At 52.8% G+C, this 70,917-nt stretch overlaps 5 protein-coding genes across 5 annotated transcripts; all 5 read right to left on the bottom strand.

Moving 5' to 3' along the window:
• Positions 1–6,844: 6,844 nt before the first annotated feature.
• Positions 6,845–10,730, bottom strand: LOC309410040 (protocadherin alpha-6-like; the record flags this gene model as incomplete). Its single annotated transcript, XM_082006357.1, has 1 exon — positions 6,845–10,730. The coding sequence occupies exon 1, from the start codon at positions 9,413–9,415 to the stop codon at positions 6,845–6,847; it is 2,571 nt and encodes an 856-aa protein (XP_081862483.1). The 5' UTR covers positions 9,416–10,730.
• An 8,224-nt stretch (positions 10,731–18,954) lies between these two features.
• Positions 18,955–22,170, bottom strand: LOC309410039 (protocadherin alpha-8-like; the record flags this gene model as incomplete). Its single annotated transcript, XM_082006356.1, has 1 exon — positions 18,955–22,170. Exon 1 carries the CDS (start codon positions 21,562–21,564, stop codon positions 18,955–18,957), a length of 2,610 nt encoding a protein of 869 aa, XP_081862482.1. The 5' UTR covers positions 21,565–22,170.
• Positions 22,171–27,656: 5,486 nt separating this feature from the next.
• LOC309410038 (protocadherin alpha-2-like) lies at positions 27,657–33,062 on the bottom strand (the record flags this gene model as incomplete). Its single annotated transcript, XM_082006355.1, has 2 exons — positions 27,657–27,929; positions 30,582–33,062. The coding sequence occupies 2 exons, from the start codon at positions 33,060–33,062 to the stop codon at positions 27,657–27,659; spliced, it is 2,754 nt and encodes a 917-aa protein (XP_081862481.1).
• Positions 33,063–41,919: 8,857 nt separating this feature from the next.
• Positions 41,920–46,021, bottom strand: LOC309409827 (protocadherin alpha-3-like). Its single transcript, XM_082006059.1, has one exon. The coding sequence runs from the start codon at positions 44,634–44,636 to the stop codon at positions 42,009–42,011; it is 2,628 nt and encodes an 875-aa protein (XP_081862185.1). The 5' UTR covers positions 44,637–46,021; the 3' UTR covers positions 41,920–42,008.
• Positions 46,022–52,644: 6,623 nt separating this feature from the next.
• Positions 52,645–56,294, bottom strand: LOC309410037 (protocadherin alpha-3-like; the record flags this gene model as incomplete). The annotated part of the gene is made up of 2 exons (XM_082006354.1): positions 53,731–56,294; positions 52,645–52,715 (listed from the first exon to the last, which is right to left on the bottom strand). The coding sequence occupies exons 1-2, from the start codon at positions 56,276–56,278 to the stop codon at positions 52,645–52,647; spliced, it is 2,619 nt and encodes an 872-aa protein (XP_081862480.1). The 5' UTR covers positions 56,279–56,294.
• Positions 56,295–70,917: the final 14,623 nt, after the last annotated feature.

Here is a 70,917-nt window from a genome sequence, read left to right as displayed (position 1 = left end):
ACTTGCAGCATCACTGCTTGCTTTTTCAGAAAAAGGAACATTTCCAGGGCAGAAGAATTGGTTTCAAGGGACATTTTCTCTTAATGTTATCATGGATTTCTGGGGAACCTGTGTAGAAAAAAATTACTCACGTTCTGCAAAAACTCAAAATCGCTGGACAGTGCGCAGTGCTCCCTTATGCACTTTTAACCACAGGGGAAGCACAAGGATGACCTGAAAGCTAAGGACATTCTCTCAATGCCAACCTCAGCTCAGGAGAGTGGAAAAGCCATCCCACACACCAATGGCAAAATGCTCTTAGCTCTGCAACCAGACAGCTGACAAATTTCCACCAGCTGCATATCATCCACTCCCAAAAACACACTGCCAATGCAAGAAAAGGAAAAAGTGAAAGAGTGGGAGTTTTTGCTGAGAGCAGAAAAGCAAAGGATCTCACCCCACTGCACTGAAATGCTAGCTTTTTCATCATCTTGAGTAGGAAGAGCACTTCTTCCCCTGCCTAGCAAGGGAGATGAGCAGAGAGAAGGACCGAGGAGACCTTCACAGAAGGCAGACAAAGTGATCCCAATTTCAAAAACCTTCTGTTTGATCAACAATGTACCACATTCAGGAGCAAAGGATTAAAGAAGCCCACGCCAGATGTCTTCACATCTCACAGGAAGACCACGGAGGAAAGCAGGGTGCAAGGATATGCAGAACTTCTGGAGGTCCTGAGAGGATCCCAGGCAAGCCACCCTGTGCACCGGGTCCTTCTCAAGCACTTCTACTGGCATCCTCTATGACACACCACGAGAAATGGTATCTCCAGCTAAGCGGACGTTCTCCAGTCCTTCCCCAATGACACAGACCGTGTTCTACCCAGCATCTCCATTTCCATCAGGTAAGACTCTTTCCTGATCAAAGTCACTCTCCCCATGACAGATGCCCAGGCCTTACTCCATGCCACTCAGAGCATCACTGCCACAATGCCCAGACATTGCTTCACCACAGTAACATGCTCCAGCTCTAAACCCCACTCTGAGCATGACCCAGGCCTTTGCACATCCTTACCTTCCCTCACAATCAGCACAAAGAACATATGGATGGGTGCAAAGCCACATGGTGTCTCGCAGACTCTTCCCAGGTGCATGAACTTCACCCTGATTGCTTTGTGACACAGTAGAGTTCTTAAAAATTCTGTGGTTAGACCTTTGACAGCTCTGATCCCAGTCCACATGGATTTTATTCTTCAAGAGAACACCACCAAATACCGAAACGCAAGCACACTCACAATATCAACTGTGTGGAAGAAAACATACAGATGGTATCGCAGACACGGTTTCCAGCAGACTATCTGCGGCTTATCCTGCATGTTTTGCAATGCTTCAGCAATCTCAGATGGAAATCTTAGACACCTGGGAGCAATAGTATTCCCAAAGATGATCATAGAGTCATTTCTGTTGAGATGACCCTTGAGAACATCAAGTCCAAACATTAACCTAACACTGCCATGTCCACCAGTAAACCATGTCGCTAAGTGCCACATCTACACAGCTTTTAAATACCTCTGGGGATGGTGACTCAACCACTTCCCTGGGAAGCTTTTTCCTGAAAGCAGGAACCTTTCTGGTGAAGAAATTTTGCCTAATATCTAATCTAAACTTTCCTGGTACAACTTGAGGCTGGTTCCTCTCATCCTATCGCTTGCTACTTGGGAAAAGAGACCTTGCTACAACTTCCTTTCACATAATTCTAGAGGTCTCCCCTCAGCCTCCTTTTCTCCACACCAAACAACTCCAGTTCCCTCAGCTGCTCCACATAAATCTTCCTCTCTAGATTCTTCACCACCTTTGTTGCCCTTCTCTGCACATGCTCCAGCACCTCAATGTCTTTCTTGTAGCGAGGGACCCAAAATTGAACACCGTATTTGATGTGCAGTCTCACCAGTGTCAAGTACAGGGTTCAATCCCTTCCCTAGTCCTGCTGGCCACGCTATCTCTGATACAAGGCAGGACGCTGTTGGCCTTCTTGGCCACCTTGGCACACCGTCGGCTCATATTAAGTCAGCTGTCAACCAACATGCCCACGTCCTTTTCCTCTGGGGAGCTTTCCAGGCACTATTCCCAAAGCCTGGGGTTGTTATGAGACAAGCGCAGGAACCAGCACTTAGCCTTGTTGAAGCTCCCACAACTGGCCTCGGCCCATCCATCCAGCCTGTCCTGATCCCTCTTGTAGAGCCTTCCTAGCCTCAAGCAAATCAACACTCCTGCACAACTTTGCGTTGCCCACAGACCTACTGAGGGGGCTCTCAGTCCCTATGTCCGGGTCATTGATAAAGATATTAAGCACAATTGGCCGCAGTACTGAGCCCTGGAGAACACCACTTGTGTCCGGCCACCAACTGCATTGAACTCCATTCACCACAAATCTGCACGCCCGGCCACCAGCCAGGTTTTTTACTTGGCAAGCAGTACAGCCATCCAAGCCATGAGCAGACAGTTTCTCCAGGAGAATGCTGTGGTTTTACTAAAGTCCAGGTAAACAACACCCACAGCCTTTCCCTCATCCTCGAAGCGGGTCACGTTCTCATAGAAGGACATCAGCTTAGGGAAGCAGGACCTGCCTTTCGTAAATCCATGATGTTGGGACACCTCTAATGGCAATGGGCATTGATTTCATGCTGTGAAAAAAAAACCAAAATGCTGGCGAGCACGGCAGTGTAATGGATGATATCTAATGTGTAGGGCAATTTGGGGACGGATTGGGAATTTTTGGTTGAAAAGGAGGTTTGCATGGATTTTTTAAGGTTATCGCTGCTGATTCAAATATTAAAAGTACATCAAAACAGGCCAGTATATATCATGACACTTTACTGGCCGGGAATGCAGGCCACAACATGGGTGAAAGGGGGAGCAGGAAAAGACAATTCCCGTTTCTAACACCTGCCTTGGGTCACACTTCTCTCCATGAAGACTTCATAATATGAAATACAGTGAAAACATCCTTGGAAAAAGAACACAGGACAAGTCCCTATTGTGAAAGTCAGAAACACATTCTGACTTTCACAATGTGTCTGGTGACACAACCAAAATGGAGAAAATACACCACAGGGAGAGGAAACCCTGAAGTCCCAGTTCTCACATTGCATCACGTCTCTTCCAGGGCAGAAGGCAGCAACAGCACAAGGGATGGTCTCTGGTGGGAGATAGGATTCACTGTGGGCATTTCAATACCACACACCATCTCAACATCAGGAAGGCCTCCAACTCCAGATACCTCGGAGCCCGGGAAAGGATGCTGGGCACGAACACTCTCTGCCCATCCTGCCTCATGCTTTCCTATATTGGCATCTTCTATTCCCCACTCTGCAAAATGTATGCTCAAGAAAATTGGAGCACCTCCCATTCTTGTCCTACAACATGGCCCACGGTCTTCCCAAGGATTTCCAATTCCCTCAGAAAAGTCTCCTTACATCAGGAAATGGGAAGCCTGACTCAGTGCCACTGTCACAGTCACCTCTGCGACATGCCAGTTTCCTTTCCCATCTCAGGGCTCTATCCGAAGTTTGCTTACCCTTCCCAGCAATGACAAAATGATAAAAACACAGAGGTATCATATACATGGTGCCGGTAGACTCTCTGCTGGTGACCTGCCTTGTTTAGCAATGCTTCAGCTATTTCAGATGGAAATCTGTCAGACGTGGGAGCAATGCTCTTTCTAAAGGTGATGTCAGGACAGCTCTGAACAGCGGTGGCATTGACTTCATGCTCTGAGAGAAAAACCCAAATGTTGACAAGCACACCACCATAACTGATGATATCGACTCTGTAGGAGAATTGGATTAGGGTTTCGCTGGGGAGGAGCAGTTCTTTGGTTTTGGGGGTTTTTTTTGTTTCATTTTTCATTTTTTCTTTTCAGGAATAAGGTTTCCAGGGCTTTTGAACCGCTGTGGCTGTTCATACAAATATCAATAGAACATCAAAATAGGCCAGTGTCATTCATGACACTTCACTGGCAGCAATGCAGTGCACAACCTATGAGAAATGGGGAGCAGAAAATGAAGAAGAAAATTCCAGGTGGTAACACTCACCTTGGGTCACACTCCTCTCTCTGAACACTTTATGCTATTAAGTATCATTGCAACAACCTTGGAAAAGAACATACAAAAGCCTGGAGTGCTTTTCCTTTAATATTTAATGGCTTTTTAGTACCACACACAAGCTCAAGATCAATAAGGCTTCCAACTCCAGATCCTTGGAACCTGGGAAAGGATCCTGCAGCAGAGCACTCCGTGGCCTCCCTGCCTCATGCTTTCCTCTAGGCATCCTCCATTCACCACTCAGGGACATATCTTCTCCACACAATTACATCATCTCCCACTATCCTCTTCTTATGACATGGCCCATGGCCTTTCCCAAGGATTTCCGTAGCGTTTCTACGATGGAACACCAGGGCTGGGCTGCTGTGCAGGGTTTGGTTTTATGCATATATAAGAATGGTTCATGTTGACAAGAGGACACACAATCTCTAGCAGTGCCACCTGTGCAAGTGCACAAGTAGGGCAAATCAAGCACCCAAAGGTTATACCTTCCTCCTTACCTCCCCTTACAAATCCTGCCCAAGGAAGAGCAAGCAACCGTCATGGCAACATCAACCGCTGTGGAAGATACTGTGGATGCCCACCACTGCACAAGGACAGCAGGTGGAAGCGCTACCCTCCCACAACAATTTTCCCAAAAAAAGCAGTGAAAACGTTGGCCTATATCAGTCAGGAAGCAGCACAATGACCTGGGTCTGGTGAGAGATATTCAGAACCTCAAAAGAATCCCATTCCACTGCATGGATACACAAGAAGAGAACAACATGGCACAAGGATATGCAGCACTTCTGGAGGTCCAGACACAATTCCTGGCAAGCAGCACCGTATGCCCAACCTCTTCTTGAGGTTCTCTGCTGGCATCCTCTTTCCCATGCCGTGGGAAACGGGATCTCCAGCTAAGCAGACATTCGCCAGTTCTGCCCCAAGGACACAGTCAACACTCTGCCCTGCACCTCCATTTCCTCAGGCATGATTCTCCCCCCGCTCAAGGTCATCCTCCCTGTGATAGATCCCTCCACGGGAAGTTATGCCCTTCTGCAACTCCTACTCTGCGACCTGTTCTCAAAACAGGCACATCATCTCCCATTACTGTCTTCTTATGACATGGCCCACGGTCTCCCCAAGGATTTCCACTTCCCACAGTAAAGTCCTCCCACTGCTCAAGGTCACCCTTCACATCAGGAGATGCCCAAGCCCTACTCAGTGACACTGACACATTCACCTCTTGGACATGACACAGTTTCCTTTCCCACCTCTGGCCTCACTTCGGCTTTTGTAGACCCTTCCCAGCAACGACAGCACCAGAAAAAACATACAGATGGTATGTGCATGCATAGAAAGAAGAACACAACCATTGTTGAGCACCCCACTGTAACAAATGATATCGACTGTGTAGGAAAATGTTGTTTCCCATTTAATTTGGTGGGTAGTTTTGTTTCGCTTTGCTTGTTTGTTTGCTTTTCCAAAAAGAGGATGTCCAGGGCTTCTATAAGCATGTGGCTCCTGATCCAAATATTAGAAATATGGGCAGGAAAAACAGGACCAAGACCTGGGGGATGGTGGGAACAGGAAAATGAAAAGGAAATCCCTGTTTCTAACAGCTACCTCATTGAGCTACACTCTTCTGCCTGAACACTTTAAACACTTTTAACAGCACCAGAAAAAACATACAGATGGTATGTGCATGCATATACACAGTGTGCAGAAGAGTCTCTGCAGCTGACCCTGCACGTTTTGCAAGCCTTCACCTATCTCAAAAGGACATGTTGCAGACCTGGGAGCAATACGCTTTCTACAGGTGATGTCGGGACAGCTCTAATGGCTATAATATTGATTTCATGTTGTGAGAGAACAACCCAACCATTGTTGAGCACACCACTGTAACGGACGGTACTGACTGTGCACGAAAATGTTGTTTCAGTTTTGTTTTGCTGGGTATTGCTTCCTTCATTTTGTTTTGCCTGTGTGTTTGATTTTCCAAAAAGAGGATGTCCAAGGCTTCTGTAACCATGTGTCTGCTGATCCAAATATTAGAAATTTGGGCAGGAATGAGAGATCAAAACTTGGGTGGATGGTTGAAAGAGGAAACTTAAAAAAAAACCAAACCCACCTTTCTAACACCTACCTAGTTGGGTGACACTCTTTTGCCTGAACACTTTATTATGCTGACAACTATGATTACATCATACTTGGAAAAAGAACATAGGAAAAGTCCATATTGCCTTCCTCGCTTTCACAATGACTCTGGTGGGCAAATACAAATGGAGAAATTACAGCACGGGTACAGAAAACCCTGACGTCCCAAACGTCACCTTGTATCACGTCACTGGCAGAGGAGAACCAAAGAGGAGGAACATAGGGTTTTCGACGAGAAACCACAGCGGATACCAGCACGGGCAGCAGTCACATCGGTACTAAGGCAGTAAATAGTGCCGGGGGGACCGGCACCAGTACGGCCCACTGTCTTGCGCTCCTTCAGCAAGCTCGGCTCGAAATGCAACACACCACGAAGCAAAAGATGCTCTAAAGCCGAGGTCGTGGACTCTCTCATCGCAATCGGCAGCGATTTTATCCCACGGCACAACAATTCGCCGCCAGAACAGGAAAACTCAGCTGCAGACGGACACTGCTGCTCCGTGGGGCAGCAGCGTTTATTTCTCAAAATTTTCTCCCTCAAAGCAGGAGCTGGGGGTGCCGCCAAGGACGCGAAGGCCGATGCAAAGGTGCCATTAAGAGCCACAAGCGCTCGCCAAGCACCCACCGCCCTCAGACCCCGGGGGATGAGCCCGCCTCCCACCAGCGCCCGCACAGGGGCCGGGCGACAAGAGCGAGAAAGGGAGGGCCACTCACCGTGTCCAGGAGAGCGGGTGGCTCCGGCTGCGTCTCCTTCGCCGCGGGGCAGGGCGGCGGCGGGAAGTTGGGGCTGAAAACCATCAGGTCGCTCTTGCCCGCGCCCTCCGACACGCACAGGCTCCGGCTCTGGCGCTGCGAGTACGACCAGCTCCCCACCTCGCTGGCGCACACCAGCGTCGCCGGCCCGGGCCCCGACAGCACGCCCGCACGCGGCGCCCACCGCGACGCCCCGTACAGCACCACCGCCAGCAGGAACAGGCTCGACACCGCGCAGATGGCCACCACCAGCCACACGTTCGTCGTTGCCGCCGCCGCCGCCGCCGCGCCGCCCTCCGCGCCCGCCGCCGGACGCAGTCCCGCCCCCGAAGACGACGGCGACGAGCCCGCGGCCGCCAGCGCCGCCTCGGCGCCCTCCACCAGCGACACGCTCAGCGTGGCCGTGGCCGAGCGCGCCGGCTCCCCGTGGTCCCGCACCACGATCACCAGCCTGTGCCGCGCGCCGTCCGCCTCCTCCAGCGCCCGCGCCGTGCTCACCTCGCCGCTGTACAGCCCCACGCGGAACGGGCCCTTCCCCCGCGGCTCCCACAGCTCGTAGCGCAGCCACGCGTTGTAGCCCGAGTCCGCGTCCACCGCGCGGATCTTCGCCACCACCTGCCCCGCCGGCGCCCCCCACGACGCCCACGCCCACAACGCCCCCGAGCCCGACGCCGACACCGCTCCCGACGCCGACGAGACCCCCGCCCCGGGCCCCGGCCCGCCGCCGGCGAGCGGCAGCAGCGCCGGCGCGTTGTCGTTCTCGTCCACCACGAACAGCTGCACCGTGGCGTTGCCGCACAGCGGCGGCTCCCCCGCGTCCACCGCCCGCACCTCGAACTGCAGCACCTGCAGCTCCTCGTAGTCCAAGGGCTGCAGCGCCCACAGACGCCCGCTCTCCGCGTCCACCGACACGTAGCTCGACGCCGCGCGCCACCCCCCGCCCGCCGACGACGACGACGCGCCCCCGACGCCGCCCTCCGCCACCGAGTAGCTCACGCGCCCGTTGCCCGCCTCGTCCGGGTCCCGCGCCCACAGCCGCGCCAGCTCCGCGCCCGCCGCGTTGTTCTCGCGCGCCAGCACCGTGTACACGGCCTGCGCGAACGCCGGCGCGTTGTCGTTCACGTCCGACACCGGCACCCGCACCCCGCGGCTGGCGCGCAGCGGCGGCGCCCCGCCGTCCTCCGCACGCACCTCCACCTCGTACTCCGGCACCCGCTCCCGGTCCAGCGCCTCCCGCAGCACCAGCGAGTACGAGCCCGCGAACGTCGCCACCAGCCCGAACGGCGCCGCCGGCCACACCGCGCACCGCACCCGCCCGTTCGCCCCCGAGTCCCGGTCCGACACGCTCAGCAGCGCCACCACCGTCCCCACCGCCGCGTCCTCCGGCACCGGCACCGACAGCGACGTCACCCACACCTCCGGCGCGTTGTCGTTCACGTCCAGCACCGCCAGCTCCACGCTGCAGTGACCCGACAGCGGCGGCGTCCCTTCATCTTTTGCCCTAACGTGCAGGTCGTAGAACGTAACTGTCTCAAAGTCCAGGGCGCCCGTCAGTCTGATCTCCCCGCTGTTCGCATCGATGCTGAATACGTCTGAGGCAGAAGGAGGATCGAAACTACCAATTTCATAGATCACTTCTCCATATATTCCCAAGTCCGGATCCGTAGCGTTCACTCGCGCCACCAGCGTTCCCGCTGCAGCGCTCTCCGGCAGCTGCACTTTATACACCGACTGGTCGAACTGGGGCGCGTTGTCGTTCACATCCAGCACCGAGATCACCAGCTCCATCGTGCCCGTCAGCGACGGCCGGCCCCCGTCACTCGCTGTCACCACCAGTCGGTGCTCGGGCATCGTCTCCCGGTCCAGAGATTTCGCGAGCACCAGGAACAGAGATTTCCTATTTTCATCAGAGGATTTAACGTCCAGTGTAAAGTGCTCGCTGGGGCTGAGTGTGTAAGAGAGCTGCGCGTTGGCTCCCACATCTGCATCCGACGCGCCCTCCAGTGGGAACCGAGACCCCGGCAGCGTGGTGAATTCCGCCAGGCTGAGGTTTTTGCGGGCGGCGGGGAAGCGCGGGGCGTTGTCGTTGATGTCGGTGACCTCCAGCTCCACGTGGAAGACGCGCAGCGGCCGCTCCACCAGCACCTCCAGGCGCAGGGCGCACGCCGCGCTCTTCCCGCACAGCTCCTCCCGGTCCAGCCGCGAGCTCACCACCAGCGCCCCGCTCGCCCCGCTCACCTCCACGCTCGCCCGCCGGCCCTGCGCCACCAGCCGCAGCCGCCGCGCCTCCGACGAGCCCGCCTCCAGGCCCAGGTCCTGCGCCAGGCGCCCCACCACCGTCCCGGCCTCGGCTTCCTCCGGCACCGAGTAGCGCACCTGCCCGCCGCACAGCGCCCAGGACGCCTGCAGCACCAGCACCCGCAACACGGGCCCCCAGCACACGCCCATCGCCCCCGCCGCCGCCGCCAGTGGCACCCGCCCGGGCCCCGCACGGCTCCCCGCCGCCGCCCGGACGCTCCGGCTCTCCTGCCCGCCCCGCGCCGCCCCCCCGCGCTCACAGCCGGGCTCTCCGCCGCACCGGGGCGGAGCCGCCTCGCCGCTCCGCCGCCGTTCCTGAGCCTGCAGCGACACCGTGTGCTGCTCCGCCGCCTCGCACGCTCCGCGCCGTCGCCCGCCACTCCGCACCCGCGCTGCGCATCGCCGCCGCCGCCGCCGCACCGGACTCCCCTTCTCCGCTTCCTTTCCCTCTCGCTTTGCCCTTAGAGCGCCTTCTTCGCTCGCCTACATTCCCTTCGTTTCCTCGCTCTTCCTCTCGCTTTCTTCCTTTCTCTTCCTTTCTCACGGCAGTGCTCTCTTTTCCATCGGTTCTCTCTCTCGCCCTTTCTCCTTACGACTTTTCCCCGCCTCTTTCTCTTTTTTCTTCCTCCTCTTTGTACTTCCTTCTTTTCCGCCTCCTTCTTCAGTTACTTCTCCTTTCCGTTCCTGCCCTGACGGCCACTATTCTTTACTCCCCTCTCCCTTCTCTTCGCACCCTCCGCTCGATATTAGCCCCGCTCGCAGCTCCCCAGTCGCCTCCGGCGCCGCGGCGGCGACCATCAAAGACGGAGCCATCAGCGCTAATTACGGCGCGTCAGCGCTAATTACGGGGCATCCGCGCCGGAGCGCGCGGTACTCTAACCAAGGCGGAGGCTCTTAGGGACCAACTCCGTTCAGCGCCGAGAGGTAACGTCGGTGCGTGCTGCTCATCTCCTTTATGGATTCTTCCTTTCATCCTCTTCTTTGTCCTCTTCCTTTCTTTATTCCTCTCTTGCTTCACTTCTTCCTTCCTTGCTTTTTCTTTCTTTCTCTTCTTTTCTTTCTTTCTCTCCCTACCCTCCTTTTCCTGTACAGCAATAGCATTGGCGCATGATTGTAAACGCGTTTTTCATTTCTTCCTTTCTTTATCTTCCTTCTCTCTATTGCTGGCTTCCTGCCTGTTTGCTTTTCTTTCTCCCTCTTGTTCCCTCCTTCGTTATTTCTGTATCCCTTTACTCCTTCTCTTCTTATCCCTGTCCTGCGCTCCCTTTGTCTTCTTCTTCCCCTTACCAGTGCGTTTTGCATAGGACTAGATCACAATTGCCATGGAGCACGGCCATGCCCTCACGCGAGAGCTCTTTCCTCTTCCTCACCGCTTTCCATCAAGCCATACACAGCCGCCCTGAGTACCAGGGATATTGAGGTCCTCAACCCCATGAACCATGCTGAGATAATGTCAGTGCATGCTGGTAACCTCCTCTATCGTTCCTTTGTTCATTCCTTCGAGCCTTCCTTCATTGCTTCCTTCCTTCCTTCTTTTCGCTTTCTCCTCTCTTTCTGCTCTGCTCCTGTTTTCCTTGCATAGATTCCTTCTTTCCTGCTTCCCTTCTTGTTCCTCCCTTCTTCCTTTCTCTTCCTTCTCTTCCTTTCTCTTCCTTTCTCTTCCTTCTCTCTCTCCTCCTCCTTTTATTCTCTTCCTTTTTCTTTCCCTTATCTATCCTGCCCTAATCTCTCCTCCCATTCTGCTTCCATCCTTAGTTCTTTTCTTTTTCCGTTTACCAAAGCATTTTCCACATCACTACAGCACACATGAGGCATAGAAATGCCATTAGGCAAGAGTTCTCATTCCCCTCCCCTACCCTGCCTTTCATGCCTCCGGATACAGAACAACCTTCCTGCTCTCCTCCAGTCTATGCAAGACAGACAGACTGCCCTTTAACCTCCCGTCATTTCACTTCTGGAAGAAGACCACACTCCTCAGCTTCCAGTCTATTCGAGGACCCAGCAAACAACAGAACAAGACAACTCTACAACACAACAAAATCCACCACCTTCTCAGACACAAACCCAAGCCCCAGGCACTTGGACATTTGATAAAACAGGCTCCAAGGAGTCCAAACCATGCAAGGGAGTCTCTCATTTGGGAACTCAAACCCATCTCAGCTCTGCATGACAATCCTCCAAGAAGGCTGAAACAGCACGGGGCAACCACAGCTCCTGAGCACTCTTCATGTGTCTTGACAAAGAGCTGTTCCTCTGGCCTCAGTTTCCACCTGCACAATGAATGGAAAGCTCTTGCTCTCCCTCACAGGCAGGGGTTGCACTGCCAGAACAACACAGAAAGAAACTCCGTACCCAGGAGCATTGGTCCCCACAGAGTACCTCTCCTTCATCACCATGAGCCACCCATCACACAGCCAAACAAAAGCCACAAAGCTAACAGCACGGCCTTTTCACCAAGAACAGCCCCTCCACACCCAACACATCCATTCAGAGAAATGCATTGGGGTCCCTCCTCCATCTGTGCTTGCTGCCACCAGCTCACACTGTGCCTGGAAGCACCGGGAAAGGAACAACATCAGGCAGTCATGCTTTGCTGCTCCAAACCTACAGACATTACAATCCAGGCATCATTGTGTCAATCCAACATGAAGATACTGTGATTTAACAGGAACAAAAGTCTATCTGTCTCTCAAACACATCTCCTTTAGCTGTCATCGACTTACCTGTAGCATCACTGGTTGCTTCTTCACAGAACAACCCAAAACATTTTCAGGACAGTAGAACTGGGACATTTCAAGGGACATTTCTTCCCTTAACATTATCAGAGATTTCTGGGGAATTTCTGGGTAGAAAAAAATTACTCACATTCTGCAAAAGCCTTGCAAATGCTGGACAATGCATAGTGCTCCCTTATGGATTTCTACCACAGGGGAAGCAGAAGGGCAACCTGAAAGCTAAGGACGTTCTCTCAATGCCAACCTCAGCTCAGAAGAGTGGAAAAACCTTCCTGCAGACTGATGGAAAACCCCCAGAAAATCCACAATCAGCTGCCAAAATTCTGCCATCTGCATCTCATGCACTGTTAACAACACATTGCCAATGTGAAAGAAGAAAAAACAAGTGTGGGAGCTTTTGGTAAGAGGAGAGCAGGAAACCAAAGGATCCTATTCCGCTGTATCGAAACACAAGCTTTGCCAACACTCTGAATACAGAGAGCACTCCTTCCCCTCCCTGGCAAGACTAAGAGCACAGACGAAAGCAAGGCACATTCAGAGAAGGCTGGCAGCATGATCAAACTTTCAAAAACCTTCTGTTTGAACAACAAGAAGTCCACATCAAAAACAAGCGATTCAAGGCTCCTATGGCAGTTATCTTCACAAACAGTAATACTGTGGACAACAACAGGGCGCAAGGATATGCAGAACTTCTGCAGGTCCTGAGAGGATCCTAGGCAAGCAGCCCTGTGCGCTGGGGCTCTTCTCAAGGTTTTCTACTGGCATGCTCTCTCTCACGCCATGGGAAATGGCATCTCCACAGCTAAGCAGACATTCTCCAGTCCCACCCCATTGACACAAACCGTGTTCTACCCAGCATCTCCATTGCCCTCAGTCAAGACTCTTCTCTTGCTCAGAGTCACTCTCCCCATGACACACGCCCAGGCCCTACTCAGTACCACTTGCAGGATCACGGCCAAAGTGCTCGGACTTTGCCTGACCCCAGAAACACGGCCCAGCTCTAAGATGCTGCTCTGCATGTGATCCAGGCCTTTGCACATCCTCACCTTCCATCACAGTCGGCACAAGGAACATATGGACAGATGCAAAGCCACACAGTACCTCTCAGGCTCTGCCCAGATGTGTGTACTTCACCCTGAATGCTTTGTGCCTTTTCAGCCAGATTAAAACACCACAGAGTGTGCATGTTCTTAAGCATTGAGTGGTTAGAGTTGTGCCAATTCAGATCCCACTCCGCACAGATTTTCTTCTTCGAGAGAACCACACTAAATGCTGAAGTGTAAGCACACTCACGATATCGACTGGGTGGGGAAAAGAGAGTTGGGCTGCTCTGCAGGATTTGGTATGTACGTGCACGTAACTGAATGAGGAAAGTGTGACAAGCAGAAACAAGCAGAATCTCTACCAAGGCCAGCTGTGCAAGTGCAGCAATTGGGGAAGTGGAGCGCACAAAGATTACACCCACCTCATCACACCACTGTAAAATCTTGCCTGAGGAGGAGAAAGGAACCACCATGGCAACATCATCAGCTGTGGAAGCTACTATGGATGCCCACCACTACACAAGGACTGCAGGTTGAAGAACTACCCTCCCGCAACACCTCTCCCAACACAAGTGGGAAAATGTTCCCCAGACAATATTCAGCAGTCTGCATCTCATCTCCTCTTACCAACACTCTGTGGACGTCCCGACGCATGCTTTCCTCTACGCATCCGCCATTCCCCACTATGCAACATGCATTCTCAAGACAAGGAGATCATCTCCCAGTCTTGTCTTCTTAAAACATGGCCCATGCTCTTCCCAAGGATTTCCGCTTCCCGCAGACAAGTGTCCTCCCACTGCTCAACAACACACTTCACATGAGGAGATGCCCCGGCCCTGCTCAGTGCCACTGCCACATTCACCACCATGAACATGCCACCATTTCCTTTCAGTCCAGCTTTCACAGACCCTTCCATCAATGAAAAGCACCGTAGAAAAACATGCAGATGGTATCGCATAAAAGCTGTCCAGCAGACCCTCTGCAGCTTATCCTGCATGTTTTGCAATGCTTCAGCAATCTCAGATGGAAATCACACACACCTGGGAGCAAAATACTATTCCCAACGGGGATCACAGAATCATTTCTGTTGGAAATGACCCTTGAGAACATTAAGTTGAACCATTAACCTAACACTGCCATGTCCACGACTAAACCGTGTCCCTAAGTGCCACGTTGACATCTTTTTTAAATACCCCTAGGGATGGTGACTCAACCATTTCCCTGGACAGCCTCTTGAAGAGAACAGGAACCTTTTCAGTGAAGAAATTTTGCCTAATATCTAATCTAAACCTCCCCTGGCACAACTTGAGGCTGGTTCCTCTCATCCTATCGCTTCCTACAGGGGAAAAAAGACCCCCGCACACCTTGCTACAACCTCCTTTCACGTAGTTCTACAGGTCTCTCCTCAGACTCCTCTTCTACACACCAAACAAACCCAGTTCCCTCAGCTGCTCCACATAAGTCTTGCTCTGTAGACACTTCACCACCTTTGTTACCCTTCTCTGCACATGCTCCTGCACCTCAATGTCCTTCTTGTAGTGAGGGACCCAAAACTGAACACTGTATTTGAAGTACGGCCTCGCCAGTGTCAAGTAGAGGGGGTCAATCACCTCCCTAGTCCTGCTGGCCACAGTACCTCTGATACAAGGCAGGATGCTGTTGGCCTTCTTGGCCACCTGGGCACACTGCCGGCTCTTTTTGAGTCAGCTGTCGACCAACACGCCAAGGTCCTTTTCCTCTGGGCAGCTTTCCAGGCACTCTTCCCAAAGCCTATACCACTGCCTGCGGTTGTTATGAGACAAGTGCAGGACCCGGCACTTAGCCTTGTTGAATCTCATAGAAATGGCCTTGGCCCAGCCATCCAGCCTGTCCAGATCCCTCTGTAGAGCCTTCCTAGCCTTGAGGAGATCAAAAGTCCCGCACAACTTGGTGTCGTCAGCAAACTTAGCAGGGGGGCACTCAGTCCTCATGTCCGGATCATTGATAAAGATATTAAACACAACTGGCCGCAGTGCTGAGCCCTGGAGAACACCACTTGTGTGCAGCCACCAACTGCATTGAACTCCATTCACCACAACTCTGCACGCCCGGCCACCAGCCAGGTTTTTTACCCGGCATACAGTACAGCCGTCCAAGCCATGAGCAGACAGTGTCAAAGGCTTTACTAAAGTCCAGGTAAACAACACCCACAGCCTTTCCCTCATCCACTAAGCGGGTCACCTTCTCATAGAAGGACATCAGCTTCTGCTCCTGCCAGGAAGCAGGACCTGCCTTTCCTAAATCCATGATGTTGGGACACCTCTAATGACAATGGGCATTGATTTCATGCTGTGAGAAAGCAACCAAATACTGGCAAGCACAGCAGTGTAATGGATGATACCTAATGTGTAGGACAATTTGGGGATGGGTTGGGATTTTTTGGTTGAAAAGGAGGTTTGCACGGATTCCTTATGGTTGTCACTGCTGATGCAAATATTGAAAGAACATCAAAACAGGCCAGTATATGTCATGACACTTCACTGGCCAGGAATGCAGGCCACAACATGGGTGAAAGGGGGAGCAGGAAAAGACAATTCCCGTTTCTAACACCTGCCTTGGGTCACACTCCTCTCCATGAACACTTTGTACTACAAATTACAGTGAAAACATCCTTGAAAAAAGAACATAAGTCCGTATTGCCTTTCCAACTTTCAGAATGTGTCTGGTGTCACAACCAAAATGGAGAAAGTACAACACGGGGAGAGGAAACCCTCAAGTCCCAATTGTCACCTTGCATCACGTCTCTTCCAGGGGAGAAGGCAGCAACAGCACAAGGGATCGTCTCTGGTGGGAGATAGGATTCACTGTGGGCATTTCAATACCACACACCATCTCAACATCAGGAAGGTCTCCAGCTCCAGATACCTTGGAGCCCGGGATAGAATCCTGGGCAGGAACACTCTCTGCCCATCCTGCCTCATGCTTTCCTATAGGCATCCTCCATTTTCCACTCTGCAAAATGTATTCTCCAGAAAAGTGTAGCACCTCCCATTCTTGTCCTACAACGTGGCCCACAGTCTTTCAAAGGTTTTCATGTTGCCTCAGAGAAGACTTTTCACATCAGGAAATGGCTAGGCCCTACTCAGCGCCACTGTCACATTCACATCTGTAACATGCCAGTTTCCTTTCCCATCTCAGGGCTCTATCCGAAGTTTGCTTACCCTTCCCATCTATGAAACGACCATAAAAAACACACAGAGGTATCATATATACGGTGCCAGTAGACCCTCTGCTGGTGACCTGCCTTGTTTAGCAATGCTTCAGCGATTTCAGATGGAAATCTGGCAGACCTGGGAGCAATGCTCTTTCTAAAGGTGATGTCAGGACACCTCTGAACAGCAGCGGCATTGACTTCATGCTCTGAGAGAAAAACCCAAATGTTGACAAGCACACCACCATAACTGATGATATCGACTCTGTAGGAGAATTGGATTAGGGTTTCGCTGGGGACGGGCAGTTCTTTGGTTTTGGGGTTTTTTTTGTTTCATTCTTCATTTTTTCTTTTCAGGAATAAGGTTTCCAGGGCATTTGAACCGCTGTGGCTGTTCATACAAATATCAATAGAACATCAAAATAGGCCAGTGTCATTCATGACACTTCACTGGCAGCAATGCAGTGCACAACCTATGAGAAATGGGGAGCAGAAAATGAAGAAGAAAATTCCAGGTGGTAACACTTACCTTGGGTCACACTCCTCTCTCTGAACACTTTATGCTATTAAGTATCATTGCAACAACCTTGGAAAAGAACATACAAAAGCCTGGAGTGCTTTTCCTTTAATATTTAATGGCTTTTTAGTACCACACACAAGCTCAAGATCAATAAGGCTTCCAACTCCAGATCCTTGGAACCTGGGAAAGGATCCTGCAGCAGAGCACTCTGTGGCCTCCCTGCCTCATGCCTTCCTCTAGGCATCCTCCATTCACCACTCAGGGACATATCTTCTCCACATAATCACATCATCTCCCACTATCCTCTTCTTATGACATGGCCCATGGCCTTTCCCAAGGATTTCCGTAGCGTTTCTACGATGGAACACCAGAGCTGGGCTGCTGTGCAGGGTTTGGTTTTATGCATATATAAGAACGGTTCATGTTGACAAGAGGACACACAATCTCTACTAGTGCCATCTGTGCAAGTGCACAAGTAGGGCAAATCAAGCACCCAAAGGTTATACCTTCCTCCTTACCTCCCCTTACAAATCCTGCCCAAGGAAGAGCAAGCAACCGTCATGGCAACATCAACCGCTGTGGAAGATGCTGTGGATGCCCACCACTGCACAAGGACAGCAGGTGGAAGCGCTACCCTCCCACAACAACTTTCCCAAAAAAAGCAGTGAAAACGTTGGCCTACATCAGTCGGGAAGCAGCACAAGGATCTGGGTCTGGTGAGAGATATTCAGAACCTCAAAAGAATCCCATTCCACTGCATGGATACACAAGAAGAGAACAACATGGCACAAGGATATGCAGCACTTCTGGAGGTCCAGACACGATTCCTGGCAAGCAGCACAGTATGCCCAACCCCTTCTTGAGGTTCTCTGCTGGCATCCTCTTTCCCATGCCGTGGGAAACGGGATCTCCAGCTAAGCAGACATTCTCCAGATCTGCCCCAAGGATACAGTCAACACTCTGCCCTGCACCTCCATTTCCTCAGGCATGATTCTCCCCCCGCTCAAGGTCATCCTCCCTGTGATAGATCCCTCCACGGGAAGTCATGCCCTTCTGCAACTCCTACTCTGCGACCTGTTCTCAAAACAGGCACATCATCTCCCATTACTGTCTTCTTATGACATGGCCCACGGTCTCCCCAAGGATTTCCACTGCCCACAGAAAAATCTTCCCACTGCTCAAGGTCACCATTCACATCAGGAGATGCCCAAGCCCTACTCAGTGACACTGACACATTCACCTCTTGGACGTGACACAGTCTTCTTTCCCACCTCTGGCTTGACTTCGGCTTTTGTAGACCCTTCCCAGCAACGACAGCACCAGAAAAAACATACAGATGGTATGTGCATGCATAGGAAGAACACAACCATTGTTGAGCACCCCACTGTAACAAATGATATCGACTGTGTAGGAAAATGTTGTTTGCCATTTAATTTGGTGGGTAGTTTTGTTTTGTTTTGTTTTGCTTGTTTTTTTGCTTTTCCAAAAAGAGGATGTCCAGGGCTTCTGTAACCATGTGGCTGCTGATCCAAATATTAGAAATATGGGCACGAATGAGAGACCAAAACTTGGTGGATGGTGGAAAGAGGAAACTTAAAAAAAAACCAACCCGTTTCTAACACCTACCTAGTTCGGTGACACTCTTCTGCCTGAACACTTTATTATAGTACCAACTATGGTTACATCATACTTGGAAAAAGAACTTGGTGGGCAAGTAAAAATGGAGAAATTACAGCACGGGTACAGAAAACCCTGACGTCCCAAACGTCACCTTGTATCACGTCACTGGCAGAGGAGGAAGAAAGTGGAGGAACGCAGAGTTTTCGACGAGAAGCCACAGCTGATACCAGCACGGGCAGCAGTCACATCGGTACTAAGGCAGTAAATAGTGCCGGGGGGACCGGCACCAGCACGGCCCACTGTCTTGCGCTCCTTCAGCAAGCTCGGCTCGAAATGCTACACACCACGAAGCAAGAGCTGCTCTAAAGCCGATGCCGTGGACTCTCTCATCGCAATCGGCAGCGATTTTATTCCACGGCACAACAACTCTCAGCCAGAACAGGAAAACTCAGCTGCGGACGGACACTGCTGCTCCCTGGGGCAACACCGTTATTTCGTTCTCCCCCAAAGCAGGAGCCGGGGGGCGCCGCCAAGGACGCGAAGGCCGATGCAAAGGTGCCATTAAGAGCCACAAGCGCCCGCTAAGCACCCACCGCCCTCAGGCCCCGGGGGATGAGCCCGCCTCCCACCAGCGCCCGCCCAGGGGCCGGGCGACAAGGGCGACAAGGGCGAGAAGGGGCGAGAAAGGGAGGGCCACTGACCGTGTCCAGGAGAGCGGGCGGCTCCGGCTGCGTCTCCTTCTCCTCTCCCGCGGGGCCGGGCGGCGGCGGGAAGTTGGGGCTGAAAACCATCAGGTCGCTCTTGCCCGCGCCCTCCGACACGCACAGGCTCCGGCTCTGGCGCTGCGAGTACGACCAGCTCCCCACTTCGCTGGCGCACACCAGCGTCGCCGGCCCGGGCCCCGACAGCACGCCCGCACGCGGCGCCCACCGCGACGCCCCGTACAGCACCACCGCCAGCAGGAACAGGCTCGACACCGCGCAGATGGCCACCACCAGCCACACGTTCGTCGTCGCCGACGCCGATGCCGCGCCGCCCTCCGCGCCCGCCGCCGGACGCAGCCCCGCCCCCGACGACGACGGCGACGAGCCCGCGGCCGCCAGCGCCGCCTCGGCGCCCTCCACCAGCGACACGCTCAGCGTGGCCGTGGCCGAGCGCGCCGGCTCCCCGTGGTCCCGCACCACGATCACCAGCCTGTGCCGCGCGCCGTCCGCCTCCTCCAGCGCCCGCGCCGTGCTCACCTCGCCGCTGTACAGCCCCACGCGGAACGGGCCCTTCCCCCGCGGCTCCCACAGCTCGTAGCGCAGCCACGCGTTGTAGCCCGAGTCCGCGTCCACCGCGCGGATCTTCGCCACCACCTGCCCCGCCGGCGCCCCCCACGACGCCCACGCCCACAACGCCCCCGAGCCCGACGCCGACACCGCTCCCGACGCCGACGAGACCCCCGCCCCGGGCCCCGGCCCGCCGCCGGCGAGCGGCAGCAGCGCCGGCGCGTTGTCGTTCTCGTCCACCACGAACAGCTGCACCGTGGCGTTGCCGCACAGCGGCGGCTCCCCCGCGTCCACCGCCCGCACCTCGAACTGCAGCACCTGCAGCTCCTCGTAGTCCAAGGGCTGCAGCGCCCACAGACGCCCGCTCTCCGCGTCCACCGACACGTAGCTCGACGCCGCGCGCCACCCCCCGCCCGCCGACGACGACGACGCGCCCCCGACGCCGCCCTCCGCCACCGAGTAGCTCACGCGCCCGTTGCCCGCCTCGTCCGGGTCCCGCGCCCACAGCCGCGCCAGCTCCGCGCCCGCCGCGTTGTTCTCGCGCGCCAGCACCGTGTACACGGCCTGCGCGAACGCCGGCGCGTTGTCGTTCACGTCCGACACCGGCACCCGCACCCCGCGGCTGGCGCGCAGCGGCGGCGCCCCGCCGTCCTCCGCACGCACCTCCACCTCGTACTCCGGCACCCGCTCCCGGTCCAGCGCCTCCCGCAGCACCAGCGAGTACGAGCCCGCGAACGTCGCCACCAGCCCGAACGGCGCCGCCGGCCACACCGCGCACCGCACCCGCCCGTTCGCCCCCGAGTCCCGGTCCGACACGCTCAGCAGCGCCACCACCGTCCCCACCGCCGCGTCCTCCGGCACCGGCACCGACAGCGACGTCACCCACACCTCCGGCGCGTTGTCGTTCACGTCCAGAACCTCCACCACCACCTTGCAATGACCCGAGAGCGGCGGCGTCCCCTTATCTTTTGCCCTAACGTGCAAGTTGTAGAACGTAACTGTCTCAAAGTCCAGGGCGCCCGTCAGTCTGATCTCCCCGGTGTTCGCATCAATGCTGAATACGTCTGAGGCAAAAGGAGCATCGAAACTACCGATTTCATAAATAACCTCTCCATTTATTCCCGCATCCGGATCTGTAGCGTTCACCCGCGCCACCAGCGTTCCGTCTAAGACGTCTTCGGGCAAAAGTACGTTGTACGCCGACTGGTCGAACTGGGGCGCGTTGTCGTTCACATCCAGCACCGAGATCACCAGCTCCATCGTGCCCGTCAGCGACGGCCGGCCCCCATCACTCGCCGTCACCACCAGCCGGTGCTCGGGCATCGTCTCCCGGTCCAGCGATTTCGTCAGTAGCAGAAAAAGGGATTTAGTGCGCGAGTTACTGTTTTCTTCCTGTATTCTAAAATGCTCGTTGGGGCTGAGTGCGTAGGAGAGCTGCGCGTTGGCTCCCACATCTGCATCCGACGCGCCCTCCAGCGGGAACCGAGACCCCGGCAGCGTGGTGAATTCCGCCAGGCTGAGGTTTTTGCGGGCGGCGGGGAAGCGCGGGGCGTTGTCGTTGATGTCGGTGACCTCCAGCTCCACGTGGAAGACGCGCAGCGGCCGCTCCACCAGCACCTCCAGGCGCAGGGCGCACGCCGCGCTCTTCCCGCACAGCTCCTCCCGGTCCAGCCGCGAGCTCACCACCAGCGCCCCGCTCGCCCCGCTCACCTCCACGCTCGCCCGCCGGCCCTGCGCCACCAGCCGCAGCCGCCGCGCCTCCGACGAGCCCGCCTCCAGGCCCAGGTCCTGCGCCAGGCGCCCCACCACCGTCCCGGCCTCGGCTTCCTCCGGCACCGAGTAGCGCACCTGCCCGCCGCACAGCGCCCAGGACGCCTGCAGCACCAGCACCCGCAACACGGGCCCCCAGCACACGCCCATCGCCCCCGCCGCCGCCGCCGCCAGTGGCACCCGCCCGGGCCCCGCACGGCTCCCCGCCGCCGCCCGGACGCTCCGGCTCTCCTGCCCGCCCCGCGCCGCCCCCCCGCGCTCACAGCCGGGCTCTCCGCCGCACCGGGGCGGAGCCGCCTCGCCGCTCCGCCGCCGTTCCTGAGCCTGCAGCGACACCGTGTGCTGCTCCGCCGCCTCGCACGCTCCGCGCCGTCGCCCGCCACCCCGCACCCGCGCTGCGCATCGCCGCCGCCGCCGCACCGGACTCCCCTTCTCCGCTTCCTTTTCCTCTCGCTTTGCCCTTAGAGCGCCTTCTTCGCTCGCCTACATTCCCTTCGTTTCCTCGCTCTTCCTCTCGCTTTCTTCCTTTCTCTTCCTTTCTCCCGGCAGTGCTCTCTTTTCCATCGGTTCTCTCTCTCACCCTTTCTCTTTACGACTTTTCCCCCCCGTCTTCAGCCCCGCTCGCAGTTCCCCAGTGGCCTCCGGCGCCGCGGCGGCGATCAAAGACGGAGCCATCAGCGCTAATTACGGAGCATCCGCGCCGGAGCGCGGTACTCTGACCAAGCCGGAGGCTCTTGGGGACCTACTCCGTTCAGCGCCGAGAGGTAACGTCGGTGCGTGCTGCTAATATTGTTTACTGTTTCTTCCTCTCTCTTCTTCCTTTCTCTCCTCTTCCTTCCTTCCTTTCTTCCTTTGTCTCTCTCTTTCCTTCTTCCTTCATTTCCTTTTATTTGCTGAGTCCTTCCTTTCTTTTTCCTTTCCTTCTTCATTACTTTCTGCTCTGCTTTTGTTCTCGCCATTTGGTTCTCTTTCCTTGTTCTCTTTCCTAGTGTCTTCTCTTTCCTTCTCCTCTTTCCTTGTGTCTTCGCTTTCCTTCTCTTCCCTGTCCTCTCTTTCACTGTCCTCCACTTCTGTTTCCATCCTTTTTTATTCTGCTCTGTTTTTCCAAATCTCTACACCAGGCTCACAATGAAGCATGGACATGACCTTTGGCAAAGACCTCTCATTCCTCTTCCTCACTGCTCTTCCTCAATCCTTCCAGAAGGGTCCCTGAGAACCGAGCATGCTGACTTCCTCAACTTCATTCAGTGTGTCTACATAATGTCGGTGCATGCTGGTCATCTCCTCAATCATCTCTTCCTTCCTTCTTTCTTCCTTATTTGCTTATTTCATACTTGCAAAGATTCACTCCTTTCCTTTTTTCTTTTGCACACCTTTTCTCTTTCATCCTTTCTCTCTTCCTTTCTCCTTCTTGAATCACCATGTGCTATCTTTGCCTGCCCTTCTCCTCCGTTTCCACACTTGTCTCTTCCATCCTACAGTTCCTTTGCCAAAATGTTTTTAAAAGGTCACCACCATCTCACCAGGAAGCATGGACATGCCCTTTGCCAAAAGAGCTCTCATTCCTCTTCCCTACTGCTTTCCCTATGGACAGGGAACAATCTTACTGCTGTCCACCAAAGCATGCCCCTCCAACTTCTCCTCCCTTCAGGAAAGAAGAGCCTTCAGTCGACTCAAGGACCCAGCATATAACAGAGTAATGCAATCCACGGCAAAGAACAGCTCTGCTACAATACAACAGAATCCACCACCTTCTCAGACGCAAACCCAAGCCCCAGGTACTGAACATCTGTGCAAACAGGCTCCAGAGAGTCCAAATAACACAGTGGAGTCTCTCTTTAAGGAATTCAAATCCATCTCAGCTCAGCATTACAATCCTCCAAGAAGGCGGAAACAGCACGGGGCAATCACAGCTCTCGAGCACTCTTCACTTATCTCGATGAAGAACTATTCTTCTGGCCTCAACTTCCACCTGCACAATGAATGGAAAGCTCTTGCTCTCCCTCACAGGCAGGGGTTGCACTGCCAGAACAACACAGAAAGAAACTCCGTACCCAGGAGCATTGGTCCCCACAGAGTACCTCTCCTTCATCACCATGAGCCACCCATCACACAGCCAAACAAAAGCCACAAAGCTAACAGCACGGCCTTTTCACCAAGAATAGCCCCTCCAAACCCAACACATCCATTCAGAGAAATGCATTGGGGTTCCTCCTCCATCTGTGCTTGCTGCCACTAGCTCACACTGTGCCTGGAAGCACCAGGAAAGGAAGGACAGCAAGCAGTCATGCTTTGCTGCTCCACACCTACAGCCATTGTAATCCAGGCATCATTGGGTCAATCCAACATGAAGATACCACGACTGAACAAGAACAAAAGTACATCTCTCTCAGGCACACCTTCTTTAGCTGTCATTGACTTACCTGTAGCATCACTGCTTGCTTTTTCAGAAAAAGAAACATTTCCAGGACAGAAGAATTGGTATCAAGGGATATTTTCCCTTAATGTTTTCAGCGGTTTCTGGGGAACCTGCGTAGAAAAAAATTACTCATGTTCTGCAAAAGTCTCAAAATCGCTGGACAGAGCACAGTGCTTCCTTATGCACTTTTAACCAGAGGGGAAGCAGAAGGACGACCTGAAAGCTAAGGACATTCTCTCAATGCCAACCTCAGCTCAGGAGTGGTTTGCTGCGCAAGGTTTTGGTACGCATGTGCACCTATCGGAATGAGCCATGTGCATGTCAATCAAGTCCATCAGTGGAAGTTCTCAACTAGGGGAAATCAAGAGGACAAAGATAATACCCACCTCATCACAGCCCCTCATAAACCTGCCTGAGGAGGGACCAGGAAGCAGCGTGGCAACATCAACGGCTGCGGAAGCTACTATAGATGCCCAGCACTACACAAGGACACCGGATTGAACCGCTACACTCCCACAATACCCTTTCCAACACAAGAGGGAAAAGGTCCATCAGGCAGTGTTCAGCACTCTGCATCTCACCCCTTCTTGCCCAACACATTCCCTACATCAGGCAGGAAGTACCAGAACCTACTGGACATGGTGGGAGATACTGATTATTTCAAAAGGCATTTTGGGCATCTCAATACTGCACACAATCTCAAGATCAACAAGGCTTCCAACCACAGACCCTTGAAGCCTGGGAAAGGATCCTGCAGCAGAACACTCCATGGACCTCCTGCTTTCCTCTAGGCATCCTCCATTCCCAATTCTGGGACACGTCTTCTCAATAAAGGGCATGATCCCCCAGTCTTCTCTTCTTATAGTCTTTCCCAAGGATTTCCATAGCATTTCTACAATAGAACACCAGAGCCAGGCTGCTGTGAAGGATTTGGCATGTATCACAAATCAGAATGAGTTCATATGGACAAGAGGACACACCATCTCTACCGGTGCCCCCTGTGCAAGTGCACAAGTAGGGGAAGTAAGCAACAAAGGTCACACCTTCCTCCTTTCCTCCCTTACAAATCCTGCCCGAGGAGGAGCAAGGAACCATCATGGCAACATCATCAGATGTGGAAGCTACTATGGATGCCCACCACTGCACAAGGACAGCAGGTTGAAGTGCTACACTCCCACAACACCTTTCCCATGGCTTATCAAACAACATTCAGCAGTCTGCATCTCATCCCCTCTTACCAACACTCTGTGGCCATCCTGATGCATGCTTTCCCCTACGCATCCTCCACTCCCCACTATGCAACATGCATTCTCAAGACAAGGAGATCATCTCCCAGTCTTGTCTTCTTAAACCATGGCCCACACTCTTCCCAAGGATTTCCACTTCCCGCAAACAAGTCCTCCCACTGTTCAACATCACCCTTCACATGAGGAGATGCCCCGGCCCTGCTCAGTGCTACTGCCACATTCACCACCATGAACATGCCACCGTTTCCTTTCAGTTCAGCTTTCAGAGACCCTTCCATCAATGAAAAGCACCATAGAAAAACATGCAGATTGTATCGCGTAAATGCTGACCAGCAGACTCTCTGCAGCTTATCCTGCATGTTTTGCAATGCTTCAACAATCTCAGATGGAAATCTTACACACCTGGAAGCAATACCCTTCCCAAAGATGATCACAGGGGCTTGAGACCATCAAGTCCAACCATTAAGCTAACAGTGCCATGTCCACCACTAAACCCTGTCCCTAAGTGCCACATCTACACATCATACCTCTAAGGATGGGAGCTCAACCACTTCCCTGGGAAGCCTGTTCCAGAGAAAAGGAACCTTTCTGGTGAAGAAATTTTGCCTCATATCTAATCTAAACCTCCCCTGGTTCAACTTGAGGCCAGTTCCTCTCACTCTATCGCTTGCTACTTGGGAAAAGAGACCAGCATCCACCTTGCTACAACTTCCTTTCACACAATTCTATAGGTCTCCCCTCAGCCTTTTCTCCACACCAAACAACTCCAGTTCCCTCAGCTGCTCCACATAAGTCTTCCTCTCTAGACACTTCACCACCTTTGTTGCCCTTCTCTGCACATGCTACAGCATCTCAGTGTCTTTCTTGTAGCGAGGGACCCAAAACTGAACACCATATTTGATGTGCAGTCTCACCAGTGTCAAGTAGAGGGCGTCAATCACTTCCCTAGTCCTGCTGGCCACATTATCTCTGATACAAGACAGGATATTGTTCGCCGCCTTGGCCTCCTGGGCACACCACCAGCTCTTTTTGAGTCAGCTGTCGACCAACACGCCAAGGTCCTTTTCCTCTGGGCAGCTTTCCAGGCACTCTTCCCAAAGCCTATACCACTGCCTGCGGTTGTTATGAGCCACGTGCAGGACCCAGCACTTAGCCTTGTTGAATCTCATAGAAATGGCCTCGGCCCAGCCATCCAGCCTGTCCAGATCCCTCTTGTAGAGCCTTCCTAGCCTCAAGCAGATCAACACTCCTGCACAACTTGGTGTCGTCTGCAAACTTAGCAGGGGGGCACTCAGTCCCCATGTCCGGATCATTGATAAAGATATTAAACACAATTGGCCCCAGTACTGAGCTCTGGAGAACGCCACTTGTGTCCGGCCACCAACTGCATTGAACTCCATTCACCACAACTCTGCACGCCCAGCCACCAGCCAGGTTTTTTAGCCAGCAAGCAGTACAGCCATCCAAGCCATGAGCAGACAGTTTCTCCAGGAGAAAGCTGTGGGAAACACTATCACAGGCTTTACTAAAGTCCAGGTAAACAACACCCACAGCCTTTCCCTCATCCACTAAGCAGGTCACCTTCTCATAGAAGGACATCAGCTTAGGGAAGGACATCAGCTTAGAGGACCTGCCTTTCATAAATCCATGATGTTAGGACAGCTCTAATGGCAATAGGCATTGATTTCATGCTGTGAGAAAGCAACCGAAATGCTGGCAAGCACAGCAGTGTAATGGATAATATCTAATGTGTAGGAGAACTGTATTTGGTTTCTGGAGGGTTTTTTTGTTTCTTTCTTATTTTTTTCTTTTCAGGAAAGAAGATTTCCAGGGCTTTTGAACCAGTCTGGCGGTTGATACAAATATCAAAAGAACATCAAAACAGGCCAGTGTCATTCATGACACTTCACTGGCAGCTATGCAGTGCACAACCCGTGAGAAATGGGGAGCAGAAAATGAAAAAGAAAATGCCAGGTGGTAACACTTACCTTGGGTCACATTCCTCTCTCTGAACACTGTATGTTATGAAGCATGGTTACCACAGCCTTGGAAAAGAACATAGGAAAGCCTGCAACGCCTTCCCTACTTTCTTAATGACTCTGGTGGACAAATACAAATGGAGAATTTACACCACATGGAACCAGAGAAAGCCCTGAAGTCCCAGTTGTCACCTTGCATCACGTCTCCTGCACAGGAGAACCAACGAGGAGGAACATGGAGTTTTTGACAAGACACCACAGCTGATACCACCATGGTCAGCAGTCACAAGCCCACCACTATACAAGGCCAGCAGATTGAAGATCTGCTCTCCACAACACCTTTTCCAACACAAGAGGGAAGAGGTCCATCAGACCGTATTCAACACTCTGCATCTCACCGCCTCTTGCCAACATATTCCCTACATCAGGCAGCAACACCAGAACCTACTGGCCCTGCTGGAAGATCCTGGTAACCTCTAAAGACATTTTGGGTATTTTAATATCACACACAATCTCAAGATCAATAAGGTTTCCAACTGCAGACCCTTGGGGCGTGGGAAAGGATGCTGGGCAAGAACACTGCCTACTCATCCTGCCTCATGCTTTCCTCTGCACATCCTCCATTCCCTGCTCTGTGACAGAGAGAACAACCCCAATGTTGACGAACACACCCATGTCACCGATAATATCCACTGCATAGAAAAATTTGCTGTTGCATTCTTGAGGTGAAGTGTTTCGATTTTTTTTTCCAAAGAGGATTTCCAGGGCCTTTGTAAGGGTGTGGCTGCTGATGCAAATATTGAAAAAAACATCATAACAGGACCAGCTTACATCACACCACCTCTCTGGCCAGAAAGGCAAGTCCACAACCTGGGAGACAGAGGGAGCAAGAACAGAAAAATTCCTGTTAACAAAACACCTACCTTCTTGGGTGAAGCTCCTCTGCCTGAATACCTCATCTCACTAAATACAGTTACAACATACTTGGGCAAAAAACACCTCTGAATTGCATTCCCTACTTTCACAATGACTCTGGAGGATGACAAAAAACCCCAGAGAATTTACGTCACAGGTAAAGAAAATCCTGAAGTCTCAATTGTCACCTTGCATCACGTGTAACCCTACATCATCAGGCAGCAGTGCCAGAACCTACTGGACATGGTGAGAGATACTGATAACCTGAAGAGAGATTGTGCGCATTTTAATACCACATACAATCTCAGGATCAATCAGGCTTCCAACTCCAGACCCTTGGAGTCTGGGAAAATATCCTGCAGCAGAACACGCCATGGCCCTCCTGCCTCATGCTTTCCTATAGGCATCCTCATTTCCCATTCTGGGACATGTCTTCTCAACACAAGCACATCATCTCCCACTCTTCTCCTCTTATGGCCCATGGTCTTTCCCAAGAATTTTCGCAGCATTTCTACGATAGAACACCAGAGCTGGGCGGCGGTGCAGGGTTTGGCACACACATGCACGTATCTCTATCAGTGCCACACGTGCAGGTGCACAAGTAGGGGAAGTGAGCACCCAAAGGTTACACCTTCCTCCTTCCTCTTACAAATGCTGCCTGAGGAGGAGCAAGGAACCATCATGGTAGTATCAACGGCTGCAGGTGGTCCTGCAGATGCCGACCACTGCACAAAGACAGCAGGTTGAAGCACTACCCTCCCACAACACCTTTCCCACAACAGCAGTGAAAATATTGGCCTACGTCACTCACACAGCAGCACAAGGTTCTGGTGAGACATATTCATAATCTCAAAAGAACCCCATTCCACTGTATGGAAACACAAGAAGAGAACAACATGGCACAAGCCTATGCAGTACTTCTGGAGGTTCAGACATGATTCCAGGCAAGTAGCACAGGGCGGCCAACATCTTCTCAAGTTTCTCTGCTAAAATCCTCTTTCCAGTGCCCTGGGAAACGGGATCTCCAGCTAAGCAGACATTCGCCACTTCTCCACCAAAGACACAGTCCACGTTCTGCCCTGCATCTCCATTTTCTCAGGCAAGACTCTCCCTGCTCAGGGTCACGCTGCCTCACCCTGCCACACATCCCTCCACGGGAAGTCATGCCCTTCTGTGACTTCTACTCTGTGACCTGTCCTCAAAACAAGCACATCATCTCCCATTACTGTTTTCTTATGACATGGCCCACGGTCGTCCCAAGGATTTCCGCTTCCCACAGGCAAGGCCTCCCACTGCTCAAGGTCACCCTTCACATCAGGAGATGCCCAAGCCCTACTCAGTGACAGTGACACATTCACCTCTTGGACATGACACAGTTTCCTTTCCCACCTCTGGCCACACTTCGACTTTTACCATACAGATGGTATGTGCATGCCTATACACGGTGTGCATCAGAGTCTCTGCAGCTGACCCTGCACATTTTGCAAGCCTTCACCTATCTCAAAAGGACATGTTGCAGACCTGGGAGCAATACGCTTTCTAAAGGTGAGCTTGGGACAACTCTAATGGCAATAACATTGATTTCATTTTGTGAGAGAACAACCCAACCGTTGTTGAGCATCCCACGGTAAGGGATAATATAGACTGTGCAGGAAAATGTTGTTTCAGTTTTGTTTTGGTGGGTATTGCTTGCTTCGCTTTGTTTTATTCGTGTGTTTGCTTTTCCAAAAAGAGGATGTCCAGGGCTTCTGTAAGCATGTGGCTGCTGATCCAAATATTAGAAATATGGGCACGAACGAGAGACCAAAACTTGGTGGATGGTGGAAAGAGGAAACTTGAAAAAAAAACCCGTTTCTAACATCTGCCTTGGGTGACACTCTTTTCCCTGAACACTTTATTATACTGCCAACTATGGTTACATCATACTTGGAAAAAGAACATAGGAAAAGCCCATATTGCCCTCCCCGCTTTCACAATGACTCTGGTGGGCAAATACAACCAGAGAAATTACAGCACGGGTACAGAAAACCCTGACAACCCATCACATCTCTTGCGGTAGAGAACCAAAGAGGAGGAACATAGAGTTTTCAACAAGAAACCACAGCACATACCAGCACGGGCAGCAGTCACATAGGTACTAAGGCAGTAAATACTGACTGGGGGACTGGCACCAGCAAAGCCCGCACGTCTTGTGCTCCTTCAGCAAGCTCGGCTCGAAATGCTAGATGCCACCGAAGCAAGAGCTGCTGTAAAGCCGGTGTTGTGGCCCCTCTCATTGCAATAGTCAGCGATTTTATTCCACGGCACAACAACCCGCAGCCAGAACGGCAAACCTCAGCTGCGGACAGACACTGGTGCTCTGTGGGCCAACACCGTTATTTCGTTCTCCCACAAAGCAGGAGCCGGGGGTGCCGCCAAGGACGCGAAGGACGATGCAAAGGTGCCATTAAGAGCCACAAGCGCCCGCTAAGCACCTCAGGCCCCGGGGGATGAGCCCTCAGGCCCCGGGGGATGAGCCCGCCTCCCACCAGCCCCTGCCCAGGGGCCGGGCGACAAGGGCGACAAGGGCGAGAAGGGGCGAGGGGCGAGAAAGGGAGGGCAACTGACCGTGTCCAGGAGAGCGGGCGGCTCCGGCTGCGTCTCCTTCGCCGCGGGGCCGGGCGGCGGCGGGAAGTTGGGGCTGAAAACCATCAGGTCGCTCTTGCCCGCGCCCTCCGACACGCACAGGCTCCGGCTCTGGCGCTGCGAGTACGACCAGCTCCCCACCTCGCTGGCGCACACCAGCGTCGCCGGCCCGGGCCCCGACAGCACGCCCGCACGCGGCGCCCACCGCGACGCCCCGTACAGCACCACCGCCAGCAGGAACAGGCTCGACACCGCGCAGATGGCCACCACCAGCCACACGTTCGTCGTCGCCGACACCGATGCCGCACCGCCCTCCGCGCCCGCCGCCGGACGCAGCCCCGCCCTCGACGACGACGGCGACGAGCCCGCGGCCGCCAGCGCCGCCTCGGCGCCCTCCACCAGCGACACGCTCAGCGTGGCCGTGGCCGAGCGCGCCGGCTCCCCGTGGTCCCGCACCACGATCACCAGCCTGTGCCGCGCGCCGTCCGCCTCCTCCAGCGCCCGCGCCGTGCTCACCTCGCCGCTGTACAGCCCCACGCGGAACGGGCCCTTCCCCCGCGGCTCCCACAGCTCGTAGCGCAGCCACGCGTTGTAGCCCGAGTCCGCGTCCACCGCGCGGATCTTCGCCACCACCTGCCCCGCCGGCGCCCCCCACGACGCCCACGCCCACAGCGCCCCCGAACCCGGCGCCGACACCGCTCCCGACGCCGACGAGACCCCCGCCCCGGGCCCCGGCCCGCCGCCGGCGAGCGGCAGCAGCGCCGGCGCGTTGTCGTTCTCGTCCACCACGAACAGCTGCACCGTGGCGTTGCCGCACAGCGGCGGCTCCCCCGCGTCCACCGCCCGCACCTCGAACTGCAGCACCTGCAGCTCCTCGTAGTCCAAGGGCTGCAGCGCCCACAGACGCCCGCTCTCCGCGTCCACCGACACGTAGCTCGACGCCGCGCGCCACCCCCCGCCCGCCGACGACGACGACGCGCCCCCGACGCCGCCCTCCGCCACCGAGTACCTCACGCGCCCGTTGCCCGCCTCGTCCGGGTCCCGCGCCCACAGCCGCGCCAGCTCCGCGCCCGCCGCGTTGTTCTCGCGCGCCAGCACCGTGTACACGGCCTGCGCGAACGCCGGCGCGTTGTCGTTCACGTCCGACACCGGCACCCGCACCCCGCGGCTGGCGCGCAGCGGCGGCGCCCCGCCGTCCTCCGCACGCACCTCCACCTCGTACTCCGGCACCCGCTCCCGGTCCAGCGCCTCCCGCAGCACCAGCGAGTACGAGCCCGCGAACGTCGCCACCAGCCCGAACGGCGCCGCCGGCCACACCGCGCACCGCACCCGCCCGTTCGCCCCCGAGTCCCGGTCCGACACGCTCAGCAGCGCCACCACCGTCCCCACCGCCGCGTCCTCCGGCACCGGCACCGACAGCGACGTCACCCGCACCTCCGGCGCGTTGTCGTTCACGTCTAGCACCTCCACCACCACTTTGCAGTGACCCGACAGCGGCGGCGTCCCCTTATCCGTCGCTTCGATTTGTATCTCATACGAACGCACGTCTTCAAAGTCCAGGGCGCCCATGAGTCGCACCTCCCCCGTGTTCGTATTTAAAAGGAAAAGGTTTAAGCCTTTCGGAGGAAAAGTATTACTCGCAGTGAACGTCATTTCGCTATTGCTTCCCACGTCCGGATCCGTGGCGTTCACCCGCGCCACCAGCGTCCCCTCCGAAGCGCTCTCCAGCAGCTGCACTTTATACACCGACTGGTCGAACTGGGGCGCGTTGTCGTTCGCGTCTAGCACCGAGATCACCAGCTCCACCGTGCCCGTCAGCGACGGCCGGCCCCCGTCACTCGCCGTCACCAGCAGCCGGTGCGCGGGCATCGTCTCGCGGTCCAGCGGTTTCGTCAGCACGAGAAAAAGGGATTCTCGGTATTCTTCACTCCGCTGTAAATCCAGACGGAAATGCTCGCTGGGGCTGAGTGTGTAGGAGAGCTGCGCGTTGGCTCCCACATCTGCATCCGACGCGCCCTCCAGCGGGAACCGAGACCCTGCAGGGGAATTCTCTGATAAACTGAGGTTTTTGCGGGCGGCGGGGAAGCGCGGGGCGTTGTCGTTGATGTCGGTGACCTCCAGCTCCACGTGGAAGACGCGCAGCGGCCGCTCCACCAGCACCTCCAGGCGCAGGGCGCACGCCGCGCTCTTCCCGCACAGCTCCTCCCGGTCCAGCCGCGAGCTCACCACCAGCGCCCCGCTCGCCCCGCTCACCTCCACGCTCGCCCGCCGGCTCTGCGCCACCAGCCGCAGCCGCCGCGCCTCCGACGAGCCCGCCTCCAGGCCCAGGTCCTGCGCCAGGCGCCCCACCACCGTCCCGGCCTCGGCTTCCTCCGGCACCGAGTAGCGCACCTGCCCGCCGCACAGCGCCCAGGACGCCTGCAGCACCAGCACCCGCAACACGGGCCCCCAGCACACGCCCATCGCCCCCGCCGCCACCGCCGCCAGTGGCACCCGCCCGGGCCCTGCACGGCTCCCCGCCGCCGCCCGGACGCTCCGGCTCTCCTGCCCGCCCCGCGCCGCCCCCCCGCGCTCACAGCCGGGCTCTCCGCCGCACCGGGGCGGAGCCGCCTCGCCGCTCCGCCGCCGTTCCTGAGCCTGCAGCGACACCGTGTGCTGCTCCGCCGCCTCGCACGCTCCGCGCCGTCGCCCGCCACTCCGCACCCGCGCTGCGCATCGCCGCCGCCGCCGCCGCACCGGACTCCCCTTCTCCGCTTCCTTTCCCTCTCGCTTTGCCCTTAGAGCGCCTACTTCGCTCGCCTACATTCCCTTCGTTTCCTCGCTCTTCCTCTCGCTTTCTTCCTTTCTCTTCCTTTTCTCCCGGCAGTGCTCTCTTTTCCATCGGTTCTCTCTCTCGCCCTCTCTCCTTACGACTTTCCCCCGCCTCATTCTCTTTTTTCTTCCTCCTCTTTGTACTTCCTTCTGTTCCGCCTCCTTCTTCAGTTACTTCTCCTTTCCGTTCCTGCCCTGACGGCCACTATTCTTTACTCCCCTCTCCCTTCTCTTCCCACTCTTCGCTCGTTTTTAGCCCCTCTCGCAGCTCCCCAGTCGCCTCCGGCGCCGCGACAGAGACCACCAAAGACGGAGCCATCAGCGCTAATTACGGGGCATTCGCGCCGGAGCGCGAGGTACTCTGACCAAGGCGGAGGCTCTTAGGGACCAACTCCGTTCAGCACCGAGAGGTAACGTCGGTGCGTGCTGCTCCTCTCCTTCATGGTTCCTTTCGTTTCCTTAAGTCCTTCCTTTCTTTTTCCTTTCCTTCTTCATTTCTTTCTGCTCTTCTTTTGTTCTCGCCATTTGGTTCTCTTTCCCTTCCCTTGTTCTCTTTCCTCATGTCTTCTCTCTTTTCCAAATCTCTACACCAGGCTCACAATGAAGCATGGACATGCCCTTTGGCAAAGACCTCTCATTCCTCTTCCTCACTGCTCTTCATCAACCCTTCCAGAAGGTCCCTGAGTACTGAGCATGCTTACTTCCTCAACTTCAATCAGCGTGTCTACATAATGTCGGTGCATGCTGGTCATCTCCTCAATCATCTCTTCCTTCTTTCTTTCTTTCATCCTTATTTGCTTATTTCATACTTGCCGAGGGTCCCTCCTTTCCTTTTTTCTTTTGCACACCTTTTGTCTTTTTATCCTTCCTTTCTCTTTCTTGACTCACCATGTGCTATCTTTGCCTGCCCTTCTCTTCTGTTTCCACACTTGTCTCTTCCATCCTACAGTTCCTTTGCCAAAATGTTTTTAAAAGGTCACCACCACCTTGCCAGGAAGCACGGACAAGCCCTTTGCCAAAAAAGCCCTCATTCATCTTCCCTACCGCTTCCTATCCCTCTGGACACAGAACAATCTTACTGCTGTCCACCAAAGCATGCCCTTCCAATTTCTCATCCCTTCAGAAAAGAGGAGCCTTCAGTCGACTCAGGGACCCAACAAATAACAGAGCAAGGCAAATCACAGCAAAGAACAGCTCTGCTACAACACAACGGAATCCATCACCTTCTCAGACACAAACCCAAGCCACAAGCACTGAACATCTGTGCAAACAGGCTCCAGAGAGTCCAAATAACACAGTGGAGTCTCTCTTTAAGGAGTTCAAATCCATCTCAGCTCAGCATTACAATCTTCCAAGAAGGCGGAAACAGCACGGGGCAATAACAGCTCTCAAGCACTCTTCACTTATCTCGATGAAGATCTATTCTTCTGGCCTCAATTTCCACCTACACAATGAATGGAAAGCTCTTGCTCTCCCTCAGAGGCAGGGGTTGCACTGCCAGAACAACACAGAAAGAAACTCCGTACCCAGGTGCACTAGTCACCCCCTCTCCTTCATCACCATGAGCCACTCATCACACAGCCAAACAAAAGCCACAAAGATAACAGCATGGCATTTTCACCAAGAACAGCCCCTCCACACCCAAAACATCCATTCAGAGAAATGCATTGGGGTTCCTCCTCCATCTGTACTTGCTGCCACTAGCTCACACTCTGCCTGGAAGCACCAGGAAAGGAACGACAGCAGGCAGTCATGCTTTGCTACTCCAAACCTACAGACATTAATAATCCAGGCATCATTGGGTCAATATGACATGAAGATACCACGACTGAACAGGAACAAAAGTACATCTGTCTCTCAGACACACCTTCTTTAGCTGTCATTGACTTACCTGCAGCATCACTGCTTGCTTTTTCAGAAAAATAAAAATTTCCAGGGCAGAAGAATTGGTTTCAAGGGACATTTTCCCTTGATGTTATGGAATTCTGGGGAAGCTGCGTAGAAAAAAAATTACTCATGATCTGCAAAAGTTTCAAAAACGCTGGACAGTGCGCAGTGCTCCCTTATGCACTTCTACCACAGAAGGGTGACCTGAAAGCTAAGGACATTCTCTCAATGCCAACCTCAGCCCAGGAGAGTGGAAAAGCCATCCCCCACATCAATGGCAAAACACCCTTAGCTCTGCAACCAGACAGCTGACAAATTTCCACCAGCTGCATATCATCCACTCCCAAAAACACACTGCCAATGCGAGAAAAGGAAAAACGAAAAGGGTGCCACATTTTCTTGAGAGCAGAAAAGCAAAGGATCCCACTCCACTGCACTGAAATGCAAGCTTTGCCAACATATTGAGTAGGGAGAGCACTTCTTCCCCTGCCTAGCAAGGGAGATGAGCAGAGAGATGACCAAGGAGACCTCCACCTCCACAGCAAAGTGATCCCAATTTCAAAAACTTTCTGTTTCATCAACAATGTACTACATTCAGGAGCAAAGGATTAAAGAAGCCCACGTCAGATGTCTTCACATCTCACAGGAATACCATGGAGGAAAGCAGGGTGCAAGGATATGCAGAACTTCTGGAGGTCCTGAGAGGATCCCAGGCAAGCAGCCCTGTGCACCGGGTCCTTCTCAAGCTCTTCTACTGGCATCCTCTATGACACACCACGAGGAATGGTATCTCCAGCTAAGCGGACGTTCTCCAGTCCTTCCCCAATGACACAGACCGTGTTCTACCCAGCATCTCCATTTCCATCAGGTAAGACTCTTTCCTGATCAAAGTCACTCTCCCCATGACAGATGCCCAGGCCCTACTCCATGCCACTCAGAGCATCACTGCCACAATGCCCAGGCATTGCTTCACCACAGTAACATGCTCCAGCTCTAAACCCCACTCTGAGCATGACCCCGGCCTTTGCAAATCCTCACCTTCCCTTGTGATCAGCACAAAGGACATATGGATGGGTGCAAAGCCACATGGTTTCTCGCAGACTCTTCCCAGGTGCGTGAACTTCACCCTGACTGCTTTGTGACACAGTAGAGTTCTTAAAAATTCTGTGGTTAGACCTTTGACAGCTCTGATCCCAGTCCACACGTATTTTACTCTCCAAGAGAACAACACCAAATGCCAAAATGCAAGCACACTCACAATATCAACTGTGTGGGAGAAAACATACAGATGGTATCGCAGACATGGTTTCCAGCAGAATCTCTGCGGCTTATCCTGCATGTTTTACAATGCTTCAGCAATCTCAGATGGAAATCTTAGGCACCTGGGAGCAATAGTATTCCCAAAGATGATCACAGAGTCATTTCTGTTGGTAATGACCCTTGAGAACATCAAGTCCAAACATTAACCTAACACTGCCATGTCCACCAGTAAACCATGTCGCTAAGTGCCATGTCTACACAGTTTTTACATATCTTAGGGATGGTGACTCAACCACTTCCCTGGGAAGCTTATTCCAGAAAACAGGAACCTTTCTGGTGAAGAAATTTTGCTTAATATCTAATCTAAACTTTCCTGGTACAACTTGAGGCTGGTTCCTCTCATCCTATCGCTTGCTACTTGCTACTTGGGAAAAGAGAACAGCATCCACCTTGCTACAACTTCCTTTCACACAATTCTATAGGTCTCCCCTCAGCCTTTTCTCCACACCAAACAACTCCAGTTCCCTCAGCTGCTCCACATAAGTCTTCCTCTCTAGACACTTCACCACCTTTGTTGCCCTTCTCTGCACATGCTACAGCACCTCAATGTCTTTCTTGTAGCGAGGGACCCAAAATTGAACACCGTATTTGATGTGCAGTCTCACCAGTGTCAAGTACAGGGGTTCAATCACTTCCCTAGTCCTGCTGGCCACATTATCTCTGATACAAGCCAGAATACTGTTGGCCGCCTTGGCCACCTTGGCACACTGCCGGCTCATGTTGAACCAGCCCTTAACCTTGTTGAAGCTGCCACAACTGGTCTCAGCCCACCCATCCAGCCTGTCCTGATCCCTCTTGTAGAGCCTTCCTAGCCTCAAGCAGATCAACTCTCCCGCACAACTTTGCGTTGCCCACAGACCTACTGAGGGGGCTCTCAGTCCCTATGTCCGGGTCATCGATAAAGATATTAAACACAATTTGCCCCAGTACCGAGCCCTGGAGAACACCACTTGTGTCCGGCCACCAACTGCATTGAACTCCATTCACCACAAATCTTGCACGCCTGGCCACCAGCCAGGTTTTTTACTTGGCAAGCAGTACAGCCATCCAAGCCATGAGCAGACAGTTTCTCCAGGAGAACACTGTGGGGAACAGTGTCAAAGGTTTTACTAAAGTCCAGGTAAACAACACCCACAGCCTTTCCCTCATCCACTAAGCGGGTCACCTTCTCATAGAAGGACATCAGCTTAGGGAAGCAGGACCTGCCTTTCATAAATCCATGATGTTGGGACACCTCTAATGGCAACGAGCATTGATTTCATGCTGTGAAAAAGCAATCAAAATGCTGGCGAGCACGGCAGTGTAATGGATGATATCTAATGTGTAGGACAATTTGGGGATGGATTGGGAATTTTTGGTTGAAAAGGAGGTTTGCATGGATTCCTTCAGGTTGTCGCTGCTGATTCAAATATTAAAAGTACATCAAAACAGGCCAGTATATATCATGATACTTTATTGGCCAGGAATGCAGGCCACAACATGGGTGAAAGGGGGAGCAGGAAAAGACAATTCCCGTTTCTAACACCTGCCTTGGGTCACACTTCTCTGCATGAAGACTTCATACTATGAACTACAGTGACAACATCCTTGGAAAAAGAACACAGTACAAGTCCCTATTGCCTTTCTGACTTTCACAATGTGTCTGGTGACACAACCAAAATGGAGAAAATACACCACGGGGAGAGGAAACCCTGAAGTCCCAGTTCTCACCCTGCATCACGCCTCTTCAAGAGGAGAATGAAGCAACAGCACAGGGGATGGTCTCTGGTGGGAGATATGATTCACTGTGGGCATTTCAATACCACACACCATCTCGACATCGGGAAGGCCTCCAACTCCAGACACCTTTGGAGCCCGGGAAAGGATGCTGGGCAGGAACACTCTCTGCCCATCCTGCCTCATGCTTTCCTATATTGGCATCTTTTATTCTCCACTCTGCAAAATGTATGCTCAAGAAAAGTGGAGCACCTCCCATTCTTGTCCTACAACATGGCCCACGGTCTTCCCAAGGATTTCCAATTCCCTCAGACAAGTCTCCTTACATCAGGAAATGGGAAGCCTGACTCAGTGCCACTGTCACAGTCACCTCTGCGACATGACAGTTTCCTTTCCCATCTCAGGGCTCTATCCAAAGTTTGCTTACCTTTCCCAGCAATGACAGAATGATAAAAACACACAGAGGTATCATATACATGGTGCCGGTAGACTCTCTGCTGGTGACCTGCCTTGTTTAGCAATGCTTCAGCTATTTCAGATGGAAATCTGGCAGACCTGGGAGCAATGCTCTTTCTAAAGGTGATGTCAGGACAGCTCTGAACAGCGGTGGCATTGACTTCATGCTCTGAGAGAAAAACCCAAATGTTGACAAGCACACCACCATAACTGATGATATCGACTCTGTAGGAGAATTGGATTAGGGTTTCGCTGGGGACGGGCAGTTCTTTGGTTTTGGGGTTTTTTTTGTTTCATTCTTCATTTTTTCTTTTCAGGAATAAGGTTTCCAGGGCTTTTGAACCGCTGTGGCTGTTCATACAAATATCAATAGAACATCAAAATAGGCCAGTGTCATTCATGACACTTCACTGGCAGCAATGCAGTGCACAACCTATGAGAAATGGGGAGCAGAAAATGAAGAAGAAAATTCCAGGTGGTAACACTTACCTTGGGTCACACTCCTCTCTCTGAACACTTTATGCTATTAAGTATCATTGCAACAACCTTGGAAAAGAACATACAAAAGCCTGGAGTGCTTTTCCTCTAATATTTAATGGCTTTTTAGTACCACACACAAGCTCAAAATCGATAAGGCTTCCAACTCCAGATCCTTGGAACCTGGGAAAGGATCCTGCAGCAGAACACTCCGTGGCCTCCCTGCCTCATGCTTTCCTCTAGGCATCCTCCATTCCCCACTCAGGGACATATCTTCTCCACACAATCACATCATCTCCCACTATCCTCTTCTTATGACATGGCCCATGGCCTTTCCCAAGGATTTCCGCAGCGTTTCTACGATGGAACACCAGAGCTGGGCTGCTGTGCAGGGTTTGGTTTTATGCATATATAAGAATGGTTCATGTTGACAAGAGGACACACAATCTCTAGCAGTGCCACCTGTGCAAGTGCACAAGTAGGGCAAATCAAGCACCCAAAGGTTATACCTTCCTCCTTACCTCCCCTTACAAATCCTGCCCAAGGAAGAGCAAGCAACCGTCATGGCAACATCAACCGCTGTGGAAGCTGCTGTGGATGCCCACCACTGCACAAGGACAGCAGGTTGAAGCGCTACCCTCCCACAACAACTTTCCCCAAAAAAGAAGTGAAAACGTTGGCCTATATCAGTCAGGAAGCAGCACAATGACCTGGGTCTGGTGAGAGATATTCAGAACCTCAAAAGAATCCCATTCCACTGCATGGATACACAAGAAGAGAACAACATGGCACAAGGATATGCAGCACTTCTGGAGGGTCAGACACGATTCTGGCAAGCAGCACAGTATGCCCAACCTCTTCTTGAGGTTCTCTGCTGGCATCCTCTTTCCCATGCCGTGGGAAACAGGATCTCCAGCTAAGCAGACATTCTCCAGATCTGCCCCAAGGATACAGTCAACACTCTGCCCTGCACCTCCATTTCCTCAGGCATGATTCTCCCCCCGCTCAAGGTCATCCTCCCTGTGACAGATCCCTCCACGGGAAGTCATGCCCTTCTGCAACTCCTACTCTGCGACCTGTTCTCAAAACAGGCACATCATCTCCCATTACTGTCTTCTTATGACATGGTCCACGGTCTCCCCAAGGATTTCCACTTCCCACAGGCAAGGCCTCCCACTGCTCAAGGTCAACCTTCACATCAGGAGATGCCCAAGCCCTACTCAGTGACACTGACACATTCACCTCTTGGACATGACACAGTTTCCTTTCCCACGTCTGGCCTCACTTCGGCTTTTGTAGACCCTTCCCAGCAACGACAGCACCAGAAAAAACATACAGATGGTATGTGCATGCATAGAAAGAAGAACACAACCATTGTTGAGCACCCCACTGTAACAAATGATATCGACTGTGTAGGAAAATGTTGTTTGCCATTTAATTTGGTGGGTAGTTTTGTTTCGCTTTGCTTGTTTGTTTGCTTTTCCAAAAAGAGGATGTCCAGGGCTTCTGTAACCATGTGGCTGCTGATCCAAATATTAGAAATATGGGCAGCAAAAACAGGACCAAAACATGGGGGATGGTGGGAACAGGAAAATGAAAAGGAAATCCCTGTTTCTAACACTGACCTCGCTGAACTACACTCTTCTGCCTGAACACTTTAAACACTTTTAACAGCACCAGAAAAAACATACAGATGGTATGTGCATGCACATACACAGTGTGCAGAAGAGTCTCTGCAGCTGACCCTGCACGTTTTGCAAGCCTTCACCTATCTCAAAAGGACATGTTGCAGACCTGGGAGCAATACGCTTTCTACAGGTGATGTCGGGACAGCTCTAATGGCTATAATATTGATTTCATGTTGTGAGAGAACAACCCAACCATTGTTGAGCACACCACTGTAACGGACGGTAATGACTGTGCACGAAAATGTTGTTTCAGTTTTGTTTTGCTGGGTATTGCTTCCTTCATTTTGTTTTGCCCGTGTGTTTGATTTTCCAAAAAGAGGATGTTTCTGTAACCATGTGGCTGCTGATCCAAATATTAGAAATTTGGGCAGGAACGAGAGACCAAAACTTGGGTGGATGGTTGAAAGAGGAAACTTAAAAAAAAAACAAACCCACCTTTCTAACACCTACGTAGTTGGGTGACACTCTTTTGCCTGAACACTTTATTATACTGCCAACTATGGTTACATCATACTTGGAAAAAGAACATAGGAAAAGTCCATATTGCCTTCCTCGCTTTCACAATGACCCTGGTAGGCAAATAAAAATGGAGAAATTACAGCACCGGTACAGAAAACCCTGACGTCCCAAACGTCACCTTGTATCACGTCTCTGGGAGAGGAGAACCAAAGAGGAGGAACATAGGGTTTTCGACGAGAAACCACAGCTGATACCAGTACGGGCAGTAGTCACATCGGTACTAAGGCAGTAAATAGTGCCTGGGGGACCGGCACCAGCACGGCCCACTGTCTTGCGCTCCTTCAGCAAGCTCGGCTCGAAATGCTACACACCACGAAGCAAGAGCTGCTCTAAAGCCGATGTCGTGGCCCGTCTCATCGCAATCGGCAGCGATTTTATTCCACGGCACAACAATTCGCAGCCAGAACAGGAAAACTCAGCTGCAGACGGACACTGCTGCTCCGTGGGGCAGCAGCGTTTATTTCTCAAAATTTTCTCCCTCAAAGCAGGAGCTGGGGGTGCCGCCAAGGATGCGAAGGCCGATGCAAAGGTGCCATTAAGAGCCACAAGCGCCCGCCAAGCACCCACCGCCCTCAGGCCCCGGGGGATGAGCCCGCCTCCCACCAGCGCCCGCCCAGGGGCCGGGCGACAAGGGCGACAAGGGCGAGAAGGGGCGAGGGGCGAGAAAGGGAGGGCAACTGACCGTGTCCAGGAGAGCGGGCGGCTCCGGCTGTGTCCCCTTCCATGCGGGGCCGGGCGGCGGCGGGAAGTTGGGGCTGAAAACCATCAGGTCGCTCTTGCCCGCGCCCTCCGACACGCACAGGCTCCGGCTCTGGCGCTGCGAGTACGACCAGCTCCCCACTTCGCTGGCGCACACCAGCGTCGCCGGCCCGGGCCCCGACAGCACGCCCGCACGCGGCGCCCACCGCGACGCCCCGTACAGCACCACCGCCAGCAGGAACAGGCTCGACACCGCGCAGATGGCCACCACCAGCCACACGTTCGTCGTCGCCGACGCCGACGCCGCGCCGCCCTCCGCGTCCGCCGCCGGACGCAGCCCCGCCCCCGACGACGACGGCGACGAGCCCGCGGCCGCCAGCGCCGCCTCGGCGCCCTCCACCAGCGACACGCTCAGCGTGGCCGTGGCCGAGCGCGCCGGCTCCCCGTGGTCCCGCACCACGATCACCAGCCTGTGCCGCGCGCCGTCCGCCTCCTCCAGCGCCCGCGCCGTGCTCACCTCGCCGCTGTACAGCCCCACGCGGAACGGGCCCTTCCCCCGCGGCTCCCACAGCTCGTAGCGCAGCCACGCGTTGTAGCCCGAGTCCGCGTCCACCGCGCGGATCTTCGCCACCACCTGCCCCGCCGGCGCCCCCCACGACGCCCACGCCCACAACGCCCCCGAGCCCGACGCCGACACCGCTCCCGACGCCGACGAGACCCCCGCCCCGGGCCCCGGCCCGCCGCCGGCGAGCGGCAGCAGCGCCGGCGCGTTGTCGTTCTCGTCCACCACGAACAGCTGCACCGTGGCGTTGCCGCACAGCGGCGGCTCCCCCGCGTCCACCGCCCGCACCTCGAACTGCAGCACCTGCAGCTCCTCGTAGTCCAAGGGCTGCAGCGCCCACAGACGCCCGCTCTCCGCGTCCACCGACACGTAGCTCGACGCCGCGCGCCACCCCCCGCCCGCCGCCGACGACGACGCGCCCCCGACGCCGCCCTCCGCCACCGAGTACCTCACGCGCCCGTTGCCCGCCTCGTCCGGGTCCCGCGCCCACAGCCGCGCCAGCTCCGCGCCCGCCGCGTTGTTCTCGCGCGCCAGCACCGTGTACACGGCCTGCGCGAACGCCGGCGCGTTGTCGTTCACGTCCGACACCGGCACCCGCACCCCGCGGCTGGCGCGCAGCGGCGGCGCCCCGCCGTCCTCCGCACGCACCTCCACCTCGTACTCCGGCACCCGCTCCCGGTCCAGCGCCTCCCGCAGCACCAGCGAGTACGAGCCCGCGAACGTCGCCACCAGCCCGAACGGCGCCGCCGGCCACACCGCGCACCGCACCCGCCCGTTCGCCCCCGAGTCCCGGTCCGACACGCTCAGCAGCGCCACCACCGTCCCCACCGCCGCGTCCTCCGGCACCGGCACCGACAGCGACGTCACCCGCACCTCCGGCGCGTTGTCGTTCACGTCCAGCACCGCCAGCTCCACGCTGCAGTGACCCGACAGCGGCGGCGTCCCCTTATCTTTTGCCCTAACGTGCAGGTCGTAGAACGTAACTGTCTCAAAGTCCAGGGTGCCCGTCAGTCTGATCTCCCCGCTGTTCGCATCGATGCTGAATACGTCTGAGGCAGAAGGAGATACGAAAGTATCAATTTCATAGATCACTTCTCCATATATTCCCAAGTCTGGATCCGTGGCGTTTACCCGAGCCACCAGCGTCCCCTCCGTAGCGCTCTCCGGCAGCTGCACTTTATACACCAACTGGTAGAACTGGGGCGCGTTGTCGTTCACATCCAGCACCGAGATCACCAGCTCCATCGTGCCCGTCAGCGACGGCCGGCCCCCGTCACTCGCTGTCACCACCAGTCGGTGCTCGGGCATCGTCTCCCGGTCCAGAGATTTCGCGAGCACCAGGAACAGAGATTTCCTATTTTCATCAGAGGATTTAACGTCCAGTGTAAAGTGCTCGCTGGGGCTGAGTGTGTAGGAGAGCTGCGCGTTGGCTCCCACATCTGCATCCCACGCGCCCTCCAGTGGGAACCGAGACCCTGCAGGGGAGTTCTCCGATAAACTGAGGTTTTTGCGGGCGGCGGGGAAGCGCGGGGCGTTGTCGTTGATGTCGGTGACCTCCAGCTCCACGTGGAAGACGCGCAGCGGCCGCTCCACCAGCACCTCCAGGCGCAGGGCGCACGCCGCGCTCTTCCCGCACAGCTCCTCCCGGTCCAGCCGCGAGCTCACCACCAGCGCCCCGCTCGCCCCGCTCACCTCCACGCTCGCCCGCCGGCCCTGCGCCACCAGCCGCAGCCGCCGCGCCTCCGACGAGCCCGCCTCCAGGCCCAGGTCCTGCGCCAGGCGCCCCACCACCGTCCCGGCCTCGGCTTCCTCCGGCACCGAGTAGCGCACCTGCCCGCCGCACAGCGCCCAGGACGCCTGCAGCACCAGCACCCGCAACACGGGCCCCCAGCACACGCCCATCGCCCCCGCCGCCGCCGCCAGTGGCACCCGCCCGGGCCCCGCACGGCTCCCCGCCGCCGCCCGGACGCTCCGGCTCTCCTGCCCGCCCCGCGCCGCCCCCCCGCGCTCACAGCCGGGCTCTCCGCCGCACCGGGGCGGAGCCGCCTCGCCGCTCCGCCGCCGTTCCTGAGCCTGCAGCGACACCGTGTGCTGCTCCGCCGCCTCGCACGCTCCGCGCCGTCGCCCGCCACTCCGCACCCGCGCTGCGCATCGCCGCCGCCGCCGCCGCACCGGACTCCCCTTCTCCGCTTCCTTTCCCTCTCGCTTTGCCCTTAGAGCGCCTTCTTCGCTCGCCTACATTCCCTTCGTTTCCTCGCTCTTCCTCTCGCTTTCTTCCTTTCTCTTCCTTTCTCACGGCAGTGCTCTCTTTTCCATCGGTTCTCTCTCTCGCCCTTTCTCCTTACGACTTTTCCCCGCCTCTTTCTCTTTTTTCTTCCTCCTCTTTGTACTTCCTTCTTTTCCGCCTCCTTCTTCAGTTACTTCTCCTTTCCGTTCCTGCCCTGACGGCCACTATTCTTTACTCCCCTCTCCCTTCTCTTCGCACCCTCCGCTCGATATTAGCCCCGCTCGCAGCTCCCCAGTCGCCTCCGGCGCCGCGGCGGCGACCATCAAAGACGGAGCCATCAGCGCTAATTACGGCGCGTCAGCGCTAATTACGGGGCATCCGCGCCGGAGCGCGCGGTACTCTAACCAAGGCGGAGGCTCTTAGGGACCAACTCCGTTCAGCGCCGAGAGGTAACGTCGGTGCGTGCTGCTCATCTCCTTTATGGATTCTTCCTTTCATCCTCTTCTTTGTCCTCTTCCTTTCTTTATTCCTCTCTTGCTTCACTTCTTCCTTCCTTGCTTTTTCTTTCTTTCTCTTCTTTTCTTTCTTTCTCTCCCTACCCTCCTTTTCCTGTACAGCAATAGCATTGGCGCATGATTGTAAACGCGTTTTTCATTTCTTCCTTTCTTTATCTTCCTTCTCTCTATTGCTGGCTTCCTGCCTGTTTGCTTTTCTTTCTCCCTCTTGTTCCCTCCTTCGTTATTTCTGTATCCCTTTACTCCTTCTCTTCTTATCCCTGTCCTGCACTCCCCTTGTCTTCTTCTTCCCCTTACCAGTGCGTTTTGCATAGGACTAGATCACAATTGCCATGGAGCACGGCCATGCCCTCACGCGAGAGCTCTTTCCTCTTCCTCACCGCTTTCCATCAAGCCATACACAGCCGCCCTGAGTACCAGGGATATTGAGGTCCTCAACCCCATGAACCATGCTGAGATAATGTCAGTGCATGCTGGTAACCTCCTCTATCGTTCCTTTGTTCATTCCTTCGAGCCTTCCTTCATTGCTTCCTTCCTTCCTTCTTTTCGCTTTCTCCTCTCTTTCTGCTCTGCTCCTGTTTTCCTTGCATAGATTCCTTCTTTCCTGCTTCCCTTCTTGTTCCTCCCTTCTTCCTTTCTCTTCCTTCTCTTCCTTTCTCTTCCTTTCTCTTCCTTCTCTCTCTCCTCCTCCTTTTATTCTCTTCCTTTTTCTTTCCCTTATCTATCCTGCCCTAATCTCTCCTCCCATTCTGCTTCCATCCTTAGTTCTTTTCCTTTTCCGTTTACCAAAGCATTTTCCACATCACTACAGCACACATGAGGCATAGAAATGCCATTAGGCAAGAGTTCTCATTCCCCTCCCCTACCCTGCCTTTCATGCCTCCGGATACAGAACAACCTTCCTGCTCTCCTCCAGTCTATGCAAGACAGACAGACTGCCCTTTAACCTCCCGTCATTTCACTTCTGGAAGAAGACCACACTCCTCAGCTTCCAGTCTATTCGAGGACCCAGCAAACAACAGAACAAGACAACTCTACAACACAACAAAATCCACCACCTTCTCAGACACAAACCCAAGCCCCAGGCACTTGGACATTTGATAAAACAGGCTCCAAGGAGTCCAAACCATGCAAGGGAGTCTCTCATTTGGGAACTCAAACCCATCTCAGCTCTGCATGACAATCCTCCAAGAAGGCTGAAACAGCACGGGGCAACCACAGCTCCTGAGCACTCTTCATGTGTCTTGACAAAGAGCTGTTCCTCTGGCCTCAGTTTCCACCTGCACAATGAATGGAAAGCTCTTGCTTTCCCTCACAGGCAGGGGTTGCACTGCCAGAACAACACAGAAAGAAACTCCGTACCCAGGAGCATTGGTCCCCACAGAGTACCTCTCCTTCATCACCATGAGCCACCCATCACACAGCCAAACAAAAGCCACAAAGCTAACAGCACGGCCTTTTCACCAAGAACAGCCCCTCCACACCCAACACATCCATTCAGAGAAATGCATTGGGGTCCCTCCTCCATCTGTGCTTGCTGCCACCAGCTCACACTGTGCCTGGAAGCACCGGGAAAGGAACAACATCAGGCAGTCATGCTTTGCTGCTCCAAACCTACAGACATTACAATCCAGGCATCATTGTGTCAATCCAACATGAAGATACTGTGATTTAACAGGAACAAAAGTCTATCTGTCTCTCAAACACATCTCCTTTAGCTGTCATCGACTTACCTGTAGCATCACTGGTTGCTTCTTCACAGAACAACCCAAAACATTTTCAGGACAGTAGAACTGGGACATTTCAAGGGACATTTCTTCCCTTAACATTATCAGAGATTTCTGGGGAATTTCTGGGTAGAAAAAAATTACTCACATTCTGCAAAAGCCTTGCAAATGCTGGACAATGCATAGTGCTCCCTTATGGATTTCTACCACAGGGGAAGCAGAAGGGCAACCTGAAAGCTAAGGACGTTCTCTCAATGCCAACCTCAGCTCAGAAGAGTGGAAAAACCTTCCTGCAGACTGATGGAAAACCCCCAGAAAATCCACAATCAGCTGCCAAAATTCTGCCATCTGCATCTCATGCACTGTTAACAACACATTGCCAATGTGAAAGAAGAAAAAACAAGTGTGGGAGCTTTTGGTAAGAGGAGAGCAGGAAACCAAAGGATCCTATTCCGCTGTATCGAAACACAAGCTTTGCCAACACTCTGAATACAGAGAGCACTCCTTCCCCTCCCTGGCAAGACTAAGAGCACAGACGAAAGCAAGGCACATTCAGAGAAGGCTGGCAGCATGATCAAACTTTCAAAAACCTTCTGTTTGAACAACAAGAAGTCCACATCAAAAACAAGCGATTCAAGGCTCCTATGGCAGTTATCTTCACAAACAGTAATACTGTGGACAACAACAGGGCGCAAGGATATGCAGAACTTCTGCAGGTCCTGAGAGGATCCTAGGCAAGCAGCCCTGTGCGCTGGGGCTCTTCTCAAGGTTTTCTACTGGCATGCTCTCTCTCACGCCATGGGAAATGGCATCTCCACAGCTAAGCAGACATTCTCCAGTCCCACCCCATTGACACAAACCGTGTTCTACCCAGCATCTCCATTGCCCTCAGTCAAGACTCTTCTCTTGCTCAGAGTCACTCTCCCCATGACACACGCCCAGGCCCTACTCAGTACCACTTGCAGGATCACGGCCAAAGTGCTCGGACTTTGCCTGACCCCAGAAACACGGCCCAGCTCTAAGATGCTGCTCTGCATGTGATCCAGGCCTTTGCACATCCTCACCTTCCATCACAGTCGGCACAAGGAACATATGGACAGATGCAAAGCCACACAGTACCTCTCAGGCTCTGCCCAGATGTGTGTACTTCACCCTGAATGCTTTGTGCCTTTTCAGCCAGATTAAAACACCACAGAGTGTGCATGTTCTTAAGCATTGAGTGGTTAGAGTTGTGCCAATTCAGATCCCACTCCGCACAGATTTTCTTCTTCGAGAGAACCACACTAAATGCTGAAGTGTAAGCACACTCACGATATTGACTGGGTGGGGAAAAGAGAGTTGGGCTGCTCTGCAGGATTTGGTATGTACGTGCACGTAACTGAATGAGGAAAGTGTGACAAGCAGAAACAAGCAGAATCTCTACCAAGGCCAGCTGTGCAAGTGCAGCAATTGGGGAAGTGGAGCGCACAAAGATTACACCCACCTCATCACACCACTGTAAAATCTTGCCTGAGGAGGAGAAAGGAACCACCATGGCAACATCATCAGCTGTGGAAGCTACTATGGATGCCCACCACTACACAAGGACTGCAGGTTGAAGAACTACCCTCCCGCAACACCTCTCCCAACACAAGTGGGAAAATGTTCCCCAGACAATATTCAGCAGTCTGCATCTCATCTCCTCTTACCAACACTCTGTGGACATCCCGACGCATGCTTTCCTCTACACATCCTCCATTCCCCACTATGCAACATGCATTCTCAAGACAAGGAGATCATCTCCCAGTCTTGTCTTCTTAAAACATGGCCCATGCTCTTCCCAAGGATTTCCGCTTCCCACAGACAAGTCCTCCCACTGCTCAACAACACCCTTCACATGAGGAGATGCCCCAGCCCTGCTCAGTGCCACTGCCACATTCACCACCATGAACATGCCACCATTTCCTTTCAGTCCAGCTTTCACAGACCCTTCCATCAATGAAAAGCACCGTAGAAAAACATGCAGATGGTATCGCATAAAAGCTGTCCAGCAGACCCTCTGCAGCTTATCCTTCATGTTTTGCAATGCTTCAGCAATCTCAGATGGAAATCACACACACCTGGGAGCAAAATACTATTCCCAACGGGGATCATAGAGTCATTTCTGTTGGAAATGACCCTTGAGAACATTAAGTCGAACCATTAACCTAAGACTGCCATGTCCATGACTAAATCGTGTCCCTAAGTGCCACGTTGACATCTTTTTTAAATACCCCTAGGGATGGTGACTCAACCATTTCCCTAGACAGCCTCTTGAAGAGAACAGGAACCTTTTCAGTGAAGAAATTTTGCCTAATATCTAATCTAAACCTCCCCTGGCACAACTTGAGGCTGGTTCCTCTCATCCTATCACTTCCTACAGGGGAAAAAAGACCCACACACACCTTGCTACAACCTCCTTTCACGTAGTTCTACAGGTCTCTCCTCAGACTCCTCTTCTACACACCAAACGACCCCAGTTCCCTCAGCTGCTCCACATAAAACTTGCTCTATAGACACTTCACTGCCTTTGTTACCCTTCTCTGCACATGCTCCTGCACCACAATGTCTTTCTTGTAGTGAGGGACCCAAAACTGAACACTGTATTTGAAGTACAGCCTCGCCAGTGTCAAGTAGAGGGGGTCAATCACCTCCCTAGTCCTGCTGGCCACATTACCTCTGATAAAAGGCAGGATGCTGTTGGCCTTCTTGGCCACCTGGGCACACTGCCGGCTCTTTTTGAGTCAGCTGTCGACCAACACGCCAAGGTCCTTTTCCTCTGGGCAGCTTTCCAGGCACTCTTCCCAAAGCCTGGGTTATGAGACAAGTGCAGGACCCAGCACTTAGCCTTGTTGAAGCTCCCACAACTGGCCTCAGCCCATCCATCCAGCCTGTCCAGATCCCTCTTGTAGAGCCTTCCTAGCCTTGAGGAGATCAAAAGTCCCGCACAACTTGGTGTCGTCAGCAAACTTAGCAGGGGGGCACTCAGTCCTCATGTCCGGATCATTGATAAAGATATTAAACACAACTGGCCGCAGTGCTGAGCCCTGGAGAACACCACTTGTGTGCAGCCACCAACTGCATTGAACTCCATTCACCACAACTCTGCACGCCCGGCCACCAGCCAGGTTTTTTACTTGGCAAGCAGTACAGCCGTCCAAGCCATGAGCAGACAGTGTCAAAGGCTTTACTAAAGTCCAGGTAAACAACACCCACAGCCTTTCCCTCATCCACTAAGCGGGTCACCTTCTCATAGAAGGACATCAGCTTCTGCTCCTGCCAGGAAGCAGGACCTGCCTTTCATAAATCCATGATGTTGGGACACCTTTAATGGCAATGGGCATTGATTTCATGCTGTGAGAAAGCAACCAAATACTGGCGAGCACGGCAGTATAATGGATGATATCTAATGTGTAGGACAATTTGGGGATGGGTTGGGATTTTTTGGTTGAAAAGGAGGTTTGCACGAATTCCTTAAGGTTGTCACTGCTGATGCAAATATTGAAAGAACATCAAAACAGGCCAGTATATGTCATGACACTTCACTGGCCAGGAATGCAGGCCACAACATGGGTGAAAGGGGGAGCAGGAAAAGACAATTCCCGTTTCTAACACCTGCCTTGGGTCACACTCCTCTCCATGAACACTTTGTACTACAAATTACAGTGAAAACATCCTTGAAAAAAGAACATAAGATAAGTCCGTATTGCCTTTCCAACTTTCAGAATGTGTCTGGTGTCACAACCAAAATGGAGAAAGTACAACACGGGGAGAGGAAACCCTCAAGTCCCAATTGTCACCTTGCATCACGTCTCTTCCAGGGGAGAAGGCAGCAACAGCACAAGGGATCGTCTCTGGTGGGAGATAGGATTCACTGTGGGCATTTCAATACCACACACCATCTCAACATCAGGAAGGTCTCCAGCTCCAGATACCTTGGAGCCCGGGATAGAATCCTGGGCAGGAACACTCTCTGCTCATCCTGCCTCATGCTTTCCTATAGGCATACTCCATTTTCCACTCTGCAAAATGTATTCTCCAGAAAAGTGTAGCACCTCCCATTCTTGTCCTACAACATGGCCCACAATCTTTCAAAGGTTTTCATGTTGCCTCAGAGAAGACTTTTCACATCAGGAAATGGCTAGGCCCTACTCAGTGCCACTGTCACATTCACATCTGTAACATGCCAGTTTCCTTCCCATCTCAGGGCTCTATCCGAAGTTTGCTTACCCTTCCCATCTATGAAAGCAGCATAAAAAACACACAGAGGTATCATATATACGGTGCCGGTAGACTCTCTGCTGGTGACCTGCCTTGTTTAGCAATGCTTCAGCTATTTCAGATGGAAATCTGGCAGACCTGGGAGCAATGCTCTTTCTAAAGGTGATGTCAGGACAGCTCTGAACAGCGGTGGCATTGACTTCATGCTCTGAGAGAAAAACCCAAATGTTGACAAGCACACCACCATAACTGATGATATCGACTCTGTAGGAGAATTGGATTAGGGTTTCGCTGGGGACGGGCAGTTCTTTGGTTTTGGGGTTTTTTTTGTTTCATTCTTCATTTTTTCTTTTCAGGAATAAGGTTTCCAGGGCATTTGAACCGCTGTGGCTGTTCATACAAATATCAATAGAACATCAAAATAGGCCAGTGTCATTCATGACACTTCACTGGCAGCAATGCAGTGCACAACCTATGAGAAATGGGGAGCAGAAAATGAAGAAGAAAATTCCAGGTGGTAACACTTACCTTGGGTCACACTCCTCTCTCTGAACACTTTATGCTATTAAGTATCATTGCAACAACCTTGGAAAAGAACATACAAAAGCCTGGAGTGCTTTTCCTCTAATATTTAATGGCTTTTTAGTACCACACACAAGCTCAAAATCGATAAGGCTTCCAACTCCAGATCCTTGGAACCTGGGAAAGGATCCTGCAGCAGAACACTCCGTGGCCTCCCTGCCTCATGCTTTCCTCTAGGCATCCTCCATTCCCCACTCAGGGACATATCTTCTCCACACAATCACATCATCTCCCACTATCCTCTTCTTATGACATGGCCCATGGCCTTTCCCAAGGATTTTCGCAGCGTTTCTACGATGGAACACCAGGGCTGGGCTGCTGTGCAGGGTTTGGTTTTATGCATATATAAGAATGGTTCATGTTGACAAGAGGACACACAATCTCTAGCAGTGCCACCTGTGCAAGTGCACAAGTAGGGCAAATCAAGCACCCAAAGGTTATACCTTCCTCCTTACCTCCCCTTACAAATCCTGCCCAAGGAAGAGCAAGCAACCGTCATGGCAACATCAACCGCTGTGGAAGCTGCTGTGGATGCCCACCACTGCACAAGGACAGCAGGTTGAAGCGCTACCCTCCCACAACAACTTTCCCCAAAAAAGAAGTGAAAACGTTGGCCTATATCAGTCAGGAAGCAGCACAATGACCTGGGTCTGGTGAGAGATATTCAGAACCTCAAAAGAATCCCATTCCACTGCATGGACACACAAGAAGAGAACAACATGGCACAAGGATATGCAGCACTTCTGGAGGGCCAGACACGATTCCTGGCAAGCAGCACAGTATGCCCAACCCCTTCTTGAGGTTCTCTGCTGGCATCCTCTTTCCCATGCCGTGGGAAACGGGATCTCCAGCTAAGCAGACATTCTCCAGATCTGCCCCAAGGATACAGTCAACATTCTGCCCTGCACCTCCATTTCCTCAGGCATGATTCTCCCCCCGCTCAAGGTCATCCTCCCTGTGATAGATCCCTCCACGGGAAGTCATGTCCTTCTGCAACTCCTACTCTGCGACCTGTTCTCAAAACAGGCACATCATCTCCCATTACTCTCTTCTTATGACATGGCCCACGGTCTCCCCAAGGATTTCCACTTCCCACAGAAAAATCTTCCCACTGCTCAAGGTCACCATTCACATCAGGAGATGCCCAAGCCCTACTCAGTGACACTGACACATTCACCTCTTGGACATGACACAGTTTCCTTTCCCAACTCTGGCTTGACTTCGGCTTTTGTAGACCCTTCCCAGCAACGACAGCACCAGAAAAAACATACAGATGGTATGTGCATGCATAGAAAGAAGAACACAACCATTGTTGAGCACCCCACTGTAACAAATGATATCGACTGTGTAGGAAAATGTTGTTTCCCATTTAATTTGGTGGGTAGTTTTGTTTTGTTTTGCTTGTTTGTTTGCTTTTCCAAAAAGAGGATGTCCAGGGCTTCTGTAAGCATATGGCTGCTGATTCAAATATTAGAAATATGGGCACGAACTAGAGACCAAAACTTGGTGGATGGTGGAAAGAGGAAACTTAAAAAAAAAAGAACCTGTTTCTAACACCTACCTAGTTGGGTGACTCTCTTCTGCCTGAACACTTTATTATACTACCAACTGTGGTTACATCATACTTGGAAAAAGAACTTGGTGGGCAAGTAAAAATGGAGAAATTACAGCACGGGTACAGAAAACCCTGACGTCCCAAACGTCACCGTGTATCACGTCTCTGGGGCTAGAAGGGGCTAGAAAGAGAGGGCCACTGACCGTGTCCAGGAGAGCAGGCGGCTCCGGCTGCGTCTCCTTCGCCGCGGGGCCGGGCGGCGGCGGGAAGTTGGGGCTGAAAACCATCAGGTCGCTCTTGCCCGCGCCCTCCGACACGCACAGGCTCCGGCTCTGGCGCTGCGAGTACGACCAGCTCCCCACTTCGCTGGCGCACACCAGCGCCGCCGGCCCGGGCCCCGACAGCACGCCCGCACGCGGCGCCCACCGCGACGCCCCGTACAGCACCACCGCCAGCAGGAACAGGCTCGACACCGCGCAGATGGCCACCACCAGCCACACGTTCGTCGTCGCCGACGCCGCGCCGCCCTCCGCGTCCGCCGCCGGACGCAGCCCCGCCCCCGACGACGACGGCGACGAGCCCGCGGCCGCCAGCGCCGCCTCGGCGCCCTCCACCAGCGACACGCTCAGCGTCGCCGTGGCCGAGCGCGCCGGCTCCCCGTGGTCCCGCACCACGATCACCAGCCTGTGCCGCGCGCCGTCCGCCTCCTCCAGCGCCCGCGCCGTGCTCACCTCGCCGCTGTACAGCCCCACGCGGAACGGGCCCTTCCCCCGCGGCTCCCACAGCTCGTAGCGCAGCCACGCGTTGTAGCCCGAGTCCGCGTCCACCGCGCGGATCTTCGCCACCACCTGCCCCGCCGGCGCCCCCCACGACGCCCACGCCCACAACGCCCCCGAGCCCGACGCCGACACCGCTCCCGACGCCGACGAGACCCCCGCCCCGGGCCCCGGCCCGCCGCCGGCGAGCGGCAGCAGCGCCGGCGCGTTGTCGTTCTCGTCCACCACGAACAGCTGCACCGTGGCGTTGCCGCACAGCGGCGGCTCCCCCGCGTCCACCGCCCGCACCTCGAACTGCAGCACCTGCAGCTCCTCGTAGTCCAAGGGCTGCAGCGCCCACAGACGCCCGCTCTCCGCGTCCACCGACACGTAGCTCGACGCCGCGCGCCACCCCCCGCCCGCCGACGACGACGACGCGCCCCCGACGCCGCCCTCCGCCACCGAGTAGCTCACGCGCCCGTTGCTCGCCTCGTCCGGGTCCCGCGCCCACAGCCGCGCCAGCTCCGCGCCCGCCGCGTTGTTCTCGCGCGCCAGCACCGTGTACACGGCCTGCGCGAACGCCGGCGCGTTGTCGTTCACGTCCGACACCGGCACCCGCACCCCGCGGCTGGCGCGCAGCGGCGGCGCCCCGCCGTCCTCCGCACGCACCTCCACCTCGTACTCCGGCACCCGCTCCCGGTCCAGCGCCTCCCGCAGCACCAGCGAGTACGAGCCCGCGAACGTCGCCACCAGCCCGAACGGCGCCGCCGGCCACACCGCGCACCGCACCCGCCCGTTCGCCCCCGAGTCCCGGTCCGACACGCTCAGCAGCGCCACCACCGTCCCCACCGCCGAGTCCTCCGGCACCGGCACCGACAGCGACGTCACCCGCACCTCCGGCGCGTTGTCGTTCACGTCCAGCACCTCCACCACCACCCTGCAGTGACCCGACAGCGGTGGGTTTCCCTCATCCGCTGCATCCACTTGCAGGCGATAGAGACCAACATCCTCAAAGTCTAAGTCACCCCTAAGACGAATCTCGCCGCTATTTCTGTCGATCTCGAAAACGACTCTTCCATCCTGAGGGAACAACTGCTGGAGGGAATACGAGATATTCCTGTTTGTCCCCTCATCCAAATCCGTGGCGTTTACTCTGGTCACCAAAGTGCCGCGTTCTGTGTTCTCCGGCAGCTGCACTTTATACATCGACTGGTCGAACTGGGGCGTGTTGTCGTTCGCGTCCAGCACCGAGATCACCAGCTCCATCGTGCCCGTCAGCGACGGCCGGCCCCCATCACTCGCTGTCACCACCAACCGGTGCTCGGGCACCGTCTCCCGGTCCAGCGGTTTCCTGACCACCAGAAATAGGGACTCACCGTCCTCCTGGGTTTTCTGCAAATCCAGAGAGAAGTGCTCGCTGGGGCTGAGTGTGTAGGAGAGCTGCGCGTTGGCTCCCACATCTGCATCCCACGCGCCCTCCAGTGGGAACCGAGACCCTGCAGGGGAGTTCTCCGATAAACTGAGGTTTTTGCGGGCGGCGGGGAAGCGCGGGGCGTTGTCGTTGATGTCGGTGACCTCCAGCTCCACGTGGAAGACGCGCAGCGGCCGCTCCACCAGCACCTCCAGGCGCAGGGCGCACGCCGCGCTCTTCCCGCACAGCTCCTCCCGGTCCAGCCGCGAGCTCACCACCAGCGCCCCGCTCGCCCCGCTCACCGCCACGCTCGCCCGCCGGCCCTGCGCCACCAGCCGCAGCCGCCGCGCCTCCGACGAGCCCGCCTCCAGGCCCAGGTCCTGCGCCAGGCGCCCCACCACCGTCCCGGCCTCGGCTTCCTCCGGCACCGAGTAGCGCACCTGCCCGCCGCACAGCGCCCAGGACGCCTGCAGCACCAGCACCCGCAACACGGGCCCCCAGCACCGTCGCGTCGGTCCGCAAACGCCCATCATAGTCACTGATTCCTTATTCTCCTCACCGTGTCGTTACGGATCTTTGTATCGAAACGGTTTTAGCTGTGCACTGTACTGTAATCCTTTCTCAGGGGCTGCGCATCTTCTTCTCTTCTGCTCTTTCTGTATTCTGCGTTCTTTTTTAGATGCACCGGAAGGTGTTTCCCCACCCTTCCCCCGTTTTTATCGTACGTTTATTAGGTCGGAGCGGCATCATGTGGCACTCTGCACGAATTGCCTCTTACGGTTTCGTGCTGTTTTGCTTGATCTTTGTGATTTTCCATTCCATGCACTTCAGTTCTTTCTCACTTTGTTGCCGAATATTCATCCGCAGCGTTTTAACTGTATTGGTTTAGGAGAGGTTCATATCATTCTCCCCAGCTTCTTCGTAAAGCAGCCTTCTGCCAGTTTGCCTGAAACACGGTGCTTTTCACTAATTGCAACTAATTTTGAGGCCTGAATTTTGTTATTCACTTAAAACAGGCAGCAAAGTCCCATTCTTCTCGGAGACCCTTTATTTTCTGTCGGATTGGTGTTTATTATCACCTGTACTCATCTTGATTTGTATCCCCTGACATCACTTCAAGTGGTTGAAAACTCATCTTTCACACTAGTTTTCCTAGTGAAATGGTCTTACTATAAATTATATTGAACATATTTTTCAATTAAAGGGACAGGTCCCAAGATGACCCTGATTTGTGTTCCTCTATTAGAAATCCTGAGGTTTAACTGAAGTGTTTCCACGTGCATTTCTATACATTGCAACGAAATATAGCTAGAACTGTTTTGTAACCAAGCCGCCGAGCTGCGGGTGTTCACATATTAGTGCTGTGGACAAGACTTGTAAGGATTGAGGATAGAAGGAAAAGGGAAAATCGGGAAATAGATCCCCTTCTCGCGGTCGCTGGCTTCCCCCCACAGCATCCTTCTGAAGGAACAGGAGGGTCAAACGGTTTGGCGGTAGCTGCTTCATAGGAGAAACTCCTTGTTACCCATCAGCTCTTCTGACAGCACAAGTGACCACCCTGCTATGAAACGCTGAGTGGAAAGGGGACACAGAAGGACAACGGACTCTGAGAAGCACAGGTTACTCCACATTTCCCTCTACTCGGAGCTGAGCGGGAAGAGGGAGGGCAGAGGTGAGCAGAGACACGGTCAACACGCGTGGTGACTCCAGTCCCTTGGCAGGAAGCAGGAGAGAGCCGTGTCATGGGCGATATTCTTCCTTTAAATGAGACAGGGCTGAGTTTTTCCTCTATCTGTGCTCTCCATTCGTGCTCGCTTTCTGCCGGAGGCTCGTCCATTACACAGAATACCGGAATAAATGTTCTCGGCTCCCCGGCCCCGGCAAAGCCGGGTGCGCGGCTGTTGGACGATTTTCGACCACCATTTGAAGCTTCAGGGCAAAATCTGCCACCTGCCCGCACAGCTCTCGTCCGCATTCACCATCACCTGCCCCACACCCCCGCAGGCAGCCGGGCTGCGGCACACCGGCCCCGTGGCCGCCGCACTTCCCGCACTCGGACTAAGCATGAGAGCAACTTCTGCCACTACCGCGGCAGCTCACGGACACATACCCCAGTTCAAAAGATTATTGAACCCGATTGTACCTACCGACCTTTTTGTACTCTTGCCCGACTGATTTCCACAGCCCCGCCGGTTCATACGGAAATCCGCCGCAGAAGGTAGTGAGGCTTTCCGTGGACAGCAATGACGTCTTCATTCCAGATCCGTCCCTTACCATTTTTGTATGGCCTATGCCACCAAAACGCAAAGAGGAACTCTTCTTTTTACTGCGTCTTTGTAACTGGATTTCCTTTCCCCGACCAGTGACAGCGTTTCTTCCCCGAGGAAGGCATTCAGACAGACCACGTTTCATATCCCAAATCCTTGTGGAAGTTCAGCCTTTAAAGGTGAAAAGTGGTCTTTCCCTCCAGCGCTGCTCCCGAGCGGAGCAGCCCACGGGACACGGCAAAAGGGACCCTTGGCAGACGCTGCTGCTGGGGACTCGGACTTACTAAGCCCATTAGCACATTCCTATCGCATTCATAACTCCCACACAGGTTTTGTAATCATCTTCCATTGTTTAGGACTACATGTGGATTTTCTGCAGTCTCACACTGTCACTACCATAGACCACAAGGTAAACAGAGAGAGACAAATCTATCCTATCAAGTAGAACCACATTTGTTAACTTTTTTTTCCAGGTGCAAGCAACAGAATTGATCCTTTTGATAACAGAAAACCGAGGACTAAGATGCTACAAGGCACGATTTTTGCCAAGTTAATCTGGAGACACGTTCCTGACCTCTGAGTTTCCTGGAGTTTCCTGGCAGTTTGTCTTAATTTGTGTAGCAAAAGGAAATAAAGGTTTGGGTAGAGATCACTGTCTTGACTTGTGGATAGGAAGAGATGCCGGGACAGATCATCTATCAACTAATTCACCATGCTCGCTCCATGCGAGTCTAGGATGAGAGGTGTTTAAGCAGGATAGGTTTGATTTTGTTTTCCCCACGTATCCACTTGCTAAGTTAATCCACTTACCTGGAATAAGTACATCTTCTCTGGAGGAATATTTCAAGCCATATTGATAGGATGAAAACATAATGCTGATTTTAGTAAAAAGAACACCACTTTATTTTCAAGTATCTTAGAGCCAGGATCTAAGTTAAGCTTGCTGTAGAATGTAGTATGTTTTAGATCAGTAAAACAGCTATTAATGAGATGACAAGCACTGATGTCAAGGATAGAGGACATTGTGTCCCTTCTCCTGTGGTCTGAACATTTGTCTGCATCGCTTCTATATCCACCAAGCAGCAGCTGGAATCAACGGTCCCACAATGCCAGACATCTGAGCTTAGCTAGGGATAAAGGTGTTTCTGTATGCAAAGAAATTTAAAGAATCCAGGGTAACCTACACATTGGAAGAGTTGTTTCTTGCATGCTTAAATCCAGTCCATGTGAAATTCTCATATTTTGATGAAATCCAGCTACTACCTGAGCAGCAGTAGGGTAGCTGGTAGCACTGGCAAATCCTTAAGCATTGCAGCATTGCAGTGCTATCACAGATGTACAACTAAGCTGCCTTTTATACCACCTTATCTGTAATGAGAAGTCATGAAGGTCATAAGGAAAAGTTGAGATGATCCTGCAAAAAGCATCTGAGTTGGTGGAAGGCTTAGTTAGCTACTCCAACTTTGGTCAGTCTCAGAGTATACCCTGTGCCTCCAACTAAGCAGCAAGACATAAGGAGCGGTTATGTGCATCAAGAAAGAATCTGCACAGAAAAATCAGTAAAAGCTACTCACCTTTACACCCCGACAGCCCACCAAGTGTCTGGGTATTGCTCTGAGTCTCCTCCATTTGATAGGAAGGAGTGAAAGCCTATTTCAAAATATGTTGCAAAATATAACCACGAGTTTCGACATCCCGACTTCAGTTCATATGTTGGAGCTCATGGAGCGAACGCTGAATTCTTAGAAAATGAAGTAAAGCCCAATGGCAAACACTTACAGTAGCTCCGGCCAGCCGGAAGGTTTGTCTCCTCTCGTTCTTCAGACAGAGAGACAGACAGACTTTTCCAGGGATATTTGGAAAGTTCTAGTTCGAACCCCTCTGCACTCAAAGCATGACTTCAGTTACGCTTTGACAAAATAAATGGAGCATCGGAAAGAGGGAGAAAAGCAGCATCTCGGGCAGAATCGCTGCCGTGACACCGGACACTTCCAGCTTTATCAGCCCCGAGATGGAAAAGTGCTGCACAGCAGCTCCAGATGGGCCACTAACCCCATCGACAGGGATCCCGAAAGAAGAGCTCGTCCCCTCCCGAAGGGCAGGCGAGCCCTCAGCTCACGTTCTCGGATTTGTCCTCCTGCGAAGTGGTTCCTTCACGCCTCTTTAACGCAGTTTAGCGGTTAGAGCACAGCACAGAAAAGCCGAGGTCTGGTTTCAAAGCCTTCCCGAGTCTGAAAGCGTTTAAAACAGCCTCTTCCACCATTCGAGAGTGCCCTAACTACTGAGAAAGAGACCGCCCATATAGGGCCTCAGCGGTCCTTCAGCGGGGCGCTCCGCCCTGGGGTTGACCTGGTCGCTCGGCAGCTGGAGCACTCGCCGCCGCGGTGTCTACTCGCTTCTGCACGTCACCTTCAGCAGTCACCGAAGGTAACGCGGGCAGGGGCGGGCAGCAGGGAACGGGCACCAAACCTCTCCCTTTCCACCCTTGCTTTCAGGACGCGGGCAGAGCTGGAGCATCCTACCCCCGGCGTTTCTTGGGACGCTGCCGGCGATGCCCGGTGCTTCGCGCCCCCGCGCCGCCGGCGCTCAGCGGTCACTCGGCCGGTGACAGGACCCGTCGCGGGGTCACGCAAGCGCCTTCCCGCAGGTGCCCTGCTGCCGGCGCCAGGCCCCCCCCCGACAAGCCCAGCCGCCTGCCTGCGAGCCCGGCTCTTTCAGCCTGGCGCCGCTTGCCCGGTGAGCGGCCCCGCTCCCCCGCCGCCATCCGCGGGAAGCGAATAGCGAGCCCTGTCAGAAAGCGCATTTATAAAAAACAAAACAAAACAAAACAAAAAACATCAAACCAAAACAAAAAAATCAGCCACTCCCAAACCGCCCTCGGGAGGGCACGAAGCCCCTTCTCCACCCCGGCGGAGCCCCGAGCCGCTCCGAGTCACGGGCTGAGCCCGGCCCCGCTTCCTCCCCTCCGCCGGAAGTACCCGGCAGCCTTTGCTCCCGCCGCGGCGTTGAAGGCTGGGGCTGGCGTCCAGCGGGTGACGGCGACGGGGCGACCGCCGCAGCCGCAACCCCCGCCTCGGCGGCAGCCCCGGGGCCGAGTTCCCCTGCGGGAGCCAGCAGTGGGTGCTGCTCCCCCTGAGCTTGTCTGGGCTCTGGCTCATCCCCCTCGAACGGGGAAGCAACGGTTTTGCCCGGCTCTCAGTCGCTCTTGGGGCGGGGCTGTGCAGAGTCGGCGTCCTGCCGGGGCAGCGGCTACGCTTGGTCCCTTTCTGCCTCTCTCTCTCCCACCGCCCCGTCGCTCTAGGTTTCATCCTCAACTCATTTAGGCTGGAGCTCCTCTGATGCGGGTTTTTGGGAGCCCGGGTTTTCCTCACATGTTCAGTGTTTTAGGGACACGCTGCCCGATCCTGGGTTCTTCCTCTAAGGGAAGGCGTGTCTGCTCACACAGACTCCGCCTGACGATATCCTCCAGCAATAACCATTCTGGCTATTCATCCCGCTATGAGAGCTCGTGTGATAACCCGTCCACGTCCCCAGCCTTCCCCAATTAACATCCCCGACACCTGTGAGTTCGCACCATCCCACACGTCTCCATTTTTCCGGAGGATAGCGGGCACCGAGACCCGGCGGTGGGCTGAAGTTTAGCTGCGCTGCCCGCAGCGCTGCGGAGCTCCGGGAGGTGCTGAGCTGGAAATCCTCCCGAGCTGCTGCGAGAAAACACATTAGGCACCGTTAGAGGTGGAGGATAAAACGTGAAGAATAATATTTATAGGCGGCACCTAGCACTGACCGAGAGGAAAGACGGGCGAGATCGGTGGGATGGGGGGAGGACACAAGGCAGCCTCTGGCAGCGGGGCTTCCCCTAGCCCAGGACCCTTTGATCTCTGGAAAGGATCTCGAAAGGCAACGTGAGTTGCCCGAGAGCTGGACGAGCCTGCGAGGCTGGAGAGATGATGCCCCACGCCCGGCCTGAATGCCAGTTCTCTGCGCATTGGTGCGGGATCCCTTCCTGGGGGAGGGGGACCCCCCCGTGTTTTTCCACACTGGAAAAGCTGTGCGGAGGCCAGGCACCCTGGGAGCCCGGCTGGCTTCTGCCATTGCCTTTCATTTGCTGAGTTCATTCCCCAGACACTAGTGGAGCTACCATTGGGAGCAGATGGTTCCTCTGTGTCCCGAGGTTCATCCCGGACAGATTGCAATACAATTTATTAATAACCCAACAGATGCTCGGGCACTTTCCAGCTCAGATTATATTTCCTGATTGTTCAAATCCCTGCCTGGAGGAGCTGTTCATTTATCTTCCACTGCTCCTCTGTGCCTTACCAGCACCGACGTGACAAGGAGGGTGAAATTTGCATCCCCTCCTCACCCCGATCCTGTGTATAAGCGTCTAGGAACTGAATGGGGCCTGATGCCAGCCTTGGTTTGGCCCTCCCAGCTCCTGTATCCCGGTGAGAACCACTGCTGTGTGCTGGGCACAGTGCAAACGAGCTGTTGGGGCCCTCCAGTGCCTTGGGGGCTGGAAGCCGAGGAGCCCGTTAGCAGCCTGCCTCGCCGGTGCCTGGCAGGGAGCGACATGTCGTGACTCCTAGTAAAACAGCAGGAGTCGGGACTTATGGCTTGTACTTCCTAGGTTTATGCTAATTGGGTCGCAGAGAGCGAGGTTCCCCATCCCGGAGCTGCTTTCTGAACCGTGGGGATCGCTGTATTGATGTGAAATTAAAACAACCCCGTGAAGAAAACCGATACTGCCCTCGACACAAACTCCCCCAGCCTTGGGCAATCCGGGCAGCAAGACAGGCAGAGCTGAGGGCCGGTGACCCCATTTCCCTCCCGGACACAGGGTCTTAAGAGAGGAGGGGGTTGTACAGGGAGAAATTGCTTACACCCTGTGAGACCCATCCCGGAGCTAGATAAGATGCTCTCAGCTCCAGAAAAAAAGCCATCACAGACCTTTCAGCAACACTACGTTCAATTTTAATGTATAAAATGGGCTTTTCTTTGCTCTGTAGGGAGAAGCACAAAAGCAGCAGGTTGCTTACACTACTGAATAAACTAAATGCAGGTCTCTCGGGGATCTTATGCAAACCACTTACCTTGAAACACAACCCCACGGGAAAGTGAGCTATGGAGAGATGCATGGTTAATGTTTTACATCTTCAGAGCAGCATCCAAGTGGCTGGCTCAGCACCAGTTAGCATTAGGTATCACGGAAGGTAGGGGCTGCGGTTATAATTTCGAATGTAGAAGTCACTTCTAAGGTGTAAGTAGAAAGACATTTGGAGTGGAAGTTTAGTGGAGCATGATGTAGGTGTTAACCCTAAAGGCTGAGAGCTTAAGTCTTGAAGCTGAAGGTTAATTGTTAGAGTGAGAGTTTGGAGCGAAAGTGCATTTATTATTAGGATGCATGCCATAGTATAGTTTTAAAATAAAAATCGGAAGCATGGCAATCTTTTCTGCACAGTGGCAGCTGGCCTTGGTAAAAGGCACTTCACTTTCTGTGAATGCAGGTGAGAGACACTCTCAGCAATAACAGCAGAAGAATATTAAAGTCTGTTACAGTTTTCATAGCTCCTGACATTTGCAATATAGTTCCACTTCCTTGCCTTCGCTGTGCTCCCCATGCCCAACAGATCTGGTGCAGGGGTGAGTTTTCTTCGTTTCAGCCTCTGTAAATAAAGTGGGAGAATTATGCAGTTGCAGGGAAAAGAATTCCTTCCTCCTTGCTCTACAGCCACAGGGAAGAACTGAAGGAAATGATGCCAGCCAGGCTTGCCTCGGAAAGGGAAAGCTGGGGATGTTGTGTTAAGGTGGCCAGTGAGCATGATGTGAAATGGGGTTGTGGGCTATCAGAGACTGACCTCTTGGCGATTTCAGGTGGAAACCATAGAGTACCTTGCACCTTGCTTACATAGCAATTTTTTTTCCTATCCCTAGGTTCCCTGAAATGTCCACCAGAAAGGGAATGGAGGGAAATTCCAATGCTGGTACAGGGTTCCTGGTCAGATAGTGACTATTTTATCCAGTTTTCAATGTTCTGCCCATCTTTCTTCCTTCTTTCTGTAACAACAACTACAAATATTATCCCATGGCAGAAATTCTCAGAGGCTGTTAAGTTAGACAAATCCCCCCCTGTAATTTTTTTCTTTCACTTTGCTGCACACCAGCTGTGCAGGTCCTGAACGCCATCTCCTTTTTTCTTTCACAGACCTCCCAAATACATACATCCTCAATGAGTTTCCTAGGCCAGGCCACAGAATTAAGCAGAGAATGAGAAAACATGGCAACAGCATTTTCTGGGTTGATAAATATTCTTCAATCACTCATCACATTGTGACTCTGACAAATTGTCATCACAATGAGTAAATCTTTGTAAATAACATACACATTTAAAAGGAATATATAATTATGTGATGGGTTGATGTTTTGCTAATTTTTCAGTCCCAACCTCCTCATTGCTGAACTCAAAAAAGGGGAAATATGAGGCATATCCAAAATAAGAAAAGTTGCAAAGTATAACCTTGTAATAAAACAAACAAACAAACAAATGCCAGAAGGATTCAATTCCTGCATTTTTCCCCCTTTTTTTTTCCTGTCACAATTGCCTTGAGACTGAAAGGATCAGCCATACTCTTCATCACTTAGAGGACAGACATCCCAATGAAGACAAAATGGAAGTGTGCTCTGACGATCAGCCAGCAATATATATGCAAAAGAGAACTCATTGGGGAACTTTAACTCTTCCCAGAGGAAGGGCATGTGGAAATGTTTGGGGAAGAGAGAAAGAGAAGGGGAACCAGGGCTAATGGGGCAGCTATTCAAAGTGGGAAAAAATGTTTATCACCTGCAGACTCTGCTTCTGCCTGTACCTATTTCTAAACAGGTACCAGTAGTGACAAGGGTGCAGGGTCAGGCCCTGGGGGTTGTCCTTGTACAGTTTGACAGGAAGGCACAAGCCTCTCATCACACAGGTTTCCTCTAAGGTACATATCTGGTACAAAACTCTGCCCACATTGCAGGCAGAAAGGGTTGAATTATGTTCACTGATTCCAGGGGCTTGGGCAGTTTGGAAAAGTCTTTCACCTCTCCTAGGTCACACCACAGTCTTAGCTAAAACTTCTTCTCTTCTCAATGTTTTATATTCCCCAAACTTCCAATATTTAAGCCTGATGATCCTGGGCATTGCCATGGAAAGACGCTGCTTCTGCTCAAGCAGAACCAAAATTACAAAGTTGCCTGATGTTTGAGGTGGGTGGCCAAAAAGCCAGGGCAGTCAGCAGAGCCTGGCTGGTTTGCAAGTGGTAGCAAGGCATGGTTAGTACAGGGTACATACAGCTTGGCTCCAAGTGAGAGAAACAGAAACTGTTTTGCTTCATAGCTATGCAGAATATGGCATTGGGCTATATGTTGTAAGCAAATGTAATGCAATGCAACATATGGAAATGTCCAAATTGCCTCCTTTCTTGCTGTGGCCACAGCAACATGTCCACCTCTTTCGGGTTAAGGAAAGGAAAAAACTGTGATCACAGAATCACAGAATAGTTGTGTTTGGAAGAGATCTCTGGACAACATCTAGTGCACTCCCCTCTGCTCAAAGCAGATTGCCCAGGACTGAGTCCAATCAGTGCTTTTAATCTGCTAGTTGATCAGCTTTCAGCATGTGGAAGCTGAAAAAGTGGATTTGTTTGAATAGTTTTTCTTGGCTTGTTTTGTTAAAGATACGTCTGCATCATTCTTTTTTTGGAGGTCTTTCTGTGCATATGAGCTTAAATATGTTCTCTGTCGTTGTCAAGCCTGCTGTTCTCTACTCATCTTTAAAGCAATGACCAGCTGTACGCATGCCAAAAGATTTTGCTGAAAAAAACCCCCATAAAGCAGCAAGCAATCCAGTTAAGCCAGTGAATGACAGCCCTGTAAGCGCAACCTAGAAAACACTGAAATTTGCATCTAGATTGATACTTAATTTACTACCAAAATAAATAAATATATAAATCAAGCCTTAAGCACCATGACGTTCATCAGGGAAACAAAAGCCAGTGCAGATTAGCAGCCTCCTCACTTGGAACTGAGGGGAAAAAAAACAAGAGAACTGAAGCCTGACTGAGAGTCTCAGCCCTTGTAACAAATCCAGATAACAACGTCCACTATATTTTGCAAACTGCAGGATACCAGGGATTGCAAATTTCCTTCAGCCACCCTGGTTAGACTTGCAGCATGGACACCTAACTCTGGTCTCTAAGTTTTTTTGCTTTCCTGAAACCTTTCGGTCTCTTTTGGGCAGCGGCACACTCATGAAAACACCCTCTTATGAGAAGATCTGCTGTCTCTGGTTCCTACCTCAGGCCGTAGTTTGGCCCAAGGGCTCACTGGGAAGCTTGAGGGATTCTGCAGCTGCTTTATCTGTTCCCAAGGACATTGGGCAAAGCTGTTCTCCTGATTTTTTGCTGATACAAACTCCCTGTCAGGCTTAGCCGCCTTTACCACTTCTTTGCTTTTCCACTGAATCCCAGAAAGAAAACAGACACACAATCCTAATGAAAAACTTGGCATGTAAAGGGAGAATTTATATTTCACTTTTTGCCTTTGCTATTGGTTTTACAAGTGATTGCTCATCAGAAACCAATTACCCTAGAAAGGCTTGGGTTTGGGTCCCTACTGATGCTAACAGGATGGATAGCCTCATTTACAATCTCTCAACTGGAAAACAAAAAGTAATGATAATAAAAAAAAGTCTTTTCTAATTCTCTCTGCCTCTGTTGTAATTCACAAGAAAATTAAACTAATAACTCTCTCTGTGAGCATGTTATGCAGATGCCAGGAGTCAGGGATAAATGGATGAAACTATCGAAGGCAAAGTCCCTGGGGAAGGAACCTCTGAGCAGACAACTGTTAAGCCTTGCAAGATTCAAAGCTTCTCCAGCAATGCAGTCTATGCAGAGAGGAAAACATTTCATTTTTCTCTCTTCCTTTTTTCCTCTCTTTTTCACTTGATTTCCACCTGCAGGCAGCAAAAAACTTCTGTGATTTTTTTTTGTTGGGCGCATTTCCCACTCCATCTCCATTTCCTGTTTGCATATAGCAGTCCTTTGTGAAAAAAATTCTCCATGCCCACAGAATCAAGCTTTTCACAAGTGGCTCCCAGAGTGGTCTTCCTTTCTCATTCCTTCAGCAGACAGATAGTGTCTTTACCAGACAGAAAGCCTTGGGGGAAGACACGAAGGTTCCCATTGTGCTCCCAAGCTCTGTTGTGAGTTGTCCCTGCAGCTCAGATCCAAGTTTTTAACTTATTTTTTTTCTTTTAAAAGAAGATATAACATTAAAACAGAATCTGTAACTTGCCCCTGCTGGCCTCTCCAAGACAGGAGGAGCAGAAATGATCTTCTAACTCCTCCCTTGCAAGATTGGAAGTGTCTTGCTGGTCAGCCGCGATACCCTGCACTGATCCACCCTGGTTTTCAAACACCACAAGACTCCACACTGACGGCTGAGTAGACACAAGCACAGCAGATAGGGTGGTTTTGTCCATCTGGGTGCTGGCGGTGTCGTGCGTCATGTGGGTAACATGAAGGGGACACAATTTCACTAGGGATTTGGCAGTTTGCAGCATGGGATCTTCATGGATTCACATGATGACAGAGACTGAAAGGGATGCCTGGAAGTGATTGGGTCAGCCTTCTGCTCAAAGCAGGGACAGATTTGATCCAATCTCTCTAGGAAACTGTAGCAGGTATAAAACTTGATCCAAAAGAGAGGCAGAAAAGAGGGAATGAGGGTGGACCCCACAGTGACAGGAGAAGCATGCTAAAGTCTGTTCAGATATCAAGTAACATGACCATCATGGTAAGCACCATGGCATTGAGGGAGTCAAATAACTCATGTCATGCAGCACAACCAGCCAAAAGGACTCTTGGGGAACATGGGAAAAGGATTTAACCCCAGCTGTAGATGTCCTTACATACTGGGGCAACTACCAGACTATTTTGCAGGGGGCAACTAGGAGGAAGAAAAGATGGTTTAGGTGAGCAAACTGAGTATAACATTGCATTTCCTGGCAACAGAAATATTAAGCTTTAGTTTTAGGAACTGATTTCAGGATTATGTTTCTGAAGTTTGGTCTTCTAGGGGAGACCCTAAGCAAATAGCAAATCTGTTCCTCTTGTCTCTGATAAAATGCCACTGACAGACAGGTGCTGGGCATGTAGGGCTTTACTTCGATTTCTGGTAGATTATATTCAAGGAAGATCAAGGAGGAGACTGGGAACAAGAGGGCTCCCACAGATGGGATTCAGCCCCAGGTCAAACTCATCACGTTTAGACACCTGCGTATATATGTTTCATCTGTACTCAGGGAAGCTTTGGAGATCTAGTCAATAGAGGCTAAACAACTGCAGAGCAAGAGCTGTGATAAACTGTGTGCAAAAGAGCAGCAGCTCTTTGACAGAAAAATTAAGCCTAGAGCCCTCACCCTTGGCATTAAGAAAAAAACCTTCTCTTAGTTAAAACACCAAGAAATAGGGACATGGACTTAAGAGGAGACTCATCAAACCAGCCAGGCTTTGCCATGATGCTAGAGTCTAAACTAACCTCCGAATTCCAGATAAACTTGGGATGAAAAAAATCCCTGTGTAGAGATCTGTGTTACCATTTGCACCACAATAAACTCCAGTGCTTTTTAGGGGAAGGTTTGGATACAGAAATTCAGTGACTCATTGCAATAGAACAGAACAAATTCAGATCGCTCACCTTTTCTCTGGGTTCACACAGCAATTTAACCCAAATTTTTCTATTTCTCATGCAACTTTCTGATAGGCCAAGATGCAAGTTTCTCAACTTGCATCTTGGCCTATCAGAAATCCTACTAATGCTTATAATGATTTTCTTGATTGATGGTTGCTTTGCCTGCTTCTGTTTCCTTTATACAAGTATGATTTATTTCCTGTGCAGGCAAAATGTATGATAAGACATTTCTGGAGCTATTTAATGATATTTTCTCTTGTAGACATTATTGAAATGAATGGATTTGATGTGAAGACCTTAGTGACCCTTCTGGGAATCTTCACTCTCTTTTCATTTCTTCTGATGCATGTTTTTCACCTGTTGTTGCAGATCTTCCTAGCAATGAATTAAAATAAATATCTCATCACAAATGCCTGCAGATCCTCTGGATGTATTTCCGATGGTTGACTGCACAAATGTTTTATTTTTCAATCCGTTTAACATGAACTTGTTTGCCCTGCTTCCTGGCATTGGAGAAACACTTTGAATTCCAAATGCTGAAATAAAAATTGCTGCTATTGTTTAAAACATGCAAAAATGTATCCTTTATTCAACTGTAAGATTTGTAAATCATTGAATTTCATGGGAGACAAATCATTAGTCAAAGTGCAGACTGCACTAGAGGTCATATTTAATTTATTTTCAAAGCCTTCATTCGTGCTTTTTGGTCCAGTACATCATAAGTTATTCAATACACAAAGGTGTCTACTTATGTCTCACAATAATTAAGCTGATTAAGTCATATTATCACTAACAAGATGCGTTAATTCCACTTGAGTGAACGCTGCAAACAGTCAGTGACATTCCCACCACTTAGATTGAAAACACATTATAGGCAAACCAGGGAGGCAAAAACCTCACTTAGCCCAGGCCTGTTTCTTCATCTGATCCCTGTGGAGGAGTTAGCAACTGATGTTTTCAGAGCAGTAAAAAAAAAAAAAAGAAATGGTGCAAAGAGGCAGAGAAAATCAGCACGTGAAAATCAGGCAGACTGAAATTTCAGTGTGGCAGAGGCTAAACTACTATGACAAAAGCTAAAGGATATTTATTTCTACAAAAGATCTACGGAGATCAAAAAGGAAGCAGGAGGAAGGGATCCAGCCAAGAACAGCAGGTTGTTCTGTAGGATGAGTCTAGCGAGATATTTAAGACTCCGAGGCAATTTGAAAACAAATCGGGATGGATCTCAACCCGGTAAGGTGTGTAAGGTGTGTTTAATTTCAGCACCGTCTTCAAGTGAAAAGAGAAAAAAAGAAAACAAAGACCTGGCATCTTTGGAGGCTGTAATTAACCACCGAGTGTCACAGACTTCACTGTTAATTAACCACCGAATGCCACAGACTTTGGGCTGGATCCAGAACCCTCCAAGGTCAATGCACAGACTCCCACTGGTCCCCATGGATTTTAGCTCTGTCTTGCCAATACCAATCCCTCTGGGAAGCTGAGACCACCTGTATTCATGGCTCTACCCAGCCTAACCTGGCTGCATGCGGAGTGCTGTGTCCCTGCTGAGGTTTCCTGGGGGCTTCACTGGCTGCTACTTGATTGCATGCATGGCAGACCGGAGCAGAGCTGAGCACCAGCCCCTCTGGGTCCTTTCTCTCTGGCCTCTTTTCTCTTTACCTCTGGATTCGTTCTGTCTCTCTGTCACACGCTTTTAAGTCATTACAGAGATATAAGTAATGTTTCCATCCAAAGAGTCTATTCAGCAACAGCAAGAGCACAAAAACCTTCCCTGTTTGCGCTGGTGCCCAGAAGCACTATGTGCCTGCCTAGCATGGCCTGCAGCACTTTGCAGCCAACCGCACCACATGGCAGCTTTCCCGCTGTTGTGGAAGCAAATCCCAAGCTGGCCGGCAGGTCCCTGAAGGGCAGATTTGCCTCTGGATCTCTGAAAGAGCTGCAATGTATGAGAAGGGCGTACAGAGAGTGTTCTGCCGAGTATGTCTCCGAAGCAGCTCTCATGCCCAGTGCGTTACCAGAATGCGGAAACCAGCTAATGCTCATGAACTGTGCAGGAGTATAAGCACGGGAAGAGTTGCAAAAATAACTAGTTGTAGGGCAAAGACCTTGCATTTTTAATGACACCCTGTCCCTGTGGGAGATCTTCAAAGGAGATCTCATCTATTAGA

The sequence above is a fragment of the Phaethon aethereus genome (assembly GCF_964289735.1).
Source record: "Phaethon aethereus genome assembly, chromosome: 14".
NCBI lineage: Eukaryota > Metazoa > Chordata > Aves > Phaethontiformes > Phaethontidae > Phaethon > Phaethon aethereus.
The sequence above is the reverse complement of the archived record's forward strand: the minus strand, read 5'-3'. Positions and strand labels throughout refer to the sequence as shown.

What these genes read in the sequence shown, in the direction of transcription:
- LOC309409827 (XM_082006059.1), bottom strand. Translation starts at nt 44,636, where the DNA reads ATGGGCGTGTGCTGGGGGCCCGTGTTGCGGGTGCTGGTGCTGCAGGCG.